Here is a 50,516-nt window from a genome sequence, read left to right on the forward strand (position 1 = left end):
TTCTTCAATATATGCAAATCAATCAATGTGATACACCATTTTAACAAATCGAAGGAGAAAATCCATATGATCATCTCAATAGATGCAGAGAAAGCTTTTGACAAAATTCAACACCCACTTATGATAAAAACCCTCCAGAAAGTAGGCATAGAGGGAACTTACCTCAACATAATAAAGGCCATATATGACAAACCCACAGCCAGCATCGTTCTCAATGATGAAAAACTGAAACCATTTCCACTAATATCAGGAACAAGACAAGGTTACCCACTGTGACCATTATTATTCAACACAGTTTTGGAAGTTTTAGCCACAGCAATCAGAGAAGAAAAAGAAATAAAAGGAATACAAATTGGAAAAGAAGAAGTAAAACTGTCATTGTTTGCAGATGACATGATACTACACATAGAGAATCCTAAAGATGCTACCAGAAAACTACTAGAGCTAATCAATGAGTTTGGTAAAGTAGCAGGATACAAAATTAATGCACAGAAATCTCTTGCATTCCTATACACTAATGATGAAAAATCTGAAAGAGAAATTAAGGAAACACTTCCATTTACCACTGCAACAAAAAGAATAAAATACCTATGAATAAACCTACCTAAGGAGACAAAAGACCTGTATGCAGAAAACTATAAGACACTGATGAAAGAAATTAAAGATGATACAAACAGATGGAGAGAAATACCATGTTCTTGGATTGGAAGAATAAATATTGTGAAAATGACTATACTACCCAAAACAGTCTCCAGATTCAATGCAATTCCTATCAAACTACCACTGTCATTTTTCACAGAACTAGAACAAAAAAATCACAATTTGTATGGAAACACAAAGACACTGAATATCGAAAGCAATCTTGAGAAAGAAGAATGGATCTGGAGGAATCAGGCTCCGTGACTTCAGACTATACGACAAAGCTACAGTAATCAAGACAATATGGTAGTGGAACAAAAACAGAAATATAGATCAGTGGAACAGGATAAACCTTAGAGATAAACCCAAACACATATATGGTCACCTTATCTTTGATAAAGGAATCAAGAATATACAATGGAGAAAATACAGCCTCTTCAATAAGTGATGCTGGGAAAACTGGACAGCTACATGTAAAAGAATGAAATTAGAACACTCCCTAACACCATACACAAACTTAAACTAAAAATGGATTAGAGACCTAAATGTAAGGCCAGACACCATCAAACTCTTAGAGGAAAACATAGGCAGAACACTCTATGACATAAATCACAGCAATATCCTTTTTGACCCACCTCCTAGAGAAATGGGACCTAATGAAACTTAAAAGCTTTTGCACAGCAAAGGAAAGTATAAACAAGACGAAAAGACAACCCTCAGAATGGGAGAAAATATTTGCAAATGAAGCAAGTGACAAAGGATTAATCTCCCAAATTTACAAGCAGCTCATGCAGCTCAATATCAGAAAAACAAACAACCCAATCCTAAAATGGACAGAAGACCTAAATAGACATTTCTCAATAAAGATATACAGATTTCCAACAAACACATGAAAGAATGCTCAACATCACTAATCATTAGAGAAATGCAAATCAGAACTACAATGAGGTATCACCTCACACCAGTTAGAATGGGCATCATCAGAAAATCTACAAACAACACATGCTGGAGAGGGTGTGGAGAAAAGGGAATCCTCTTTTACTGTTGGTGGGGATGTAAATTGGTACAACCACTATGGAGAACAGTATGGAGGTTCCTTAAAAAACTAAAAATAGAACTACCATACAACCCAGCAATCTCACTACTGGGCATATACCCTGAGAAAACCATCATTCAAAAAGAGTCATGCACCACAATGTTCATTGCAGTTCTATTTACAATAGCCAGGACATGGAAGCAACCTAAGTGTCCATCAACAGATGAATGGATAAAGAAGATGTGGCACATATATACAATTGAATATTACTCAGTCATAAAAAGGAATGAAATTGAGTTATTTGTAGTGAAGTGGATGGACCTAGAGTCTGTCATACAGAGTGAAGTCAGAAAGAGAAAAACAAATACTGTATGTTAACACATACATACGGAATCTTAAAAAAAAAAAAAGTTTCTGAAAAACCTCGGGGCAGGACAGGAATAAAGACTTAGACATAACGAATGGACTTTAGGACACGGGGAGGGGGAAGGGTAAGCTGAGATGAAGTGGAACAGTGGCATTGACATATATACTCTACCAAACGTCAAATAGATATCTAGTGGGAAGCAGCCACATAGCACAGGGATATCAGCTCGCTGCTTTGTGACCACCTAGAGTGGTGGGATTGGGAAGGTGGGAGGGAGATGCAAGAGGGAGGCGATATGGGGATATATGTATACATATAGCTGATTCACTGTGTTGTACAGCAGCAACTAACACACAATGTAAATCAATTATACTCCAATAAAGATGTTAAAAAAAAAAAGAATTGATATTGGAAGGAATACTACACTACAATGCTGGGGGTAAAGATGATGCTGATAGTGGTACAGACGATAAAGATGACAAAGTAGTGGAGAGGAATAAAAAGGACGAAGTTGGTAAAGCCATCAAGGTAATAAAGATGATGATGTTAATGAGGGTGGCAATAGTAGAGAGGTGGTAAAACTGAAGCTGATGATAATAATGAGGTTAATAATAATGAAAAAACCAATAGGTCAACATTCAATTAACACAAGCTCAGTGAATTTACATGCCTTTCTGATACATCCTTCCTAAAGAATTTGCCTCTGGCCGCAGCTCTTGATTTTCCCTTTATATAATGTTATTATATCCCCTTTTTCTGGCCACTCCTGACTGACTCAAGGATGGACACCTGGTCCAGGAAAACTAATCCATAGTTTTGGCTATCCTAAGTGAATCAGAACTTCCATCAAGAATTTTTAATATGACACAAGATATAGTCAGTTAACAATGGGCTCTTGACATGGCAGGTTCAATGTTCCTTGTTGTTGTATATCTTTTGTTCACAATTATTTGTTCCACCCCAGCCTTTTCATGCTTCCCTGCCCCATTCTGTGGGGCTTTGCCATGTGTCATATCCTGACCAATGTGATATAAGCAGACATGATGCTAGGGTCATATGTACAGAAGCTTTCAATTTGATTTCTTGGATTGGCTGGGTTCTTTTTTTCTGGGCTACCTCTATGAGAACAACATGTCCTAAATTGTAGCTTCTCCTTCAGCCTGGGTTACAGAATGAGAAGACATGTAGAATCCAGCTAAGTCTAACAGAGCTGTAGCTGACCCAAAACCCCCAAGAAATTTAAGAATTAAATATGTATTGGTAAGATTTTGAGGTTGTTTGTTATCCAGCATACCCTGGTTAAAAACTGACTGATACATATACACTCAGGCCTAGAGCTAACCACAGAGTTTTCAAAGTCACATACAATTGTAGGTATGAAGAAGCAGAGAACCTCTAAGAAAGCAAAGGAAGTTATTCTTCAGTAAGAATTAAAGAATAATATCTCAACATTTCTCTCCTGAAGAGATCTGGAGGAATAGGTTGGATCTCAGGAGATCACAATGGCAAGATGGGTACAATGCCAAATGCAATAACCCCAGTGTACAATCATAGGTCAGACTGTGTGCAGCCTCATCCCTACACCTATCATCAGAGTAGAAGCAGCTCCCTAAGGCCCTTATATTCTATCTGAAGGGTTCAGATAAAAGAACCCTTATTATTTCTTCCCAAGTCCAAGTGAAAGAGATGTCATCTCACTACAGTTGGTTCAACTCCTTTCTCTTACTGAGGGCAGTATTTCTGATAAATCAAACATTCTCCAGCCTGGATCCTATTTCCTAAAAGTTATCTTTTAACTCAGTTACAAATTTTGTTAAAAAGTACACATCCAGGACTTCCCTGGTGGTGCAGTTGTTGAGAGTCCGCCTGCCGATGCAGGGGACACGGGTTCATGCCCCGGTCCGGGAAGATCCTACATGCCACAGAGCGGCTAGGCCCGTGAGCCATGGCCGCTGAGCCTGCACGTCCGGAGCCTGTGCTCCGCAATGGGAGAGGCCACAACAGTGAGAGGCCCGCGCACCAAAAAAAAAAATGCTTAAGAACAGACAAGGTAAAATCCGAGGAAGAAGTCTGTAGTGTGACTAAAGGATCGCTTTGGGATGAGAAACTGCTGGCACAAAATTGTTGGAGAGTCCAAACTCCTGAAGCACAGAGCTCCCAGACAAATTAAAGTCTGAGTATATGTTAAAAAAAAAAAAAAAAAAAAAAAAAAAAAACATATCCAGTGAAGAGTGGTGGTTTCTCTGTTTTCTACAAGAGAGAATTTCAGAAGGTAAAAATTTCTGTATACAAGTTGAAGCCTCTCATCTTTTTTTAAAATGTCACATAACTATTAAATGATCACAAGCAGAAATTTATGAGATTTTCTCTATGAAATCCAAGTTTCCTCATCTGTGAAAAGGAAATAATAATACTGATGTCTTAGGGATCATGTGAGTATTATATAAGAGAGAATGGAGGATGTGTGACACAGAGTAAGTACTCTATAAATGACAACTGATATTAATGTAGTGGGAAAGGATGAGGTAGCATACCTGGAGGAAACAGAATTGGAAATAATTTGTGAATTAAATAACCAACAGAGACCCCACCCATACAGGGCTGTTTGGGAGAAGGAAGAGAACACGTTACGCAAACAGCAAACCTGTGTCCAAAGCTAACAGGAAGGGAAACCCAGAGTGAATTCCACCTGCTTTCCACTTGCACCTGCTATTTATTTACTTTTCAGCTTCATCAATCGAGGCCAAATTGTTATTTTTTTAAAAAAACTCAAAACATAAGGAGAGAAGAGAGAATGGTAGAGAGAACAAGAGGGAAGGACCATAATAGCTAACATTTGTTGAGTTCTTACTATGTGCCCAGCATAGTGTCACATATGGGTTAATACATTTACTAATCACAACGGCTCTATAGGGAGGTTACTCTTGTCCCTGTTTTATAGGTAAGGACTGAAGTGTGGAGATATTGAGTGCTTTGCCCAAGATGTAACAACTAGTAAAAGGGACAGTCAGCATTTAATCCAGCCAGTCTCATTCCAGAGACTGACTTTTTAAATCCCTCCATTATATAGCCTCACAAGGTTTGCTAGAATGGAAAGGAGAAATATCCTAGGAGAGGTGGGAACAGGAAAAAGAATATCATCCTTTCCCTGTGGTCAGGCAGATCTTCATATGTGGAATGGAAAGCAGTCTGATTTGGAAGGAGTACATTTTGGGATTCTCCCTGACTGTTTTTACGTACAGGCACCATTTGGTTTATGACTTCTGCGGGTTCAGTAAATCTCTAAACCTCATTTTCCTCAGTTGAAAAATCCTGTAGTTTACTAAATCACCTCTGTGGATCAAATAATAATAAGACAACAGTTATTTGACTTTTTTTAAAAGTATGTCATTTAGGCAAAGTAATTAGTGCATGGTAACCGTTCAATAAATGATAGCTGTTATCATGATAATTATATATTATTATTAAATTAGTTGGAGAAAAAAATCAAGAAATTCTTCATGAAATAAGTGGTATTTCAGCAGCTTCTAGTGGATGGGGAGGATTCTCATAGGTGGAAATCAGATGGATTGTTCTAGGAGACGGAACAGTATAAGTAAGGCACAGTCATAAGAAAACACAAACTTAATGTTCTGACTTCGCTATTTCAGGAATCAGGGAAGCATATGATACATCTCAGAAATGCATCGCTCTAAAATTTGTTGAAAGACAACCCTTTGGAACTTAATGTGTTAGACCCTTAGCCATCTGGGAACTTTTACTAAATGGAAAGATAGTCCCAGAGGGATCTCCATACTGGAGGTTTTACTGTAGCAAGACACAAATAGACCCACAATCTGTTTCCACAGGACTGCCAGCAAGTGTCCATCAGAGATCCTCTTCTCCCAGAAATAGTTGGCTTTTCCCTTTATTTTCTGCTGAAGCTATTGGAGGAGCCACTGACCAAAGCCATTATAGGCTCAGACTCCAATTCTAGAATCTTATTATTTAAGTCAGGTCCAGATGTGGTTGAGACTTCTCAGGTACATCTTTGTGTTTATCACTCTTTATCTAAAAACCTGTGACCTAAAAAGGCAGCGTCTTCCCCCACTGACCCAACATACAATGGTGAGCTAGAGGTTGGATAACAACAAAGGATGATCCCACATAAAAGGGAGAGTAATGAAAGTGCCTTATCTGTCACAGTTTTAGGTAAATTTTGTCAGGACCCTGTAATTTAGGAATAGTTACTGTTCTTTGAATAGGGCCTGCATTTACTCCTAGGAGTAGCTCCCAAATTCATCACTCCCTTTATTTATTTGTTTGTTTTTTATATTTTTATTGATAGATAGTTGACATACAATATTGTTAGTTTCAATACAACATAGTGATTTGACATTTAAATACACTACAAGTGTTCACCACCATAAGTCTAGTAACCATCTGTCACCATACAAATTATTACAGTATTACTGACTGTATTTCTTTATGCTGTATATTACATCCCTGTGACTTATTTATTGTAAACCTGGAAGTTTGTACCTCTTAATCTCCTTTACCTATTTCACCCAAATCTCTACCTTCCCTCCCCCTCTGGAAACCACCAGTTTGCACTCTGTGAAATAAGAAATAAGTCTATCTGTGTTTTGTTTGGTTTGTTTGTTTGGTTTGTGTTTTAGATTCCACATAAAAGTGAGGTCATTTGGTATTTGTCTTTCTCTGTCTGACTTATTTCACTTAACATTATATTGTCTAGGTCCATCCATGTTGTCACAAATAGCAAGATTTTATTCTTTTTTATGGTTGAGTCATGTTCCATTGTGTACATATATAGCACATCTTCTTCATCCACTTATCTATCAATGGACACTTAGGTTGAGTCCATGTCTTGGCTGTTGTAAATAATGCTGCTGTGAACACTGGGGTGCATGTATCTTTTTGAATTAGTATTTTCATTTTCTTCAGATATATACCCAGGAGTGTAACTGCTGGATCATAAGGTAATTGTATTTTTAGTTTTTTGAGGAACCTCCATACTGTTTTCCATAATAGATGCAGCAATTTACATTTGTAAGTTGCTACCAACAGTGTACAAGGGTTCCTACCAACAGTGTACAAGGGTTCCCTTTTCTCCACATCCTCGCCAACATTTTTTCTTTTTTTTCTTTTTGAGGATACCTATTCTGACAGGAGTGAGGTGATATCTTATTGTTGTTTTGATTTGCATTTCCTGATTAATAATGTTGGGCATCTTTTCATGTGTCTGTTGCCCATTTGTGTGTCTTCTTTGGAGAAATGTCTATTCTGGTCCACTGTCCCTTTTTAAATTAGATTGTTTGGGGTTTTTGATATTGAGTTGTTTAGCTTCTTTATATAATTTAAATATTAACACTTTACTGGAAATATAATTTGCAAATACCTTCTCCCATTCAGAAGGTTGCCTTTCCATTTCGTTGGTGGTTTCCTTCACTGTACAAAAGCTTTTTAATTTGATGTAGTCCCGTTTATTTTTGCATGTGTTGCCCTTGCCTGAGGAGACAGGCCCCCTCCCAAAATTGCAAAGATCTGTGTCAAAGAGCATACTGCTTATCTTTTCATCTAGGAGTTTTATGGTGTCTTACATTTAAGTCTGTAATCCATTTTGAGTTTATTTTCATATATGGTATGAGAAAGTAGTCCAGTTTGATTACTTTGCATATGTAGCTGTCAGTTTTCCCAGCACCATTTATTGAAGATGCAGTCTTTTCCCTGTTGTATATTCTTGCTTCCTTTGTCCTAGATTAATTGACCATGTAAGTGCAGGTTTACTTCTAGGCTTTCTATTCTGTTCCCTTGATCTGTGTGTCTGTTTTTGTGCCAGTACCATACTGTTTTTATTTTTAACTTTTTATTTTTATTCTTTTAATTTTTTACTTTTTTGCGGTACGCGGGCCTCTCACTGTTGTGGCCTCTCCCGTTGCGGAGCACAGGCTCCGGACACGCAGGCTCAATGGTCATGGCTCACGGGCCTAGCTGCTCCGCGCATGTGGGATCTTCCCGGACCGGGGCACGAACCCGTGTCCCCTGCATCGGCAGGTGGCCTCTCAACCACTGCGCCACCAGGGAAGCCCTAACTTTTTATTTTATATTGGAGTATAGCTGATTAAAAATGTTGAGATAGTTTCAGGTGCACATCAAAGCAGCTCATGCTGTTTTGATCACAGTAGCTTTGTATCAGTAGTATAGTTTGAAACCAGGGAGCGTGATGCCTTCAGCTTTATTCTGCTTTCTCAGGATTGCTTTGGCTTTCTGGGTCTTTTGTGGCTCCATATACGTTCTAGGATTATTTGTTCTAGTCGTGTGAAAAATGCTATTTGTATTTTGATGGGAATTGCATTGAATCTGCATGTTGCTTTGGGTAGTATGGAAATTTTAACAATATTAATTCTTTTACTCCATGAGCATGTTATATCTTTCCATTTATTTATGTTATCTTCAATTTCTTTCATCAGTGTCTTATATTTTTCAGAGTTTTTCACCTCCTGATTAAATGTATTCCTAGGTATTTAATTCTTTTTGATGCAATTGTAAATGGGATTTTCTTAATTTTTCTTCCTGGTAGAACATTGTTAATATGTAGAATTGCAACAGATTTCTGTATATTATTTTTGTATCCTGCAACCTTAATTAATTTATTAATTCTAATAGTTTTTTGGTAGAGTCTTTAGGATTTCTATATATAGTATTATGTTATCTGCAAACAGTGACAATTTTATTTCTTCCTTTCCAATTTAGATACATTTTACTTATTTTTCTTGTCTGATTGCTGTGGCTAGGACTTCCAGTGCTCTGTTGAACAAGTCTATTACTTCATTTAGCTCTTGACTCTCCCCATGGGATATTAACTTTACTGTCTGAGATGTTCTTGCTGTTTTGTAAGAAACAGCCTTTGTTTACAGCTAAGTAAATTTTTTAGCCTATTTCTGGCCTATAGGAAGTTGAGGGCTTGGAAGCTTTTTAGAAACAAGAGCAATCTCAGTCACTTTTAATGCAAGCTGGTGGTCCATTCCTGATACAACTCCCTTAAAAACTTTATGGGCTTTCCACATATTAATGTAGAAATGTAGAATCAAATGTCCAATTCATTTTATAGAAGCAACAGCTACAATCTTTTTTGTATGCCTCTCTTTACTTTGACTACGCATTGTTGTGGAAAAAAAAAATAATGCTCTTAAGATTCTGAGAAGTCCTTAGTCTGACTGAGAGGGCCTATTGGACATAACTTTAAATCTTTCGGATGTCTTAAAACCATGCTTTTGATACCATTAGGCAGCTGCTTAATTTATAAATTATTTAGAATTTTAACTAAGGTTATATTTTTTTCTTGCCTTTAAAAAAAGTTCAAACCAGTATTACCCCAAATAATATCCAGTCATAATACCTTTTTGACCATCTTTTATTTCCCAATTCAACCCCACAATCACATTCATGCAATAGTATTATAATTTCTATTTTATAGTTAAGAAAAAGGAGGCTCAGAGAGGTCAATTTTCATTCTAAAATTACAGTGCTATTAGCATAGCTGGCATTTAAGCTTCAATTTATCTGTCTTCAAAGCTATAAAATTGACCATTTCACTCCACTGTGTTTCATCATAATAATCTCACCCTCTGGCATTACACTTTACAGTTTACGAAGCATGATTTCATTTGATCTCATTTAATCCAAGCCCGAGAGACTGGAGGATTCTCTGTCATGGCCAGACAGAGGGCTAAACTAAAATATAAAACTTGGGACTTCCCTGTTGGTGCAGTGGTTAAGAATCTGCCTGCCAATGCAGGGGACCCAGGTTTGATCCCTGGTCCGGGAAGATCCCACGTGCTGCGGAGCAACTAAGCCTGTGTGCCACAACTACTGAGTCTGTGTGCCACAACTACTGAAGCCCATGTGCCTAAATCCCGCGCTCCACAACAAGAGAAGCCACTGCAATAAGAAGCCCGCACACCACAACGAAGAGTAGCCCCCCCCATCACACCTTCAGAAAGCCCGTGTGCAGCAACAAAGACCCAACACAACCAAAAATAAATAAATAAATAAAATTGATTCTTTAAAAAATAAAATATAAAACTCCCTCTTCTCTAATCTTCTTCAACAAAACAAAAATGAATAATTTCAAAATGACGTACCTTCTTCCCTGTGTGTAAAAAATGTGCTTCGCCTAATCATTTTCAACCAGCTAAGAGTTTCTGATCAACAGCAAGTGTAAGCACTTAGCAATTTTTAATGCCTCTCCCCACTTTTGTTTCCTTTCACTGAGTTTGGTTGATTTGTGCAATAGTAGGAATGGGTCTGTGGTTGGGGAGAGATGTCACATTGGGCCTCATTTGTGCAAACTGTGGGTGCTAGCCCTGTGAACCAAGTCTCACACAGAGAGCGTGGTGGTCTGGCTGATGCCCAGGGCTTAGGAGGACCAAGACACAGAAGCCAATTAGAAACAATCACCTATTACCATTTTTTAACTTTACTCAACAGTATATAAAACTGAATTTGGAGTTCTGCGCATTTGTTGATCATTCTACATTTTGAGCTACCACCTAGTAGCACTGCATGCCAGCCAACAGTTCAGAGTGGGCAGTTTTGCCATGTTCTCTGTATAGCAGGGTTTGTTTGTCCAAGGGATTGCCTTTTTTATTGCATTTTGTCCTTCCTGTCTTATAATTGTGAATGGAAAGTGGAAAAACGCAAGTGCCGCTACCTGTAGCAAAAGCAGAGATATAATAAGTGTAATACAATCGAGGAAAAGCTAGAAATTGCTCCAGTCTAACGGTCCAGTATGTGTGTGTGCTCTGAATGACAGCTGCTTTGAATTTAGGCTCCATCACTTACTAGCTGGATGACCTTCGACAGATTGCTTTTTCTGTCTTCTACAAAATGGGGATTATAATAAAATTCCTTTCTCATACATTATGTGAGGATTAAATTACATAATCATGAAAGATGCTATTTAGACACCTGTAAGGCAGTGCTTTTCAAAATAGAGTTTCCCGACCAGCAGCATCGGCATCACCTGGGAACTCATTTGAAATACGAATTCTCCAGCCCCACTCCAGACCTACTGAGTCAGAAACTCTAGGACTGGGCCCAGAAATCTGTGTGTCACCAAGCAATCCAGGTAATTCTAATGCACTCTAATGCTGATACTGACATAAATTATGATGGAGAGGAGCAGGCTCAGAAGTTAACTGATCTAGATTTAAATTCCAGTTCTGCCTCTCAGAAATTGTGTGATTTGGGGTGAACTATGCCGCCTGTTGGTGCCTCTGTTTTCTCATCTGCAAATTTAGAACAATATTATGTTTATCCTGAATTTGTCATGAAAATTTAAACAACATATCAATCATATCACAAGTCTTCAATACATGATACCTGGTTGTTTTGTGGTTCTTCTTATCGTTTTATTACTGCTGATCTTAATTGCCCTTAATCCAATTGGCTTTGTACTTAATTGTGGAGGAAAATCAAAATCAAAGAGCATATATGAAATATTGAAAATACATTGTGGGAGAAGATTTTTTCTAAAATTAGAGACACATATGAATTTTATTTATTTTCTAGCTATTTTGGAAAATAACCCTCCTCTACAACAGTAGTTTATAGTTTGATTTCTATACTTTTGACCATCATACACTTTTTAAGGAAGATATAATTTCAGAACGTATTGTCCTAGCAAAACATCACTGGCCCAGAGCTGGATTCTCTCACCAGGGACTTTCTGGTCTGCCAAGAAGGTAGGGAAGGATGGACAGAGAAAGAGGGAGAATGTCCAGGGCCTGCCAGTCAGGGCCCTAAAGGCCAGTCCCCCTGGTACAGGGCTGGCTTTTGCTTTGGCCAGAGGCCCACTCCAAGAAGTACTGCTGGGACCAGGAGCTCAGGTACAGCCTGAGCAGGTGTGACCAGCAGGCAGGCATAGTGAAAAATCCAAAAACAGAGGAAACAGGAGAGAATACAACTGTGGGCCAAGCCGCATGTAGCCATGGAGACTCGTGGCTATGCTGGCCAGAACACAGAGCAGAAGCAGCCCTTCCTCCTGTAGAGGAAAAGGAAAAGAGCAATGTGGATTGTGCTCCTAGTCATTTTTCTGCCACTGACTCATTGTCAGACTCATATTGTCAGACTCCAGACAAGTCTCTGGTCCCTACACATTTCTCCATCTAAAAAATCTAGGAAGAGCTGCCATGAAAACCCAGGATTTTAACAATTTGTATGTAAATCAAAAACCTACCCATGGTGAGTAGGTTTTCTAAGTGGTGCCCTGGACCGTGATGGTAACCCTTCTGCCAACCCCAATAATCACCAGCCCCCAGTGCTGGTACGTCTCTCTCCTTGTACCATTGCTGTTGGCATGGTCACACTGGCATCTTTGCATGCCTGACCCCAGACCTTTTCTCTATGTGGCTGGATTCTTGGATGGCTGTGTTTCCCTTTCACCCACATTTGGTCTGGTAACAGCCATTGTAATGGATGCCCCAGACATACATCTACCCACAGGATCTAAGGGCACCTCTGATTTCCTGGCATTTCCTAACTTGCTTACCTTCCGAAGAAAAGTGCCTTCACTTTTCCTAATCCCTTTACTCTGCATTCTCTTTTCTTTCCCTTCAACTCCCATCTCCTCTCAGCTTGGTTTATGGAGAGAATAAACTTAATTCGGAGTCGCAGCTGAACTTCATCAAGTTACATAACTTCTCTGAGCCTCAGTTTCCTCATTTTTTAACCAGGATCGTGGCATATATCTCATACCATCATCAGCAAGATTAAACAAGAAAATACATATAATGCGCTTAGTACCGGGCCTCCTCTATAGTAAGCACACACAAATGAGTACTAATTCCATCATCGCCATCATCTTCATCATCATCATGAGCTCATAGCATTTATCTCTGGACTCAACTACTTATTTCAGGTTTGGCTCCCTACAGGATTGCCAACTCCATGAGGGTCAGCATCCTGTTTTGCTCACTACTGGTTCTTCACCCAGTGGCTGGTCCACAGAATAGGTTGCAAAAATATTTGTGAAATAGATGTTGGAAAGCAGAAGCTGGGCAAAGACTTTTAAAGTATGGTGTGAATGTGTGTGTGTGTGTGTGTGTGTGTGTGTGTGAGTGTGCACGTGCGTATGCATGTGAGAATGTGCACTGTGAGTGTGCCCACGTGTGCGAGTGTTTCTGCCTGTGTGCTGCAGTCCTGAAGAATCTAGTTCCCTTCTCTGCTGCACATGTTGCTCTACCTCACACTTAGAGCCTAATCAACTGGAATGGCCCTTTGGGGACTCTTTGGAGCTACCCTATTTTAGTCCCTTCCTCAAGCCACCCAGCCTGCCCTCATCCCCAGGGAGCCACAAGATCAGAGCCACAGCCATTTATTACATACTTACTAACTGGTGTGGAAGATGGTGGCTGAAAATTAAGGAGAATAAATCACCAGCCTATCGACAGTTAATGTTTTCAAAAAAGAACAGAGAATGAAGGGCATTTACAGTATATTTAGATCTCCAAACACAATACTTCAAGAAATAGACATCTAGAGCTGCTCATTTGGTCTCAGCCACATCATTGACAGATTAACAACCATATACCGAGAATGTACTTTGTGCCAAGCACCATGCTAAGTACAGTTATAGAGAAAACTGCAACTCTTTGTTGGCCAGGGAAGAAGCATGGGCCAGAAACAAAAATAACAGAATTACAATACAAACTGATAAACGTGTCCATATGAGAAGCACAGAGCACTTTACGTGGTACCGCTTTCTTCTGGATGAAGTCAAGAAAGTTTTTCCAAAGGGAGCAACATCTGAGCTAAGTTTTTCAGATCTAGAGTTAACCAGATGAGGGAGAGGCACGTGTAAATGCATGGAGGGTGAGAACATGATGCTTGTTGGGAAATCCAGGTGCTGATAAGACAGGAATGCTAATAATAAAAGTAATAGAAATATAGTAGCTAACACTTTTATAGTACTTACCACGTGCCAGACCCTGTTCTAAGCATTTTACACATTCTAACTCATTGAACAACTAGAGCTTAGGGCTCCAGGAGTTGAAAGAATTTGGGAGAAGCCAAGTTCAAAAGTAGATGGTTCCAGATCTTGGTGGTTTTATGAGTAGGGCTTGGGAGGCTAGGATTTGATTATGGGAAGATGGGGAGTTACAAAAGGGCATGATTTGATCTTGACAAGTAGATGTTTTAGAATGATTAGTTTCATTGTACGGTGGTGGATGGATAAGAGCGAGCTTCAGACTGGAGTCTGGGAGATCAGTGAACAGACTGCTGGAGAGTTCCAGGTGAGAGATTTGAGCACCTGAATCAGGAAGCAGTGTTGGGAGGAGTCAATATAGTTTGAGTTGCTGAGGGCCACACATCTAGATACAGAGTTCGTTCTTTTTTTCCATCTTTATTGAGGTCTACCTAATATACAGTGCTTTCCATATTTACTGTAAATTTTGATGATTTGGGGCATATGCATACTCTCTGTGAGTCTACACTCTTTACTGCCTTCCTTACCACACAGTGTCTCGCAGATGTCAGAACACTGGAGATATTCCTGACACTGCCCTCTGGACTTCCTTCCTTACCAGCTGTGCTGTCTAATGGACCACTTTATTTCTCTGAGCCTCAGTTTCCTCATATGCTAAAGGATGGTAGTAAGACCTTCTCTGCTTACATGCAGAACAGGTCAACTCACTTTGTGCTTTCTGAATATTAAACCGTGATGTACATGAGGGCTGTATTGTGCAGATACAGAAGAGGAGGGTAAGGGTGAGAATGAAGATGAGGACAGCCACACCTTTCCAGAAACCATTTCCCTTTGGTTTCACAGGCCAAGCTCTACCCATTAATTTAATCTTTCATAGTACCTTGTCCTGTTCCCCTTCCGCTTCCAGAAAAAAAATAATTTCTCTCTCTTTTATTGTCCCATTAAAATTGTGCTCACGACTCAGCCTGTACATCAAACAGGTTGCAGTCCTTAAATAATGATTAATTCTGAGTAGATTACTATTGATGTCTGATTCAAGCCCTGAACCCTCCAATGTCCAGGGACTAGGGGGACAGTTTTACATATATGTACCCTTATGTTTAGACTTGAAGACCAGAGTATTTTTGTTGCTGTATTATTTAATTATTCAAAATAGAAGTCACCCACTACGGAAAATGACAGCTTGCGACATGTAATTTGCCTTCCAAACAAACTCATTTGGGCTTTGACATTTGACAGAGAAAGGTCTGGGAAGATGAGCTGTTTGGAAAGGGTGTCTCTGCATCTGACACTGCCTGAACTTTGGTAGGTTGATTCTTACAATTGCCAGATTATCAAAGGTTACACTCATTTAAATTCTCCCTTTACTAACAAAGAAAGAAAACAAAATGCCACAAGCTGCCTTAACCTGCTGTCCTCCACTACATGCACTAGCTGAGGACTCTCATAAAATTCTTAATGTCTGCAAAAGGTGTGGTGAATTTAACAAAATTAATCTATCATACCCTTGTGCACACTTTCTGCATCCTTTCCTCTCTTTGAAAATGCAGAGAGCTCTTGCACTATTAAATTCTGCTCTGTATAAAAACTCTCTTCCATGAGTACTCATTCAGCCCTCCATTCCTTCACTTTCCAGACATTCTTGGGTTATTTGTTGTCAGGCACAGAGCTGGTTACATACGGCTGAATGTGTCTGCTGTTCCCATCTCTTTCCTATGATGCCGAAATAATCTTCTGACTAGTGTCCCTTCCCCGTTTTGCTCCAGTCTTTCCCTCCACAGGCACACTGGAGCCCTTTGATAAAGCACTAATGTGACTATTTCCCTCCAGTGACTGCAGAAATTGCCATTATACAACTGAGTCTGACACATAGAGCCTTTATTTTATTAATTCATTTTACAAATAGTTATTTAGTACCCAGTATATGGCAGGCATATTGTACAAGGTATTGGGAGATATAGCAGTGATGAAAATGGGCAATGACATTTGCTCTCACAGTAGAGAAATAAATAAGTAAATAAACAAAGAGCACAAAAATAAATATATAGCTTTGAACTATCTAGTTAAGAAATAAACACTACTATAAGAGAATAAAAGAGGACAACCCACTTAGGTTGGTATGAGGAGGCTAGGGGAGTTCTCTGGAATCTGAAGGAGTGAAAATCTGGGTAAAGCTTGGAGCATGAGTAGGAGGTGAGAAACCCTATGATGTGCTCAAGAAGGGCAGTGTGTTGAGAGCCTACTGCTCAAGGGAGAGAAGTGAAGGTGGACAGGAAGCTAGGGACCTGGCCATGTAATACCTTATAAGGTGGTAGTCCTCAGCCCTGATGTTCAGTGCTTGGGAGATTTTTTCAACTGCGGATGCCCTGTCCTTACCCCAGATCAATTTGTTTTGAATCTCATAGGGAGGAGCCTGAGCATGCATCAGTTTATAAAGCTCTCCAGGTGATTCAAATGTGCAAGCCAGTATTGAGAACACCTGCTGTTTTCTTCTAAATTGACCCAATCTCCCACTATGTTTCATCTCCATCTTGCCCACCTGTTCCCTAACACTATCCCATAGCATCCTCTCTTCCCCTTAAACACTAACCACTTTCATATCTCTTCATTTCTGCTTAACTAGTTTCCTCAGCCTAAAATTCAACCCCCCTCCCAATATCAGTTAGGGATGTTTTGGGCTGCGAGTAATTAAAACCCTGACTAGGAATAACTTAAATAAACAGAGACTTATGTTTCTCATATTATGAGTGTCAAGGTAGGTGTCAGCTGGCATTGTTCAGAGGCTTAGTAATACCAGGGCCTGCAAGTCAGCCTTCAGTGCAGGAAGAAGGGAAGAAAGATGAGCCTCAGGTCATTTTCATCAGGAAAACTAGAGTTTTCCTGGAACCACACTCTGGCTGACTTTCCCTTGTGTCTCCTTGGCCATATCTGCATGAGGAGCCTTCTCTACATGCAGGGGGTAGGCTGAGAGAGTAAAGGATGGATATGAAATTATTCACTTAGATCGACCATGTTCCATCACCTAGAGCTTGGTGCTGGGGTTCTGTTAAATGGAATAAGGGGAGGTAGCTGTTGTTTAGACAACAGACACTGTCTTCCACACATGCTCCTAATCTGCTCAATGAAACCCTACCATCCCTGAATAAATGAAAATTGTGGTTCAGGGAGAAAAAGTTACATACCCAAGATAACTGGTGCTAGTGGTTAGGAGAGACCAAGCAGAAGGGTTCCTTGCTCACACCGTGTTTACACTCAGTTTTAAGTTGGAGGACTTTTTGTGAGTGATGAGTGGGGGTGGGACATGAGGATTCGGAGACAAGATCAAGGTACAGGTTTGCATCTTTGGCAAAACAACAAACTCTAGTGGTCTGACCAGACTCCTGGGTTTGTGTTCATAAAATTAAAGGACTTCAAAGAAGTTGAACAGCAGGGAGGGGTATGGGAAGATCTCTTGGATGACCCTAGAGGATATGGGATCTAATAGGTTTTCCTTGGTAGAAAGAAGGAGAAAGGACCCAGGCTGCAAAGAATACAACAACTCCCAGTCCCACTTTCAATACCTCCGTGAGTTTTGGAAGAGGATGAGAGTCTAGAAAGAGATGATACAAATTTCTGCCAGGATCAGGGGTTAAAACTGCCCTCAATAATTTCAGCTTCCATTGTGATCAGTGTGTTTGTGTGTATATCTATATCTATGTCTGTATCCTGGCTGGGAAGGGACCGCTTCCTCCAACTTGCTCTTTGAAGCACGTTCTTGTAATTGAACCCTAGCTGCAGATGTCCCTGGCTTTATTTTTTTAAAAAGCAAAAATGTATTTTAATCAATGTTCTTTCTGCTGTGGGTAGTGGAATAAACAATAGGCTCTCACCCCAGGGAAATGGGTATGGCTTGCTGTTCAGAAACATGGGTGGTGAAATTAATCAAAGCCCTTCTACTTTCAGCTGCTGAGCCTAGACTCATGGTATGGAAACCCATACCATCATTACTATCATTATATGCATCATTTTCATTAAATCCTTATAAACTAAGGAGGTAGATTTCATTATCATACCTGTTTCTCAGATGAGGAAGTGGAGGCAAAGCGAGGTTAGGCAGGTCTTACTGGAGTGGTCAGGACCAGAATCTGGGCAGTCTGGCTCCGGAGCCCGTGCTCTTAACTAGCATGCTCCTTCCTGCCATAACCTATTACAGTATATACCGCCTCCCAATTAGGAATGTCTTCCTCATACCCACTTGGATCTGTCTTTTGGTACCCACTCTAAGCTTAAGACTATTAAAAGCCAACCATCCTACTCACTATGTAATCAGAGGCCACCAAAGTGAGCCACAGACAACTCATGAAAGTTTTAAGAACCAGTTGTCCCCTCTCGTTTCTACCCCTTCTACTCACTTTCTCCCCATTCCCTTGTTTATCCCTCCTCTTGGCTTTGCCTCTGGCTTGCATCTAAAATTGGACTAAATTTGGCTTTCATTTTTTAATCCACTATACTTTTTTTTTTTTGAGCTCAGCTTTTTATTTGAACGTGTTACCAAAGAGGTTTTAGTCAAAAAGACCAAAGCCCACGTCATCATCAGACTCTTCAGATTCTTCTTTCTTTGCTTTCTTTTCTTCTCCTCAGCTGGGGCAGCAGTGCTGGAGGGGGCAGGACCTCCTGCTGGAGTAGCACCAGCTGCTGGGGCAGGTCCACCTGCCCCCACGTTGCAGATGAGGCTCCCGATGTTGACAATGGCCAAAGCCTTTGCAAACAAGCCTGGCCAGAAAGGTTCAACATTTACATTGGCTGCTTTAATGAGAGCATTGATCTTATCCTCTGTGACCGTCACCTCATCGTCATGCAGGATGAGGGCCAAGTAGATACAGGCGAGCTCCGAGACGGAGGCCATGGTGTGGGCAAGTGCTAGGCAGGGGCTGCCGGGTGCGGTGCTAGTCACCGGATGAAGTGAGGGACTCACCCCAACGTGGCCTTAGCTTCCTCAGAAGGACAGAACACCTTAGCTGCAGCTGAGGAAAAGCTAATCCACTATACTTTTAAAGGAAAAGAATTGTCTGACTTTCCCACTCCAAACTCAGATTGGACCTCCCAGATGCTTTGGCTAGTTTTATGGAGCTAGTTCAAACCCCCTTGACCCCAATTTCAGCGTCAACTATGTCTGTTCCAACTCCTAAAAAAAGGTGCCATCGGCCTTCCAGTTTTCCTTTTGTTATTTTCGGTGTTTATTTTTTTAAGCTAGTGTTTGTTGAGTTCTTGCTTTGTACCAAGCACTGTGCTAAGCACTTGCTCTGTTTTGTCTCACTTGATTCACTAGTATTCATTAGTATTATCTCTATTGTACAGACAAACGAATTGAGCCCCAGCAAGATTCACTCACTTGCATAGGTTTGCACAGCTATGAGCAGACAGATAGGACCCAAGCCCATGTCTGGCTGACACCAAATTTCTCTCTTCTAGGGCTTCACAAAACAAGCCTAAATCTTCCTTCATATGTCAGCCTTTTAAATATGAGCCAACAATTCTTACATTTGCCTGAGTCTCCTTGAGTTTCAACAGCCACAGGTCCAGCCACACGCTTCATTTGCCATGATTTTACCTTCGTCTCCTCATCATCCTTCTCTCTCCTCAGTGTGTCCAGCGTTCATCTGCTTTTGGAGTTTGGTGTAGACCTGCATTCACTACTCCAGGTGTGGCCTGATTAACATAACATGTACAGTTGGCCTGTCCCCTCCTTCATCCTTTATGGTCTGTTTCTGGCAATTAAGTCATACATTCTTTCGACAGCCTCTAAGGCCCTAATCAGCAGAATGAATGAGTCCAGAGAGAAATTGCTTCTGAGGGTGTCGACTGTTAGCTCTGGAAATGGGTAAAGTGAATGAAAGTAGAGGAGAAATAAAGCCTGGTGAGGAAGACTGTTAGGAGACTGGACTCCTGTGATGGGAGTGGGGGGTCATTGACCACGGATGCATCGGTTCACATGTAACGTATTACCCCACATCCGGACGCCAATGGTCAGCTCTTACCTGAAAATTCCCTGGTGGGAAGGCCACCTTGAGGCTATCTGATGTACTTAGTGTTCTGCTCAGCAGTTAGTGTTTTTGATGCTGGGCCTCCTTGGTCCTTGTGATCCTGTGACATAATGGAATCAAATTAAAGGCCCATTTACCAGCTTTATTGCCGATTATTTATAATACTCTGGTTCCAAAGTGCTTCTTTATAGAGTGCTTAAACTGCCATCGCTGGATAGAGCTCGCCATAAATGCCTTCACATGCACGGCACATTATGTCCCATAGCCTCAGCCAAAAAAGGGAAAAGATTATTCTCAATTATTTCATATAGTCTATTTTATTGTTTTATTGTAATAAACCGCCATACCTTACACCACTTTAAAATCAATAGTTTGCATTAAACATAATGAAACATGGCCATTAATCTTGTTTAGCATTTCTGCTATTACTTTCTGGTAGTGAATCCGCAATATAGAAAAGGTAATAATTATTCACTTCCAATCAATAGGAACATTTTCAAATGCTCCTGTGTGTCCCACTGCTATTGCATCGATGGGACTTGGTGACAATGGGGGTGTAGATTTAAAGACCCCTGGTTGGCATGAAGTTCTTCATGCCCTCCCGGTACCTGCTAGCACATTCCCTGACTCTCAGAGCATCCTTTTTAATTCCTTGAGACAATATGACAGAATGGTTAAATGGGCTTTGGAGTCAGACAGCCTAAGCTTAATTCCCAGTTCCAACACTCACTGGTACCATCTGAACAACTTTCAGCATGTTATTTAACCACTCACTGCCTCAGTCTCCCCATCTATGAAAAGGGAATGCAAATGTCTACCTTGCAGTTTTGTTGTAAATATTACATGCAAACTTACAGGATATGCTTATTACAGTGTCTGAATTGTGGTACGTGCACTAGAAATGATAACTGCCATTATTATGCCGTGCACACTTGGTGTTGAGAATGGCCTGGTAAGACAGCTGTTGTTTCCGAAGAACTAGTAGCAAAGGCAGGTGAAATGGTGGGTGCTGTTTCTATCCTTTTGTTCGTTCCTTTCCAGCTGGCATAAGAAGATCCAGCTGTGCTTTTTGGTGGTACCCAGCATCTGGACTTGAAACCCTGACAGGAGAAATTGAGCCATCAATTTGGCTGTGATGCAAGAGGCCTTTTAACTCCCAACCCTTTGCTCTGCAGCAAAGTCTCTGTGGAGACAGCACTAGACTGAATACATGGTTTTGTTAGTAAATACCCTTTGATCAACACTCAAGTCAAATATAATGAGTGGAGATGGTGAATTCTTAAGCTGTAATTGATGGCATGGCTTTTCCTATCCTGTTTAATTCAGCAACTGTTTATTGAACAGGTAGCATGTACCAGGAGAAAGCCTAGGTGTTAAAGAGTAAAGAGATTCAAAGATTAATAAAGCATAATATTTGCTGTATAAATATCTTCAAATCTAGGCAAAGACACACATGTCACCTAAATAACTTGAGTCCAAAGTACAGAAAGAAAGATTGATTCTATTGAGCAGGGAGAAGTTATTTCAGCTAAAGCACAAGTGAGTAGACCCTCATCAGGAAAACAGAGGAGAAAGAGTATTCCAGAGAGAGAGAGAGAACAACAGAGGCAAATGTCAAAGGGGGACAAATGCACATCTCAATGTTGCTTTGTTAGAATAAAATCCTTCTAAATTCCCTGCTGCCTAAAATGCATCTCATGGCTCCATAGTTTCTCAGCCTTAGTCCACTCACTATATTATCCTACCTAACCTAGCTTCCTAACAAACAGTACACCAAGGCCGTTTGTACATTTTGAACAACATGTCCTCTGTTTCATGCCTCTCTAAGCTTGCATTTGCTGTCTCTTGGACTCAAAATTAATTTATCTACCTGAAAAACTATTCTCCTGGAAGACTCACGCTCAAATATCACCACCTCTATGCAGCCTTCCCTGATGCTCTCAGATAATATCACAGTATGTCACAACTCTTTGTCTGCATGTCTGTTGTCATGTTCCTTGAATGAATGAATGCACAAATGAATGAATGGATGGATGAATGGAATCATGTATAATGTATTCAGAAAATGGCAAGTCTGCAGGGATTGGGACCTAGCCCATTTGGGTACACAGTGAGCTGGGCTTATAGGACAGGCTAAGGAATTTCAGATTTATTTTATATAAGATTATGTGAATGACCAGAAGATTAATCTAAGCTTAAGGTTAGATCTAAGAAGATTAACCTAACAGCAGCCTGTAGACAACTTTGGCAAGGGAGAAACTAGAGGCAGACGTACGACTTAGATGATGAGATACCAAAATACAATAGTTACAGCAGAAATGAAGAGAAGAAGAAAGTGGAGGATATGCTAGAGAAAGAACACAGAAGTTGGCCATGGATTGATTAGAAAAGGGAAAAAGAGTAAAGAGGCAGAGATGAACCTCATATTGCCCCTCCTATCACTGCAAACATTGTTGGGAAAAGATGCTCCTATACCATTATCCTCCTTATCCCACCTTGCTTTAAGAAAAGTTACTAACCTGTTTAGGTCAGATTCCAGGACAGAGGTAGGAGAATGTACCCCAGGGTAGGGTCACTGAATTATGAACAAAATTGTCATGCTCTCTTCTAGTCTCTCCTTTCATTGCAGCCAGATCAATAAGTTAGCTCACCAAGCTTGCAACTTCCCCCTGTCTTTCCGCTAGGACCTTGGTACGCAAAGCATGGTCCATGAGCCAGCAGATCCAGCAGCAGCAACAGCAGCAGAGAGCTTGGAGAAATACAGATTCTTGGGTCCCACTCCAGAGCTACTAAGTCAGAGTCTGCACTTTAACAAGATCCCAGGTAACCGGTATATGCGCATGAAAGTTTGAGAATGCTCCAGGAAATTATCGCTTCAGTGTCAGACAACTAGTAGCTTAGAAGGTATGACTCTCAACCTGAGCTGCATGTTAGAATCATATGGAGGATTTTTTTTTTATACAGCAGGTTTCTATTAGCCATCAATTTTATACACATCAGTGTGTACATGTCAATCCCAATCTCCCAATTCATCACACCACCACCCCCACACCCCCGCCACTTTCCCCGCTTTGTGTCCATACATTTGTTCTCTACATCTGTGTCTCAACTTCTGCCCTGCAAACAGGTTCATCTGTACCATTTTTCTAGGTTCCACATATATCCGTTAATATATGATATATGTTTTTCTCTTTCTGACTTACGTCACTCTGTATGACAGTCTCTAGATCCAACCGGGTCTCAACAAATGACCCAATTTTGTTCCTTTTTATGGCTGAGTAATATTCCATTGTATATATGTACCACATCTTATCCAGTCATCTGTCAATGGGCATTTAGGTTGCTTCCATGACCTGGCTATTGTAAATAGTGCTGCAGTGAGTATTGGGGTGCATGTGTCTTTTAGAATTATGGTTCCCTCTGGGTGTATGCCCAGTAGTGGGATTGCTGGGTCATATGGTAGTTCTATTTTTAGTTTTCTAAGGAACTTCCATACTGTTCTCCAGAGTGGCTGTATCAATTTACATTCACACCAACACTGCAAGAGGGTTCCCTTTTCTCCACACCCTCTCCAGCATTTGTTGTTTGTAGATTTTCTGATGATGGCCCTTCTAACTGGTGTGAGGTGATACATCATTGTAGTTTTGATTTGCATTTCTCTAACAATTAGAGATGTTGAGCAGCTTTTTATGTGCTTCTTGGCCATCTGTATGTCTTCTTTGGAGAAATGTCTAATTAGGTCTTCTGTCCATTTTCTGATTGGGTTGTTTGTTTTTTTTAATATTGAGCTACATGAGCTGTTTATGTATTTTGGAGATTAATCCTTTGTCCATTGATTCTTTTGCAAATATTCTCTCCCATTCTGAGGGTTGTGTTTCATCTTGTTTGTAGTTTCCTTTGCTTTGCAAAAGCTTTTAAGTTTCATTAGGTCCCATTTGTTTATTTTTTTTTTCAGTTCCATTATTCTAGGAGATGGATCAAAAAAGATCTTGCTGTGATTTATGTCAAAGAGTGTTCTTCCTATGTTTTCCTCTAAGAGTTTTATTGTCCGGTCTTACACTTAGGTCTCTAATCCATTTTGAATTGATTTTTGTGTATGGTGTTATGGATCGTTCTAATTTTGTTCTTTTACATGTAGCTGTCCAGTTTTCCCAGCACCACTTATGGAAGAGACTGTCTTTCCTCCATTGTATATCCTTGCCTCCTTTGTCATAGATTAGTTGACCATGGGTGCGTGGGTTTATCTCTGGGCTTTCTATCTTGTTCCATTGATCTATGTTTCTGTTTTTGTGCCAGTACCATATTGTCTTGATTACTGTAGCTTTGTAGTATAGTCTGAAGTCAGGGAGTCTGATTCCTCCAGCTCCATTTTTTTCCCTCAAGACTGCTTTGGCTATACAGGGTCTTTTGTGTCTCCATACACATTTTAAGATTTTTTGTTCTAGTTCCATAAAAAATACCATTGGGAATTTGACAGGGATTGCATTGAATCTGTAGATTGCTTTGGGTAGTATACTCATTTTCACAATATTGATTCTTCCAATCCAAGTACATGGTATATCTCTCCATCTGTTTGGGTCGTCTCTAATTTCTTTCATCAGTGTCTTATAGTTTTCTGCATACAGGTCTTTTGTCTCCCTAGGTAGGTTTATTCCTAGGTATTTTATTATTTTCATTGCAGTGGTAAATGGGAGGGTTTCCTTTATTTCTCTTTCAGATTTTTCATCATTAGTATATAGGAATGCAAGGGTTTTCTGTGCATTAATTTTGTATCCTGCAACTTTACCAGATTCATTGATGAGCTCAGGTACTTTTCTGGTGGCATCTTTAAGATTCTCTATGTATAGTACCATGTCATCTGAAAACAGTGACAGTTTTACTTCTTCTTTTCCAGTTTGTATTCCTTTTATTTCTTTTTCTTCTCTGATTGCTGTGGCTAGGACTTCCAAAACTATGTTGAATAATAGTGGTGAGAGTGGGCATCCTTGTCTTCTTCCTGATCTTAGAGGAAATGCTTTCAGTTTTTCACCATTGAGAATGATGTTTGCTGTGGGATTGTCATATATGGCCTTTATTATGATGAGGTAGGTTCCCTCTATGCCCACTAGCTGGAGAGTTTTTATCATAACTGGATGTTGAATTTTGTCAAAACCTTTTTCTGCATTTATTGAGATGATCATATGGTTTTTATTCTTCAATTTCTTAATATGGTGTTTCACATTGATTGATTTGCATATATTGAAGAATCCTTGCACCCCCTGGGATAAATCCTACTTGATCATGTTGTATGGCCCTTTTATTGTGTTGTTGGATTCTGTTTGCTAGTATTTTGTTGAGGGTTTTTGCATCTATATTCATGAGTGATATTGGTCTGTCATTTTCCTTTTTTGTCATATCTTTGTCTGGTTTTGGTATCAGGGTGATGGTGGTCTCATAGAATGAGTTTGGGAGTGTTCCTTCCTCTGCAATTTTCTGGAAGAGTTTGAGAAGGATGGGTGTTAGCTCTTCTCTAAATATTTGACAGAATTCACCTGTGAAGACATCTGCTCCTGGACTTTTGTTTGTTGGAAGATTTTTTAAATTTTTTTTTTCTTTTTTTTGTGGTACGCGGGCCTCTCACTGTTGCGGACTCTCCCGTTGCGGAGCACAGGCTCCGGACGCACAGGCTCAGCGGCCATGGCTCACGGGCCCAGCCGCTCCATGGCATGTGGGATCTTCCCGGACCGGGGCACGAACCCATGTCCTCTGCTTCGGCAGGCGGACTCTGAACCACTGCGCCACCAGGGAAGCCCATGTTGGAAGATTTTTAATCACAGTTTCAATTTCATTACTTGTGATTGGTCTGTTCATGTTTTCTATTTCTTCCTGGTTCAGTCTTGGAAGCTTATACCTTTCTAAGAATTTGTCCATTTCTTCCAGGCTGTCCATTTTATTGGCATAGAGTTGCTTCTGGTAGTCTCTTAGGATGCTTTGTATTTCTGCGGTGTCTGTTGTAACTTCTCCTTTTTCATTTCTAATTTTATTGATTTGAGTCCTCTTCCTCTTTTTCTTGATGAGTCTGGCTAGTGGTTTATCAATTTTGTTTATCTTCTCAAAGCACCAGCTTTTAGTTTTATTGATCTTTGCTATTGTTTTCTTTGTTTCTATTTCATTTATTTCTGCTCTGATCTTTATGATTTCTTTCCTTCTGCTAACTTTGGATTTGGTTTGTTCTTCTTTCTCTAGTTCCTTTAGGTGTAAGGTTAGATTGTTTAGTTGAGATTTTTCTTGTTTCTTGAGGTAGGCTTGTATAGCTATAAACTTCCCTCTTAGAACTGCTTTTGCTGCATCCCATAGGTTTTGGATCATCGTGTTTTCATTGTTATTTGTCTGTAGGTATTTTTTGATTTCCTCTTTGATTTCTTCAGTGATCTCTTGGTTATTTAGTAACGTATTGTTTAGCCTCCATGTATTTGTGTTTTCTACGTTTTTTTCCCCCATAATTCCTTTCTCATGTCATAGCGTTGTGGTCAGAAAAAATGCTTGATATGATTTCAATTTTCTTAAAATTGCTGTGGCTTGATTTGTGACCCAAGATGTGATCTATCCTGGAGAATGTTCCATGCACATTTGAGAAGAAAGTGTAGTCTGCTGTTTTTGGATGGAATGTCCTATAAATATCAATTAAATCTATCTGGTCTCTTGTATCATTTAAAGCTGTGTTTCCTTATTACTTTTCTGTTTGGATGATCTGTCCATTGGTGTAAGTGAGGTATTAAGTCCCCCACTATTATTGTCTTACTGTCTATTTCCTCTTTTATAGCTGTTAGCAGTTGCCTTATGTATTGGGGTGGTCCTATGTTGGGTGCATATATATATATAATTGTTATATCTTCTTCTTGGATTGATCCCTTGATCATTATGTAGTGTCCTTCCTTGTCTCTTGTAACATCCTTTACTTTAAAGTCTATTTTATCTGATATGAGTCTTGCTACTCCAGCTTTCTTTTGATTTCCATTTGCATGGAATATCTTTATCCATCCCCTCACTTTCAGTCTGTATGTGTCCCTAGGTCTGAAGTGGGTCTCTTGTAGACAGCATATATATGGGTCTTGATTTTGTATCCATTCATCAAGCCTGTGTCTTTTGGTTGGAGCATTTAATCAATTCACGTTTAAGGTAATTATCAATATGTATGTTCCTATGACCATTTTCTTAATTGTTTTGGGTTTGTTTTTGTAGGTCCTTTTCTTCTCTTTTGTTTCCCACTTAGAGAAGTTCCTTTAACATTTGTGGTAGAGCTGGTTTGGTGGTGCTGAATTCTCTTAGCTTTTGTTTGTCTGTAAAGCTTTTGATTTCTCAGTCTAATCTGAATGAGATCCTTGCCGGGTAGAGTAATCTTGGTCGTAGGTTCTTCCCTTTCATCACTTTAAGTATATCATGCCACTCCCTCTGGCTTGCAGAGTTTGTGCTGAGAAATCAGCTCTTAACCTTATGGGAGTTCCCTTGTATGTTATTTGTCGTTTTTCCCTTGCTGCTTTCAGTAATTTTTCTTTGTCTTTAATTTTTGCCAGTTTGATTACTATGTGTCTTGGTGTGTTTCCCCTTGGTTTGTCCTGTACGGACTCTCTGCGCTTCCTGGACTTGGGTGGCTATTTCCTTCTCCATCTTAGGGACGTTTTCAACTATAATCTCTTCGAATATCTTCTCTGGTCCTTTCTGTCTCTCTTCTCCTTCTGGGACCCCTATAATGCGAATGTTGTTGCGTTTAATGTTGTCCCAGAGGTCTCTTAGGCTGTCTTCATTTCTTTTCATTCTTTTTTCTTTATTCTGTTCCACAGCAGGGAATTCCACCATTCTGTCTTCCAGGTCACTTATCCGTTCTTCTGCCTCAGTTATTCTGCTCTTGATTCCTTTCAGTGTAGTTTTCATTTCAGTTATTGTATTGTTCATCTCTGTTTGTTTTTTCTTTAACTCTTCTAGGTCTTTGTTAAACATTTCTTACATCTTCTCCATCTTTGCCTCCATTCTTTTCCGAGGTCCTGGATCATCTTCACTATCATTCTTCTGAATTCTTTTTCTGGAAGGTTGCCTATCTCCACTTCATTTAGTTGTTTTTCTGGGGTTTTGTCTTGTTCCTTCATCTGGTACATAGCCCTCTGCCTTTTCATCTTGTCTCTCTTTCTGTGAATATGTTTTTTGTTTCACAGGCTGCAGGATTGTAGTTCTTGCTTCTGCTCCGTATGGAGGACTTTTAAAAATCCCAATTCTCCAGTCTGCATCTGAGACCAATTAAATTAAAACCTTTGGAAGTAGAACCCAGCCTGCAGTGTTTTAAAAAGCTCCCCAGGTGATTCCAATATGTGGCCAAGGTTTAAAAGCACTGGACTAAAGTTAAGATTTAGGCTGGACACAACAGGAGAAATCATCTCCTTTCCTCCTTCCCCATCCCCATTTAGCCCTTGCTTCTAAGCCAAGTGTTCCTGTCGGTTTAGCAAAGAGATCACGTTTGGTTTTCTGGCACAGGCACTGCCAAAATAAGGTGGACGTTTGATTTCTCAATTTCCTGTCATTGTTTATGTGTTTATTGCCCTTAGAAATTCTTGCAAAGAAAAGAACAGGTGGTGTAAGGCAGTATTCAGGTCTTCTATGTGCCTCATAGGCAAACACCATTTAATAATGCTCCAACACTGAACCGTTATTAAGATGAATCTGTACCTCCATGCTAGTGAGAATAGAAATGCCACCAACTAAAAGAGAGGACACAGAACAGCTTAGATTAAGGAGAAAGCTTTAAACGGAGCATACTTTCTGTCTCCTCTCTTTATGAACACACATCAGATATTCTTCACTACTTATTCCACATAGTAGTTTTCACCCATTGAGCTCAATGGTTTGCATTTCCCACCCTCCTCCTCAATATTGTACATATAACTATCTGACCAGAGGTTTGATTTAGTCCATATTTCATACAAGGAATCAATAATGGAAAAAAATCCAGAAAATTAATTCTCGGTGATGATATCATCAACAAAGGGAGGGAAATGTCATTCTACGGTGTTGGTTTTATTGTAATAATACAGGACAAGCATTTATCTGAGTGAGGGGCTACAGCTGCTGGATATAAACCACTGTAATAATGAAGGCCAGATTGAATTAACTTCAGGCATGATTAAAGATCAAAGTTTTGTTTGTTTGTTTTTAATAAACCCAGTCTTGTTTTTCATTGTCAGAAATGGTTTAGGTTAAGTTAGTGGGCTAAATAGAGAGATGGAAAACTGAAGGCCTTTTCAACAAACTGGCCAAGCAGGAAATATAGGAATGGCCAAATGGATTTGTGTGTGGGTAGCGAGGTGGGTTGGTGTATAGATAAAAGAAGACAGAACCTTTTGAAGGACAATAAGGGAACGTGATGTGGTCTCCCTTGCTGCCAGAAATAGTATTTTCAAGAATAATCATAACGATAATGTCACTTTGTGAATATCTGCTATATGACAGGTACTGGATTAGATGCTCTAAAACATTTATTTGGCTCATTTGATTATCTGATTTTAATAATAAACTTGTAGGGCAGGTATTATCTCATTTTTAAAAGAAGGGATCTAAGATGTACAGATGTTAAGTAATTTGTTCAAGAAATTTATGGGGCTAGAATTTAATTCTATCTTACTCTTAAAACATACAGCTCTTTTCACAGTACATTGTTCCTTCCAATTAATTTAATGATTCTTCACGTGGGAGTGGGAGTGGATGGATACTCTTACACATCACTTTGTGAATGTGGGACACTCTCTTCAGAAAAAAAAAAATGCATTTCCTCCCATGTACAAAATTTTATGAAATTTCAAGGAGTTTCCTGACCACCCAAATCCATATAGAGTTTCACATTAAGAAGCCCATCCCCCAAAACTTAAGTAATGAATAGAGGTGAGAAGGAAAGCAGACAAACAAGGAAAAGCAGTAGACAGTTTATGAGGCATTTCCTGGACTTGCTCTGTTTGGAGCAACTGTATTTCTGGAGTTTGGTTCTCTTAAAATTGTCTTTTAAATTAACATGCAATATACATATATTTGCGTAATTGCAAGTTAATTCTTAAAAAAAAACACTATCACCCCAAACTCTCTGGGAAAAAAAAAAACACAGACACCCACTGCCACTTAGATTTCTGTGATGTGATGGTCATTGGCCATTAAAATGCACACCATGCTGTGGCTGTGAAGTGACCTGAGACATACTGGCATCAATACAGGTCATTTCCTGCCCATAGGATCATACTGTCATCACTCTCTCCACTGTAATGGAGCATGCTTTATTACAGTGGAGTGGTTTTGTTTTTAATGGGTGCTCACTGAAAATAATACCTTTTAAAATGTGCTGGTGTCTAGTGTCCTATACTTCTCTTGACTAATTTGAAATAATGCAGTGTTTCATGTACAGACAATCAGTCTATAATGGCCCTGCCCATCATCAGCACGAGGGCATTAACTTTCTCCGCTTTCAAGTACATCCTTAACATGCACTCAGTGGTTTGTGACTTCTCTTCACCCATTCTGTTCTGCTCTACCCATTCTATTCAATTCTTTTTTCTTTAAGGATGTCTTTCATTTCTGATAACCATCCAGATTAATTCGATCAATTTATATTGGAGAAAAATTTCACTTGATATGGACCCCGCAACCCTTATGAGCAGCTGGAGGGAGGGGAGTGTTTTTAGTCACTGTTGGGGATTTAAGCCATGATCAGTATAAACATAGGGAAAAGGAAAGTGTTAGCTTGGAATTGCACTTTGTACTATTTGGGGATATGTTGATTAGTGACATTTGTCTGACTTTATATTATCAAAAGACATTCATGCATTCAACTGACATGTTGAGTTCCTGGTGTGTGTTTGGTCCTGTGGAGCATGCTTGCATCAGAAGCCTTGGTGTATTCAAGTAAAATTAAGGGGAGCGCTAGATTAGAAGTCAAAGCACCTGAACTCCAAATTCCATTAACAACCACAGAGCAGAAAGGGCCGCCACTTACTAAACATTCACTAGGGATCTGGTAAGTGCTTTATAGAACCTATTTCATTTATTGCCAAAAACATACACTCTCATATCTTCCAAGATATTTAATATCTTATTTGTAAGAAAAGTATGGAATTGGCTACATTTGAAAGAAAGAAGAAATTAGATCATAATATTTTAGAGCTAGAAAGGCTTTCAGAGATCATTCAGCTGCATTTTCTTCTGTTGCAAAAATGGGTAGGCTGAGGCCAAGAAGGGAAGTGACTTTCCCGGAGTCAAATACCCAGTCAGCCACAAAACTGGCACTAAAATCCAGGCCTCTTGAGTCTTAATCATGCATTGAATCATTCAATCACAGATGTATTGAGCACTTACTTGGGAGGCATTGAAGATACACATCTATTAGCAATGGGAAAGAAGCACATGGTATTTACATTAGACAGGGGGGACCAGACATACCATAACTACATAAATAATCACAATTATGGAAAAGTTATACACGGAGAAATATCACTCCAAAACTCTCAGGGTATAGGTGTGGGGAGCAGTGTTCTTTTAACACCACAATGCCTTCAGGTGAACATTTCCCAAATTCTTTTTCACAGTTCATTAGTTGTACATGATCATCTCAGTAAAGGGCTCTGTGGTCCAATATGTTTGGAGATGCATGATACCAACCCCCTCTCCAGGAAACTCTGAGTGCATAGGCTCTGAGAAGTCCTTCATTTAAAAAATCTGCTCAACCTTTTTCAATACAGTTCGTCCCTCTTGAGACATGCAGAACTCCATGTGATGCAGAGAAGTGAAGTGCCTTTCTGCTCTGTCCTAAGGCAGAAAAACCAATGGAAATGTCATAAACACATACAGTTGTAATTGCTAAGTCCTTCCCTTCTTAGGGCAATTAGGCATAATACTTCCTTCCATCATCATCGTAAAGCCCCTCCTCTCCAACATCTACAAAAATGCACGCGTGTTTTATATAATAGGTTTTATCCTGATATTACTCTGTGCCACTATCCTGGAACACAGAATTGTGAAGTCTTTTAAGGGGGAGAACCTTCAAGTTCACTTAGCATAACCGGCCCTGACCACAGTACAGAAAGGTGAACTGAGGCCCTTGATGTTAAATGACTTCCCTGTGGACCTCTCCCCTCTGTCAGCCCACTCCTTGGACTGTCTCATGGGAAGTCATCCTTCCAATGTCAGTCGACATATCTTTTTCCCTGAAGTTGGTATTTCATGCACCCCTTTTGTGCTCTCACAGTATTCCATACTTTCTTAAATGTAATCTTTAGCCTGTAAGAAAACTGTGTGTTTATGGCTTATGTCCCCACTAGAAATTCCATGAGAAGAAGGTCCATTATCTGTCACGTTCTTGTCATTCCCACAGAGCCTAGCACAGCATGTGGCCCTAGATCCATTTGACTCTCAACATTAATAGAATGAGTTGTACAATGCCTAAGACCACTTAGTGAAGAATGGCTAAGACGGAAGTATTTTGATTCCATATTCAGTGTTCTTTTCAAGAAACCTTGTTGTCCCTGACTCCTGTGTCCAGATATGAGGAAGGTCTAGGGGCAGAGATTTGCAGATGAGGTGAGAGAACTTTCATTCTCAAGGAGGTTGATGTTCAATCTCAGCCAGGTTCAATCAAACCCTGCAAAAAACAGAAAGCAGAAACAAACTGGATTGAAAAGGGATCTGAGCATAGGGCATGTGTCTCATTCTAGCTAATCAGCATGATCCCCACACAATTATTATATGAACATATGACAAAATTCAGGCCAGCAAGAAGGGAGGAGCAGTTTGCAGAGAGTTTCTGGGCAAGGCTGACTGTACTTCTCAGAGAGAATCTCTAGATATGGGTGAGGAGACATATAGCCCCGGACATTCTGATAGTCAGTTTATGGACAAGAAATGGGCTCAGCTTTAGGATGAAGTCAACATTGTAGAAGGCAAAGCAAATAAACAGGAAGAAACCAGGGCCTTGATGACACCGTAGAGCCAGTGAATCAAACCAAACTGAAATCCACCCTACTTCTGAACTTCTAGCCAATATGATTTTCTGTTCCTCACAAAAAAACATCTTCCCTTTCATATGCCAATTCTGCTCTGTTCCTTGGCTCATGGCTCCCAAAGTAGTTCTATTTATGTTCAGAGACTTTTAAGTTCTTGCTCAAGTACTATTTTTTCAGTTTCTAGCCCTAATCCCTATTTCAGAGGTGTCTGAACAAAATGCATCATGGTGGCATGGGCCAATGGCCATTCCATCCATTGTCATCTTTCTGATCCCTTTCTTACCTCCCCAGAGTCTCTCCCTTCTGCTTCAGTCAACACTAGATGTTCCTATGAACAGTAATTCATGTAAATAGATGCCCACTTTATTCACTTACTAAAATGTTCCTCTAATAAGTATCTGTCTCCCTGGGTTGAGCCCCCATGGATGTGTGAGACCTCTAAGTTCCAGAACTTGGCTGGAAAAAGGCCCCTGGTCCTTGCTCCCTACAAGGACTCCATGAGAGAAAATAACATTTTTAAAGAGTTCACTTAAGAACATGAACTTTAGCGTCACACAAATCATGACTTTCGTCTTGACCTTGCTGCTTAGGTAACCCTGGATAAGTTGCTTCACCTTATGTTTCTCAGTTACCCTGTCTGTAAAATGGGTATTGTGATCTATACTGCAACTAAAAATTGTGAATATAAAATGAGATAATGTAAATTAAGTGATTAGCTGAATTCCAGGCACATTAGAGATGTCCAGTGAATGGTAGTTATGATGAGCATCTTTCAAATGGTCCCTGCTCCTGGTATTCAAGTCCTTAGGTAATCCCCTCCCCTGGTAACTTACTTCTAGCAAGTAGGATACAGCAAATATGATAGGATATCACTTCTATGATTAAGTTATGAAAGGCTGTGACTTGCTGGACTCTCACTACTGCCTTCTCAGCTTGCACACTTTGATGAAGCTGACTGCCGTGGTGTGTTGGAGAAATCCATGTAACAAGGAGCTGAGGGTGGTCTCAGGCCAACAGCCAGCAAGGAACTGAGACCTTCAACCCAATAGTCTCTGAAGAACCAAATCCTATCAACAACCAACAGGAGATTCTTCCCCAGTCAAGCCTTGAAATGAGACTACAGCCCCAGCCAAGAGCACGATTGTGCCCTGTGTGAGACTGAAGCAGGCACCCATCTGTCCATGTCCTGATTGCTGACCCACAGAAATTGTGAAATAATAAACATGTGTTGCTTTAAGCCACAAAGTTTGGGGATAAGTGGTTATGCAGCATAGATAATACAGTAACTGTCAGGCTGTTACCACTGTCACTTCTGCTATATCTGCTGCTACTGCAACTGTAAACAGCGAGAAAATAGTGAAAACCTGGCCCCGGGACTGCAGGACAGAATTGAAAAGTTAGCCATCCGTAATCTCAGTACTTTTACCAAATCTTCTGTTGGTCTTAAATGTATTCGACATTTCAACATTTGCTTTCTACTCCTTAATATATTCATGATTCTTGTTAAAAGTTTAAAAGTACCTACCAGTTAAAGTCATTAATTTCCCCTACCTCCGGTATTCAAATCAGATGGTCATTTTAGGCCCCTATAGGTCTTATTCATTTCTAGGCATCCTTCACCCCTCACATGTTACCTGTCATTCACCTCAAGAAGATGCATCTTGGGGATGGTACCAACCTACACTTGAAAACTGGCTTCGGTAGCATCACCAGAGACTGAGCCTATTGCCTTCATCTATAAAATGAGGATAAGTTCCCCCATCCTCAGAGTGTTGTTTTGAGCCTACAGTGAGAGAATATTTATCAAGTGTCTGAGCAGTAGTATCAAGAAATGTATCTTTCATTTCAAATATCTCTTATGCACGAATCACAGTATCATGGAACATCATGGATCTTAATCTGCCATAGGAAATTACACTGAGAAATAGCAAAACTATACCAAAATTGAAAAAGGAAAATAAATGGCTTACATTCACAAGAAACTTTTTTAGCTTATCCTGGCACTTCATTTCTTCAGGATTTTCAGGATTCCACAAACGTATATGTGCATTTTTTTTTTCCTCATGGGGAAATATAGCAGACTCTTTCCTCCTCGTAGGGTCTGGGGTGGCCACACATTGGGATGTTTGAATAAAGCCTGCCCATCCTTGGCTGGGATGTCATGGCTTCAGACTGAATGGCAGTAAAGGAAGATGGAGTAGGATATGGGGACATTGGCCTCAGTAAAGACAACTGACCAATGAATACAAAGCCCAGGGGCCTCTGGAAACTTAGACCATGGTCTGGCAGGTGGAGCTAGGCAGTATTATGTAACATGGTACTTCTCTAATTTTACGACACAGACACATCACCTGCAGATCCTGTTAAAATGTAGATTCTGGTTTAGTAGGACTGGAGTGGGCCTGAGACACTTGCACTCCTAAACTGCTTCCAGGATCACAGGTGATGCTGAGTGTCTGATCCACAGATGGCATTTTGAGTAGAGAGGGTATAGGGGGAAAAGCAAAGGTTTCTGAGTCAAGCAAAGAGGAGTCTGAGATCTAGTTCAGCCATTTATTAGTTGGATGACTTCAGGCAAGTTACTTAACTCCTCTGAACCTATTTCCTCACCTGGAAAATGATTTTGTTTATTTCCTAGGGTTGTTGTGAGGATGAAAGGGAAAAATATGCTTGTAAATGCTCAGCAAAGTGTTTTAACATGACAAGTTGCAGGGAGAGGGAAATTTCTACCACATTCCTCATGCTTCCATCTCTGCCAGCCTCTTGCGTAGTCAGTCTAATTGGTCGTCCCCAGGACATTTAATCACCAATGTTCAGGGTTCCTTCCTGCTCCCAAGGGGTAAGAAAATCTGGGTACATTTTTGCCTCCTTGGAGGAAACAAGTCTGTGTGTCTGTGTGTCTACCCCATTTCATGTGTGCCTGTAACCAAGTGAGTAACTCCTGCTACAAGTTACTCCTCTGAAGACTCAGCCACCTCAGTTTTTAAAAAGGGGGTTAAACAGACCAGCCTAGGTTCCTTAGCTTCATGCTGCAAGTAGGCTTTTACCAGAGCTCATCACTGGAGATTATTGGGTATTGGTTCAGCTGTTAATGCAGAAGAGCTTTGTCTTCCATATGGATATTTTCCCTTAGGTACCTAGTCATCTCAGTTGAGAGCCCCCAGGGTGTGTGAGCAGCAGACCAGTCTTTGAGCATTTACTTAATTCCTGATGTAATACATTGCAATTTTTCAAAACCTCACCCTGATCCCTTAATTGTAGCTGCCACCAGTTCATCACCACCACTCTCTTGCTTTCATTATCATCATCATCATTGTCGTCGTCATTGTCATCATCCCCAGCAAGACCCAAACTCATTTTGTTCAATTCTATTTGAAGTGAAATTACTTGAGTGTCTGCATTGTGCTGTATGGTGGAGTTCTGTCCTCTGCATGTGTCTTGCATGGACCAAGTCCATTTGAATGGTCTGTGTGCACTGAACATACTGGTACTGAAACCGTTCAACTCAGATTGGTACTTGAACCCACGGTCTTTTAATTGAGATCACACACCTGGTCTCAGGACATAATGAAGCTCAGGTTCTTTTTTTTTTATAAATTTATTTATTTAATTTTGGCTGCGCTGGGTCTTCGTTGCTGCGCGTGGGCTTTCTCTAGTTGCGTTGAGCCGGGGCTGCTCTTTGTTGCGGTGCGTGGGCTTCTCATTGCAGTGGCTTCTCTTTGTCATGGAGAACAGGCTCTAGACATGCAGGCTTCAGTAGTTGTGGCTCGCGGGCTTAGTTGCTCCACATCATGTGGGATCTTCCCGGACCAGGGATTGAACCCATGTCCTCTGCATTGTCAGGCAGATTCTTAACCACTGCACCACCAGGGAAGTCCTGGAGCTCAAGGTTCTTGATGTCTCATTGCACAAAGAATTCAGTGAGAGACAAAGGGATAGGTAAGAAGTGGATTTATTTAGAGAGACACACACTCCACAGACAGACTGTGGGCCATCTCAGAAGGCAAGAGGCCCCGAAATATGGCTTGGTTAGTTTTCAGGGGATGGGTAATTTCATAGGCTAATGAGTGGGAGGATTATTCCAATTATTTCTGGGAAGGGGCGGGGATTTCCAGGAATTGGGCCACAGCCCACTTTTTGGCCTTTTATGGTTAGCCTCAGAATTGTCATGGATCTGGTGGCTGCTGCGTTATTTAGATGCTAATGTATTACAGTGAGTATATAATGAGGTCTACTAGAAGTCGAATCTTCCGCCATCTTGGACCTAGCTGGTTCTAATCAGTTTTCTTCATGGCCTAGGGCTATGTCATTCCTTTAAAGGTAGTGCCCTGCCCCCTTCCTTCCTGTTTCAGTACTAGGGAAGGGGGATAAAGACATATCAAGAACTGCTTAACTCAGGGACTGGAGCAATGTTGCATCTCAAATGGAAATTTTCATCAGGGAATCCAGCTTCAGGAAACAATGAGGAAATATGAGGCTGAGTGCACCTTCATCCTAGTGGGGTCTCCCCTACCTTGGAGCTGAGGTGAGGGAGGGAGGAGGGTGCCAGCCACAGACAGAGGCAGCACCAGAAGATCTGCTCACACTGCCAATGGGATTCTTATCTAGCTTGGACATTATCTGAAATTAAAATCATACCTGACATACGAGGCCCTGGAGGAAGTTCCTCGTGCTCTCCCCACCTGAGATTATCTCTGTTTAGTTCCTGTGTGATCAGAAGGGCAGACAGAGGCTTCTCAATCCCCGCCACCTCCCCTCACCCCACCCCTTGCTTCTCTTTCTGGCAGGAAAATAGTCTTCCTCTACGCCATGGCTTTTGGAGAAAATACTTCCGGGGGTGGCTGTCCTAGAAAGAAACTGAAGCACCAGCTTTTGTTTGGAAGAGATCATGTCTGTGTCTGGCCCCAGAGTAGGTGTCCTCCTGTCCTTGTCCCTAAGCCTCACTCAGAGCTAGCATGATGCCTTACTCATGGTGGCTCTACTGGCACTGTGCTAATTATCTGCACCCATGTTTTCTTGTTCAGTCTTGCAAAAGCCTATAATAGAGACAGAATTACTAAATTACCAGTCTCATTTTACAGTTGAGGATACTGCATCTCAAACGGTATGGGGAGTTTTTAAACACATACAAACTTGGATTCTAACCCATGTCCTTTGATCTGTCCCAATGCCCTTTTCTCTAGGACCAAATAGTGAATATTTTAGGCTTTGTAGGCCATGAGGTCTCTGTAGCAACTACTCACCTCTGTCTTTGCAGCATGAAAACAGCCACAAATAAGGAACAAACGAATGAATATAGCTGTGTTCCAGTAATGTCCAGCTGTGTTTATTTACAAAGCAGCCAGCCAGCCCAAGGTCAACAGTTTTGTGACCTCTGTTCTAGAATGCTCTCTGGACTCCCACCTCTGATACCTGGTGATAAGCCAGGCAAACAAACCAATAAACATTAGTGGCCTCTGAGTTCCCATTCTGTCCAAAACATACCTTATGGCCCAGACCTGGTCCCAGGTCCTAGATCACACAGTGTGGCATTTCTTGTGTTGGATACAGCCCGCATCAATCATCGATCACTACACCATGGGGCATGTCCATCATGGCAGAACACGGTCCACATATTCCTTACTTAGCTTCATGGTATATGGTCCATCATTTAATTTTAGGACACTTTCTATAATATAAATAGAGACTCTGAAGTCCAGTGAGTTATAAATAGTGGATCCAATCTTCGAGCATGGTTTCAGAAAAATACAGACACACTTTTTTTCTCCTGGGCAGTTTTCTTATCAACCCTCTGTAAAGGCAAAGAGCAAAATATTAAGTCGTGACTCAGGGACAGCATTTCTGCCATGGGCTGAGATAATGTGACTCAGGTATTTCCTTTCCGGTGGAGACTGGAGATGAATGGATAGTTAGCATGTCTATTAGACTTTCTCTGTCAAACATCAGATACCGTAAATGAGCCTCTGAGAAGTGCTGTTTCTCATTCGATTCACAATCAAATCCTCTAACAAGGACTTAGAATGCAGATAATCTCTAATGTGGATTAAAGGAAAGCCCATAGACGATGGCCACTATGTGATACAGAGAGGTAAAGACACCATCCTTCAAGAACACTTAAGAACTGATGGTTTAGTGCCTTCCCCAAAACAGAGCCAAACTACTGTACAAATAAGAGCAGAATATCCCTCCTTCTTGGGATGTCCTGGCTTGGGGTTGGCAGAGACCGTCCTCAATAGAAATTAGTGGGTGTTAGACTCAAAAAAGAATGACAATCTAAGAGTTGAATAGGAAGCCCAGTCAAGATGCAGAAGAAGCCTTGGGAAACTTCCTGGAATTAATTCTATTACTTTATTATTGATTTTATTTTATTGCTTAGGCCCAATTTCAATGGTATGTGCAAAAGTGGACCGACTCGCCTAAAGTGCCACTAAAGAAAGAAAATGGATTTGTTTGGTTAATGATATAAACATAATTAAGGCTCTTAATTAGTAAAAACCTACTTGTACTCAAGAAATGTTGGTGAAGGTACAGCATCACAGCAGTATCTTCACCAACATTTCTCTGAGAGACAATCCTAAGAATCAGAAATCCAGCCATGTAGTCACTCATTCACAGATTCATGCATGGATGTTTTTATTCATTTATGCATGTGAGGATTCATCTATTCCTGGATTAATTTGCATAGTAGGCTCCCAAGATATATTTGAATGCATAAGTACATAAATTCACTTATTTATCTGTGTACAACGTCATTTATTCATGCATCCATGCAACTTTGATTCCCTCCTTCACTTGTGGGTTCTCAAAAGTATTCATTAATCTGTTCAACAAATTGCTGTTTAAAACTGACCATACCAAAAAAGCACTGAATTAATCTATGTATGGAATAAAGATGATTCCCTATCTTCATGGAAAGTCCACTTAAGAGAGGAGGAAGAAACATGTGCATACAATGGCTAAATATTAGATCAATTTAAAAATGTGCTGCAAGTAAAGCATTGTGTAAGTTAAAAGCAGGGAGGATTTACTTCCATCTGGGGCAGAGATATGGTGGGTAGGAAGCATATTATTATTTAGGAGAAGTTAACCTTGAAGCTGAAGCATAACAAGTGGACAGAATTTGGACAGAATCAGTGAGGCCAAGGGAACCATATGAGTGCATGCAATGAGCTGAGAAAACACAACGGGTCTGGAGAAGAATGTGCTGGGGAGCGAGGGGAGGCTCTGTATGGCTGGAGTCTAGGGACTAGAGAAACACTGGACACTAACAGAGAAAGGCAAGAGAGAGTCAGGTCATCAAGGACCTTAAGCGCCAAGCTAAGGATTGGGGACTTGATCCTGTAGGTGGCAGTGAGCTGCTGAAGCATTTTAGAGAGAAATTATACCATCAGAAATGGGCTTAAGGAGGTTTCCTTTGGCTGTCATGCATAGAGAGGTGGGGAAAATAGCTAAGGAATTATTAAGGAGAAACATATGGAGGACCAGACCTGGAGCTATGAAAGAAGAGAAGATATGTAAGAAAGAGAGGAAGATTTGAAAGATGTTTTGATAGGACTTAGAAAACTGGTCATAGAAAGAAAGAGGGGAAGAATAGGTAGGTGTCTCTGAGGTTTCTAATCAGCGGTCCAGGAGATGGTAATGCCTTCTGAACATGATGAAGGATCAGAGAAAGGGGAGCTGGGCTGGGAAGGATGATGAGGAGATGAAGCTTGGCCTGGGTCTGCTGTGGTTCTCAGGAGGCTGGCAAACGCCCTTGAAAGCAGAGGGAAAAATAACTCTGGACTCCGCATGAGCCAGCACACCGGAGAGCCCCTTCCTTCTCCCCACCTGCCCCACCAGCCTCAACTCCTCCCACCACCGAGTCTAAGAAGTACAAGCTCCAGGAAGCCATCAAGAAAGGCTACTGGTTACTGGAGGTAGAAGCACAGGGCTGGGAGCGGGGAGGGGACAATTACCCACAAAGTGACTTATCAAGCTCACCTATTTCTGTTGCGTCTTCTCAACCTTGGCCTGAGCTAATGAACCTCAGAGAGCAAAGCTGTCTTTCGTTTGTTTGTCATTTTGAGGTTTTCTGGTTGATTAAGATCTATGCCAGCAGAGGGTATAACATCACCAGCAATTCTTAGTTCGAGGATCACAGGGCATTGTCATCCTCTCCTGACAAAATGCTGAACTTAATATAAAAATGCTGTCCCATCCACTTTAGAAGAGAGAAATTGTTGAAAGGATTTCTTTTCTTTCTCCTTTTTCCATTTGAATTGTTATTTTTTTCCTCCTCTTATCATTTTCTGCTTTGTTTCACACCCCCTGTAAATCAGGTTTCTTTTAAAAGAGCAAAAATTGAATTCCTAGGTACAGACAAAAACTACAAATGCATCTCACTCTGAGTGAGGCCAAGGGAAGGAAAAAAGAAAAGAAACTCTTAGTTAGTGGGTAACACTTTGAGGTTAACTTTTCCTCATCAAACCCTGCTTTTTCTTTTTCCACGCACTGTTCTGTCACCCCCAGCAATGCTAACCCACATCCCTGAAACCCCTAACTCTTGCTGGAGAAAGATTGCAGCCTTCAGAGCTTCAGTCTTACGGGGGAATGTAATTATCTAAACTGGCGTGGATCCAGAATTCAGCTTCCCCATGAAAAGGATTTCTTATGAAAGATTAAGTGGTAACACGTATGTCAACAGCGCTCCCAGCTCTGGAGTAATTCTGAGCAAAGAAGAAAATGGCAACAGTTCTTGTTTCCCATCTGGAAACCCTCCCTGGGTCTCTTTCCACCCCAGGTGGCACAGAGCTCTTGATTTTGTTCAGGTGTCTTATCTTGGGAGCCAGGAGACAGGTGAAGGGGACAACGGGTTTATCCACGGTGAGCATTCAGGGGATGGGCGCCAGGGAAGCAGCTGGATGTAGGCAGCCCTCTGAGGCTGGCTGTTTTAGGAACGCTGCACAGGCCACCAGGTCGGCTTAGTCTGGGCCTCCGTCCTGTTTCCTGTAGCCCTGTGTCTTGGCTGGCATGGCAATACTGCCCTCTGCTGGAGAAGCACAGTCATCGCGCCCCACCCGGATCCGATGGCCGAGGACAATGGCTGGGAACATGGTGGGGAGAAGAAAGGCCTGACAGCTAATCAACCTCTATCGTCAGCTCTTATGTGGATAGTATGTCAAGAGTCCCCATCTCTGATGTCAGCCTTGACCCCGGGATGCAGAATTAGACAGACGGCTCTGCCAAGCCCTTGCTCTGTGACCCTGGGCATCTCCCTTTCTGAGATTCAGAGCAAAGGGAAAGTCACCTACATTATGGGGCTATGGTGCATATGAAATGAATAGTATCTCTTCTGCAAGGGCGGCCATACATCCCAGTCTGCCCAGGATGTAATTATTAATAGCACCCTTTTTCATTCTTTGGATGATAAACAATGAGGTCAGCCTATCCAAAGCACAGGGCACACTGCCAGGTGTAGTAGCTACTCCAGGAATTCTCTTCTTTATTAGGCTGCTGGTTTTCTACTGTGAATGCTTATGTCCATTTGTAAAGGGACAGGTGGCACAGTTTTCTTTTCCTTTCTTTCTATGGGACAAACTGGACACTAGCTTTCCTGCATTCAACTAAGAAAGCAGTACTGCCATGTTAGGAAAAATCAATGATGGAGGGGCTAGGAGACATAGAAAGACAAACCAGGGCAACAAATTCTGAGAATATTCTAAGAAAGCCCCTTCCACTCTGTCCCTGCCTCTTGAAGGGAGGGACCGTCTTCGCGGGACAGTGGCAAGGCCCAAATGCATCAATCAGTATGAAAATGCAGTGCTAGACAGCATCTTGTTTTCAATGGCTACCGACTATCCACAGTTTGAAAAATATCTAAAAGAAAAAGAAACGCAGGGCTTCCCTGGTGGCGCAGTGGTTAAGAATCCGCCTGCCAGTGCAAGGGACATGGGTTCGAGCCCTGGTCCGGGAAGATCCCACATGCCGTGGAGCAACTAAGCCCGTGCGCCACAACTACTGAGCCCACGCACCTAGAGCCCGTGCTCCACAACAAGAGAAGCCACCGCACTGAGAAGCCTGCGCACCGCAACAAAGAGTAGCCCCCACTCACCGCAACTAGAGAAAGCCTGTGCACAGCAATGAAGACCCCACGCAGCCAAAAATAAATAAATTAAAAAAAAAAGAAATGCAAAATTGCAGCATGTGTAGGCCTATAGCTGTCTAATATGCATTTATTTCTTCCAAGCCTGAGAAATGTGGGGAATTATTGAAATGTCTACCGCTGTGATAGCTCAGATCAGCAACAATGGTCAAATTTTGTTGCATCAACATCCCTGATAGGAAGCTGGCACCAATGCCAGGGTAGCAGCTGATATGCTTGTCTATTTACATAAATTTGCACTGGTGTGATGTTAAAAAATAAATGTTGGTATTAAGGGAAATAGTTTTCCCCCAGACCAAGTCATCCCAGCAGCAGAGCAGTGAAGAGCACAGGCTCTGCCTTCAATTTGTGTGACCTTGAATGAGTCATGACCTTGTTATACTGTGTTTTCTTGTCTATAAATGGGAATAATAAGAACACCGCCTACTACAGAGGGTTGGTACAAAGATTGAGTTAATGTATATGAGGGACTTAGAGCATTGCCTGGCCTATGAAATGCTCAGATATTAGCTACTATTATTATCCCGCAGCCTGTCTTGTCTCCCACCACTAAGCTGTGTAACATGACCTCTGCTTTCTTCCTTCTGTAAATCATAAAAGTTGGAAATCTGGAGCTGGGAGGGATCTCAGAACATCTAATCAGTCACTTTCAAACTTTTATTTTATTCCTTTTAAAATAACCGTGGAACACTTTTTGAAAATGAAAGCTTATATGGAAACCCAGCAGGGGGGGCATGTAGAATTGTGGTTAAGAAAATGGGCTTTGCCGACAGACAGGTCTGATTTCCAGCCCTGGCAAAGTGCCTATTAGCCCTGTGACTCAGGGCAAATGATTTACCTTGGCTTTAAGCCTCCGTTTCATAAAGTACAAAATAGCAATAGTAATTGTAAATATTTCATAAGGTTGTTATGTAGCTAAATGACTTCATACGTATTGAGTGTTTAGTGCAACGCCTGGCACATAAGGAACCAATAATTATGTTAACTCTTGAGATTTTAATATGTGAAGTAGATGCAAGCAGAACCACTCCGGGTGAAGCCAGGCAGAGAACCAGAACCACATGGGGGGATCCAAGGGAAGCCCTATGACGCTGCAGAACACAATTTAAAAGCTCCTGATTTAAGCCAACATCTGGAAACTAAGTTCCAGAAAGCCCCCAGCCCCTGATCACACCTAACATTAAGCTTCCATCAGTAGATTTTCTGCCACTGTCACTTACTGGCTGTATGATTGTCCGTCTTTCCCCTTGCCCATAAATCCACAGCCCTGAGACAGCCTCTTTGGTTTAAACACCTTTTTTTTTTTTTTTTTTTTTTTTTTTTGCGTTACGCGGGCCTCTCACTGCTGTGGCCTCTCCCGTTGAGGAGCACAGGCTCCGGACGCACAGGCTCAGCGGCCATGGCTCATGGGCCCAGCCGCTCTGCGGCATGTGGGATCTTCCCGGACCGGGGCACGAACCCGTGTCCCCTGCATCGGCAGGCGGACTCCCAACCACCGCGCCACCAGGGAAGCCCCGGTTTAAACACCTTTTTCCAGGCCCGATTAAGCTGAGCAAAAGTGTGTGGCATCCCCTGGAATTGGCTTCCAACGAGGTGAAAGTGTCCTGAACTTGCACTTCTAACATCTCCTGCTCCTTCCTGAGCCTTCGGCAGCTCACTGCCGGAGGGGGAATGAGTCATTTTGTTAAAAATTAAAAAAAAATTAAAAAAAACACTACCATCTTCCCTCTAATGGCTTTGTTCATGATCACTGCAGGCTGGCACTGATATGCATTCCAAGCAGCTAGGCACAGCCAGTGGGCAGCCCAGGAAGCTGGCCTACCCAAAACCGCAGCTTTGTCATCACTTTGCTGAATCTCAGGGGTCCACCTTGGCTGGCTTGTGGGTAGTGTGGGACCATGAATGACATTAGCGTGGGATGGGAAGGGATGGCCAGGTTCCAGAAGAGAAGGGCAGTGCTGGACTCAGGAGTCATCTAGTTAGGGGACAAACGGTAAACTTCATAGCCCACAGAGAGCTGGTCCAATCTCTTCATTTTGCTGAGACCTAGGAATGGAGTAATAAGATGACTTAGCTGAGAGTGGAAAAGTAAGACAAGTACTCAGGGCTTCTGTCTATAATAATTATAACTACTACTGCTACTAGTGCCCTTACTTCTGCCTGCTGTTTCCAGCACTAGGCCAAATACTTTTTATCAATTGCCTCATTCAGTCCTCAATCCCGTGAGGGAGGTACTATCATGATTTTCATTACATAGATGAGAAAACTGAAGGTTTGAGAGGTTAAGTTCCTTGCCTGTGCTGCACCAGCTAGTACATGATGAAGAAATGTATGAAGTAAGTTAATTTTTCAGAGCTTGGATTCCCAAGCACTGAATCATCAGAGTGTGGGTAGTGGGAAGCGTGTCTCTTTGCCTGTGTGTGTGTGTGTGTGTGTGTGTGTGTTGAAAGAGCAGGGACCGTGTCTTGTTCATTGTTGAACAAGACCTCATCACAGTGCCTGAACAAGAACAGGCACCCTGTAAATATGTTGAGTTCATACGTGAAGAGCATGATTGTTTGTTCCTTTGGAGCCTGGGTTTTTTCCCCCCCTCTAACTGAGGATGTTAGTGACTGCTATACAACTTTGGTCAGAAGAACTTCCTCTGGCCATTTTGGGTATCATCTCTCTCCTCTCCCCATCAGACATCTGACTTATGCTCAGGCTTGTGAGAGGCAATGCATGTTAGGGCTGAACTGGAAGTTAATGAAGCCATGACAATAGTCTCGGTTCCACTGTGTGACTTTGGAGAAGTCACTCATCTTCTCTGAATCTCGATTCACTCAGCTGGAAGGAAACCAGATGGTTTCCAAGGACCTCATGCAACAAGAGCCTCATCTAGTCAGGGTGTAGAGTGAGGTTTCTCAACTCAGCATGACAGGCATTTTGAGCTGGATCATTCTCTGTCATGGGGACCTGTCCTGTGCATTTCAAGAAGCTTAGCAACATCCTTGGCCTCTACCCATCAGATGCCAGTAGCTCTTCCCCAGCCAGACATGGCTAAATGTCTCCTGGGGTGAGAAGAAGCAAAACCCCTGGTGTGAAGTAACTCAGGCTCTGCCCTGGCTTTGATATCACCTATCTCAGTGTCCTCCGGGGAGTCCCTTGTCCTCTCTGGGCCTGACCCCTCACCTACAAAAGGAGAGTATTGTCCTGTTTCTCCAGATGATGGAGCCATGAATGTGCTCCAGCTGTGATCCCCTCCTACCTGCACTGTGGGTGGAGGTAACAATCAGCTGACATAATTTGGTACTAAGTGCTTTGATGCAGGCATGCGACTACCAGAATCCATTGCGTAGAGAGAGAATTATGTTAGCTGGGTTTATCAAACCTCACAATCGTGTTTGCAACACAAGGAAAATCATGTTAGCCCCATTTCAAACCTTCCACCAGCCTCTGATGCCCACACTCCAAGATCCTACCATATTCCGGTTTTTCATGACCTGACTCGTAACTCCCCAGTTCTTCCCCTACTCTCGTGCCATCTTTTTGCTTTGAAAAGTTGCTATCTCTGACAGGAATACCCTCCTCTCTATCGTGCATGATAAACTTTAGATTCATCAATCCAAATCTGACCTGAGATATCACCTCCTCCAGGAAGTCTTCCCAAATCCCCTGTGTATATATTTAACCTCTAGGCCTTTCTCATATGACATAGTGGCTGCCACACGTGAGACTCAGATAAGCAGCATCACTGCTGTAAGCTTCAGTGTTTTCACCTGTATAATTGGTTCTGTTTCTCTGAAGAACACTGACTGATGTAAGATATTCATCATCATCGTCATCATCACTACTGTTCACACACCATTTGGTCAAACATGTATGCCAGAAGCTGTGCTGGGCTCCAGGTTTATAAGAATCAGACACCATTTCTCAGTGCGAATCAGAGGGCTTGGTTATGCCTTCTTCTGCTCTGTGACCACAAGCTTCTCTTAGGAAGTGAGTATATTATGCCACCTCCCTCTGAGGGATCTGCTGAGTTTCTCCAGTGAGATAAGAGGTGTAGGAGCCCTTTTTAATGTCAGATGTCACCCCACCCTTGTTAGGGGTTATTATTTTGGAATCAGGGAGAATTCATCAGTTCTGCAGATGTTAAGCATTCCAGAAGCAGGATTTTGTCTTTGTCCCCTGCTGTGTGCTCCGTGTCCCAAGCCGGCCTTGCTGAATAAATAAATGAAAGGTCTTACTCTTCTGGTCTCTGGCTCAGAAAACCAGGATAACTTTTATCCATGGACATATTGAATACATAGATAAACATCCCGTCATATAAGGAAATCCAAACCTATCCAAACATGGAGAATGATTTTCTATGAAATCTTCTGGAGCAATCGTTTTCAGATTCCCTTTGAGGAACAGGTCACCCTGTCTCTTCTTCTACTCCCTCTTTTTCTAACTTTTCTTGAAAAACCCTAAGCCTGGAGAATACAACTTGAAGAGAGTTGGCCATAAATATTTTGAGTAAAATTTGGTGTTGGAAGAGCACTGTGCAAGGGGTCTGAAGTTTCAGCTTAGCCTTCTTTCTGCCTCTGACTCACTGTACTCAGAGACATCTGACATGTCCCTTCTCTGTGCCTCAGTTTTCCCATCTCTAAAGTGGGCAAGATGGAATATCTTTGAGTGGTCCAATCAGATGTACTAATCTATGAACAAAGGAGGCACTCAATTAATCAACCTATTTCTTCCCCCTTTTGCAATATCCCTTTCATATTCATTTTTGTTTCATCTGTTTCTTCTTGAAGACAGCAAGGGCCCAAGGGGGACCCAGTAGAATGTATCCAGATGATGGAGCTTCAGCTGCAGCACCTGAGCACCTTGACGGGGTTACTGTGGCAACCTGAGTTCTCAAATGGTGAAATTAGGTATCTGCATGACCTGATCAGAAATGACATGGGAGAAAAGAAAAGAGCCAAGGTTGTGACAGCAGCTGGGACCCCATGTTTGGCTCCAGCAGGATGGAGGCACAGTGCCGGGGGCCGTGTTCCAGCAGTTAAAAGAAATAGCATCTATTTGCCAACTAATTACAGAATATCATTCACACATTATCCGTCCAGAACCTGCTCTCTGGTCCTCACAGAGCCCTGACTGATAACAGTCTGTTTTTTCCTCTTTTCATTACCCCCCTAGTATCAGATGAACATCTTATAATTTTCTTGGCATAAGCTTGGCTATGGTGGGACTTGCTTCCTCATGATGCTCTTTTCTGCTGCAAAACTGTACACATCTCCTCTTTGCCTGATGTTCTGACTCAAATTTTTCAACTTGCTTTTTCTTGCATCCTGCCTGATGTCAGGGAGCTAGAAAAACCTAACTTCAAATCTTGCTTCTGCCATTTCTTCCCGGAGTAATCTTTGAGAACTTCTCTGAGTCTTGGTTTTCATGTCCACTATGCCTTCTCAGTCAAGTTCCCAGGTTTATGAGATTATGAAACTATTCTACGCATTTTAAAGTGCGTTACAAAGTGTAAAAATATCACACATATGTTAACATTTGTGTAGTTCTAAATGGCGATTTACATTTACAAACCTTTTCACTTCACTAATTATTTCCCATATTGGGTGTAAAGGAAGTCTAGTTCTATGAAATGATAATAAATGTGCTCTAGGGGGGAAAAATTTTAAAGCATTCACAGAATAAATAAAATTGAATTTTAATTATGCACATTTCTTTGTGCAGACCTCCTCAGTGCCTTTATGCTAGAAATGTTATCTGACCCACAGAAGCTTTTGTTTTCCCTAAGGAATCACTTATTACCATATCCTAGAACTAGTTTAGCAGAAAATAAAATTCGAGAATTACTGAACTACACTACCTTCTAATTAAGAAAAGTACACTATAACAACTGCTTTAAAACTAGAAAAATTAATTCAGGAAAATCTAAGAGAGTAAGACAGAGAAATTAGGCCACTTCAGATTTTTCTAGGCTCTGTAATTGTTTTTCTTTGTATGTTTCTTTTTCTTCTCTCTCCGTCTCTCTCTCTCTGCACCCTCCTCCCCTGCTTGCCTTCTTTTTAAAATCACTTGGTAACTTGCCATAAATACAAATTTTCATGCCCCTCCCCAGATCTACCAAATCAGAAACTCTTGAGTGGAGCTCAGCAAAAAGTGATTCTGATGGACACTAAAGTTTTCACTTTAAATCACAGATTTAATTACTTATTAATAGTGCCGTCTTTCAATTCCAGATGTCCCAACTTGGACTATAAATTATGTGATCACCTTAAATATGGCTGTTTTAGCCATCCTGTGTTAGCTAAAATTTTTTTTTTTTTTTTTTTTTTTTTTGGCGGTATGCGGGCCTCTCACTGTTGTGGCCTCTCCGGTTGTGAGACACGCAGGCTCAGCGGCCATGGCTCACGGGCCCGGCCGCTCCACGGCACGTGGGATCATCCCGGACTGGGGCACGAACCCATGTCCCCTGCATTGGCAGGCGGACTCTCAACCACTGCGCCACCAGGGAAGCCCTAAAATATTTTGATAATAATTTCATTCCTTTTGGTAGACAGCAGTTGCACACACACGTGTGGACACACACACACACACCTGTACAGTCCAGCCTCCTCCCCTGGATGCACTGGACGAATAAACATTCCAGCTACTAAAGAATTAATGCCGAGCACAGCAGATCCTTGTTCTGACACCCTGGACCAAGTCCTTTCTGAAGGACCAGTGCCTTACTACGACAATTAAATGATAATTGTGTCAAGCGCTTAGCACAGTATACAGGAAGAATTCAACAAATAGCAGCTATTTATACTTATTTTCTACCTTTTCTGACACCTTCGTCTATGTCAGAAACTGTAGTAGGTTCTGGGCATTAAAAGATGAAGCAGACAGACATGACCCTCCCCCGACCCCCAGACCTTACGATCTAATTGGAAATACTGACTGCAAACAACTGTGATCCGAGGTGACAAGGGCTGTGGCTGGACAAGCAGGAGTGGTGGCAGCAGAGAGGAGGGGTTCCATCCACCCAGCCTCGGCAGTGCTGGGCAGTACCGGGGGAGGGGAAATAGACATTCCCTGGGCAAAGCAATAGTACGCGGAGAAATCCAGGAGATGAGAAGGAGCATGGCTACTTGTGGGCACTGTATGCAGCTCAGATTGGCTGGACTTCATAGTCATGCTGGGGAGAAAATGGGGAATAATGATAATGATGAGAGATGAGTCTGAAGATGTTGGCAGGGACCTAATCATTATCAAGAGATTTTGGAGCCATGTTGGAAAGTTTGAAAATTGTTTTGAGGGCAGTGGGGAGCCATGAATGGTGTTCAGCAG

At 41.3% G+C, this 50,516-nt stretch overlaps 1 pseudogene; it reads right to left on the reverse strand.

Moving 5' to 3' along the window:
- Nucleotides 1-18,572: 18,572 nt before the first annotated feature.
- Nucleotides 18,573-18,916, reverse strand: LOC103074946 (60S acidic ribosomal protein P1 pseudogene; annotated as a pseudogene).
- Nucleotides 18,917-50,516: the final 31,600 nt, after the last annotated feature.

This window comes from Lipotes vexillifer, unplaced genomic scaffold, assembly GCF_000442215.2.
Source record: "Lipotes vexillifer unplaced genomic scaffold, Lipotes_vexillifer_v1.1 scaffold230, whole genome shotgun sequence".
Lineage (NCBI taxonomy): Eukaryota > Metazoa > Chordata > Mammalia > Artiodactyla > Lipotidae > Lipotes > Lipotes vexillifer.